At 46.3% G+C, this 68,614-nt stretch overlaps 9 protein-coding genes across 14 annotated transcripts; 6 read left to right on the forward strand and 3 right to left on the reverse strand.

Annotated features, from left to right (window-relative positions):
- Window positions 1–3,079: 3,079 nt before the first annotated feature.
- Window positions 3,080–4,297, reverse strand: LOC101756971 (glutathione transferase GST 23). The gene is made up of 2 exons (XM_004957030.4): window positions 3,744–4,297; window positions 3,080–3,636 (listed from the first exon to the last, which is right to left on the reverse strand). The coding sequence occupies exons 1-2, from the start codon at window positions 4,059–4,061 to the stop codon at window positions 3,286–3,288; spliced, it is 669 nt and encodes a 222-aa protein (XP_004957087.1). The 5' UTR covers window positions 4,062–4,297; the 3' UTR covers window positions 3,080–3,285.
- Window positions 4,298–4,890: 593 nt separating this feature from the next.
- On the reverse strand, window positions 4,891–9,127 carry LOC101757372 (phosphoribosylaminoimidazole-succinocarboxamide synthase, chloroplastic). 4 transcript variants are annotated; one of them, XM_004957031.3, is made up of 12 exons: window positions 8,708–9,125; window positions 8,522–8,623; window positions 7,883–8,012; window positions 7,655–7,747; window positions 7,484–7,572; window positions 6,899–6,979; window positions 6,486–6,575; window positions 6,062–6,151; window positions 5,878–5,928; window positions 5,730–5,776; window positions 5,491–5,548; window positions 4,891–5,417 (listed from the first exon to the last, which is right to left on the reverse strand). In XM_004957031.3, the coding sequence occupies exons 1-12, from the start codon at window positions 9,029–9,031 to the stop codon at window positions 5,355–5,357; spliced, it is 1,218 nt and encodes a 405-aa protein (XP_004957088.1). In that variant the 5' UTR covers window positions 9,032–9,125; the 3' UTR covers window positions 4,891–5,354. The 4 variants fall into 4 exon arrangements, with proteins under 4 accessions (XP_004957088.1, XP_004957089.1, XP_004957090.1 ...); XM_004957032.4 differs by having other exon boundaries at window positions 4,891–5,411; window positions 8,708–9,123; XM_004957033.4 differs by lacking the exon at window positions 5,730–5,776 and having other exon boundaries at window positions 8,708–9,127.
- A 2,591-nt stretch (window positions 9,128–11,718) lies between these two features.
- Window positions 11,719–15,555, forward strand: LOC101758313 (serine/threonine-protein kinase PEPKR2). The gene is made up of 3 exons (XM_004957034.4): window positions 11,719–12,704; window positions 14,533–14,829; window positions 14,902–15,555. The coding sequence occupies exons 1-3, from the start codon at window positions 11,945–11,947 to the stop codon at window positions 15,201–15,203; spliced, it is 1,359 nt and encodes a 452-aa protein (XP_004957091.1). The 5' UTR covers window positions 11,719–11,944; the 3' UTR covers window positions 15,204–15,555.
- Window positions 15,556–19,721: 4,166 nt separating this feature from the next.
- On the forward strand, window positions 19,722–20,900 carry LOC101784130 (the record flags this gene model as incomplete). Its single annotated transcript, XM_022824325.1, has 1 exon — window positions 19,722–20,900. A coding segment is annotated over exon 1 (1,179 nt), but the record flags the coding sequence as incomplete, so codon positions are not given.
- A 10-nt stretch (window positions 20,901–20,910) lies between these two features.
- On the forward strand, window positions 20,911–21,584 carry LOC111256508. The gene has a single exon (XM_022824726.1). It carries the CDS (start codon window positions 20,932–20,934, stop codon window positions 21,274–21,276), a length of 345 nt encoding a protein of 114 aa, XP_022680461.1. The 5' UTR covers window positions 20,911–20,931; the 3' UTR covers window positions 21,277–21,584.
- Window positions 21,585–23,353: 1,769 nt separating this feature from the next.
- On the forward strand, window positions 23,354–24,901 carry LOC101784536. The gene is made up of 2 exons (XM_004959476.2): window positions 23,354–24,322; window positions 24,419–24,901. The coding sequence occupies exons 1-2, from the start codon at window positions 23,354–23,356 to the stop codon at window positions 24,812–24,814; spliced, it is 1,365 nt and encodes a 454-aa protein (XP_004959533.1). The 3' UTR covers window positions 24,815–24,901.
- Window positions 24,902–29,494: 4,593 nt separating this feature from the next.
- LOC101784936 (putative wall-associated receptor kinase-like 16) lies at window positions 29,495–32,983 on the reverse strand. Of its 2 annotated transcripts, none has more exons than XM_012843381.2 (4): window positions 32,479–32,983; window positions 31,361–31,781; window positions 31,098–31,265; window positions 29,495–30,898 (listed from the first exon to the last, which is right to left on the reverse strand). In XM_012843381.2, the coding sequence occupies exons 1-4, from the start codon at window positions 32,905–32,907 to the stop codon at window positions 29,727–29,729; spliced, it is 2,190 nt and encodes a 729-aa protein (XP_012698835.1). In that variant the 5' UTR covers window positions 32,908–32,983; the 3' UTR covers window positions 29,495–29,726. The 2 variants fall into 2 exon arrangements, with proteins under 2 accessions (XP_012698835.1, XP_012698834.1); XM_012843380.2 differs by having other exon boundaries at window positions 32,467–32,983.
- A 2,554-nt stretch (window positions 32,984–35,537) lies between these two features.
- On the forward strand, window positions 35,538–42,629 carry LOC101758722 (tRNA (cytosine(34)-C(5))-methyltransferase). 2 transcript variants are annotated; one of them, XM_022824497.1, is made up of 15 exons: window positions 35,538–35,901; window positions 36,331–36,419; window positions 37,313–37,379; window positions 37,464–37,579; window positions 37,989–38,055; window positions 38,148–38,196; window positions 38,607–38,692; window positions 38,824–39,077; window positions 39,150–39,205; window positions 39,654–39,739; window positions 40,015–40,107; window positions 40,492–40,915; window positions 41,026–41,546; window positions 41,654–41,882; window positions 41,978–42,629. In XM_022824497.1, the coding sequence occupies exons 1-15, from the start codon at window positions 35,722–35,724 to the stop codon at window positions 42,271–42,273; spliced, it is 2,613 nt and encodes an 870-aa protein (XP_022680232.1). In that variant the 5' UTR covers window positions 35,538–35,721; the 3' UTR covers window positions 42,274–42,629. The 2 variants fall into 2 exon arrangements, with proteins under 2 accessions (XP_022680232.1, XP_004957092.1); XM_004957035.3 differs by having other exon boundaries at window positions 40,504–40,915.
- Window positions 42,630–55,398: 12,769 nt separating this feature from the next.
- Window positions 55,399–60,099, forward strand: LOC101759127 (ABC transporter G family member 11). Its single transcript, XM_004957036.2, has 7 exons — window positions 55,399–56,000; window positions 56,176–56,255; window positions 56,359–56,823; window positions 58,269–58,355; window positions 58,485–58,613; window positions 58,746–58,937; window positions 59,032–60,099. Exons 1-7 carry the CDS (start codon window positions 55,529–55,531, stop codon window positions 59,791–59,793), a joined length of 2,187 nt encoding a protein of 728 aa, XP_004957093.1. The 5' UTR covers window positions 55,399–55,528; the 3' UTR covers window positions 59,794–60,099.
- The last annotated feature ends 8,515 nt before the right edge of the window (window positions 60,100–68,614 follow it).

Raw genomic sequence — 68,614 nt, forward strand, 5'->3', positions numbered from 1 at the left:
TTTTCACTCCATTCTTTGTTTCTTTTAGTCGTATGACAACCTAGCAGACTCATTTATATTATAATTTGTTTCGCAAGCTCATATAACTCTATTATGACTATTTTTCCTTCTTTTTTTTTCTTTTACTTCAATTTTTGTTTCTTTTATTTTATCTTCGATCTTATTTTCATTTCCTCATTATTCTTTCCCTTTTGATTTCTTTTCCTTTTTATTAGTTTAATTAATTATTTTTTATATTTTAATTTAGATTCTTTTCTATATATTTCTTCGTGTACGATAATTTATATTTTTTTCCTTATTTGATTCATTTTCCTTTTCTATTTTTACTCTTCTCTTGTATTTTTTTTATAACACTATATATTTTTCTTAGTACATAAAAAAGTACATTCAAGATTATTACTTAGTAAATTTAGTTGTTCTATATAGATTTATTAGTTTGGAGTGTAAAATTATGTGTTCAATAGACTCATTCGCGAATGCAGTTACATATCCGAAATGTATTTGTTCAGAGTGTACAAATTTTTATTCGGTGAGTTCATAGAATTTGTTCTAGGTGTATAAATACTTGTTCTATGAGTTCCAGCAATTTATTCGAGGTATATAGATGTTTTGTTCTGTGAATTCATATAATATGTTCGATGTGTACTACTATTTTCTTCTGTAAGTTCGTATAATTTGTTTCGGGTGTATTTATTTTTGTTTCGTGAGTTTATATAACTTGTTCAACTAGTATAACATATGATTTCTTATAATTTGTTCCAGTTGTACGTATTTTAAAAGAATGTTCTAAATTGACGTTCATATTCTACTATCTTATCTTACACAATCAAATTTTCAATCTTTTGTTTACTATACGTCTATTTTATTTGCATCATGCAATCTTCGTGATGTTTAGTATTTCATTCGCTGTTTATAATCATTTATTCAACCTATTATTTTTTTGTTCATATTAGACAATTATTTGTTCTGGTTATTCAAGTATTTGTTAGCTGTAATCAAATTTAATATTTCATATTTAAAAAAATATTTTTTATAAAATCATCCAAACATAGTCGAGTGTGATCTTTTTTTAAAGATCTTGTCGTAAGAAATACAGTGGTGCAATTGGACTTTAATTTGGATGCTCAGTTTATAATTTATGATTTTTTTAATTTCAAAACTGCATGCATGTGGATGATGTCATTAATAATGTCTTCACTTGCATGCATGCAGAATCTTTTCTTCTTTCTGTGTAGTTTTCTCACATAGGTGAATACACCTCGACGCGCTAATTATTGTGTCCGCCCTACTAAAAAACACACCGGCCCACTAATCCCTTTGGGTGGACGGACGCGCTAATTAGAAGGTGACAAATGCAGATTTGTCACCTCTAGCGACATATAACCGCGCCCATTTCCTTCTCTTTCCACATTAACTCTCATGCCACATCAATTTTTTCCATACATAACAGATATTTAATTAATGCTATAAAAAACATACCAATCACCGGGTAGAGGTTGGGACTGTCCTCAAAGAGGTTTAGATACTAAGACAACCGTTAAGGTACGCACTTTGTAATATAAATACTAGTCCTTTCAGGAGCGGATCCAGGTAACAGCCAAAGGGGGGCTGAGCTCTTCTTCTTCCTCTTCCCCCACCTGTTCTCTCCCATCTTCTTCTTCTCCCCTCACCTTTCTCCTCCCCTACCTCACCTTGCTCCAATGGAAACTGCCTGGGGGACTCCAACCCCCCTTTGGATCCACCACTGAGTCCTTCCAAGTTTCAAAACTTCACCAAACTGTATCATCTATTCGCTGCATACACTATAATAAAATTTGCATTGATATCCCAAGCCATAAAAATATAGTTTTAAAAAAACTCTTTACACTAACTGGATCTTAAACCCGTGCACAAGTTATTAGTGTTTTAATAGACCATAAAATTTGCGTGAAAACTTCCAGTTCCAATCGGATCAGATAGATCCGTGAATTAGGATTTACTCCTCCATCCCAAAATTGTAGAGTTTTAGTAATTTAGGAGCATGCGTTGGGATTTATTTTGCTATTTCATTTTATAATAAAGAATGTGAAAAATTTAGAAACACGTCCACTGGCTATTTGTTTCCATTGATATTTTACTCCTTTGTGAGAATTTATAGAATATCTTTTTTCTAGTAAGTATTGTCTGAGAATTAACATGAAGACTCAAAAAAGGTTACGAGCTCGTCCTAAAACCTAAGCATGCAACTAGTTTCTACTGTTCGTAAGACTTCTGAAATTACTTTCACCAGGTACCTCAGTCCTCACTGATTTGATTGGAGAGCTATGTATAGTAAAAAAAGAAAAAGTGTACTTTTCATCCCTGTATATTGCAAAAGTGTGATATTCATCTCTCATATTTTATTTGGTGCAAATCAACCCCTTAGCTAACTAAACCGGTGCATTAATCATTCACACCTTAGTTTAACAATTGTTTAGTACCAAGCAATGGCAGGTAATCATCTCACTAATCCCTGCTCAGCGTTGTAATATGCTGAGTTGAGGATATAGAGCATACAAAAATCAATAAATCCTCTAAATTGGCTGCTCCATAAAAATTTTATCGAAAAAATTAATGGAAGCAATTCATGCAGGGTGATTGACTCAACATTAGACGTGGCTAAACAATGACTAGTAAGATGATTACATGGCCTAAACTAATATTATATGACACTAAACCATTGTTAAAAAAGTAGGGATAATCAATGCATCGGTTCAGTTAGTTAAGGGGTTGATTTGCACCAAATGAAATATTATGGATGAATGTCACACATTTGCGGTACTTGAGGAATGAAAAATATTTTTTTATAAAAAAGTGTTGCAGGCAACCATAGCAGAGCTGGGAGCTCGAGCTCGGCCAAACGGGCCACTAGCTGCTGGGCCTACTGCTGGCCCAGTCGGGCGACATATGAACCAGTGCTACTTCGTCGCGGCCGCACCAACGGTGCCAACTGCCAACTCCAGGCATCGCCCTTTTTAGGCAAACGCGGAGCATCCGAACCCCTAGGAAGATGATCGCATTTGGACATGCCTATACTGTGCATTTGCTTGGTCTTCGGTACTGAGGGAATTAACGGATAAGTATCCAATACCATATCATATCATATGATACAACAGCGTACGGATAAAACTCTGGAGTTCTGAAACGGACAGAGATTGACACGTCTTCCAAACCTCTGTTGCGCGCCCAACGTGCTAGTGCAACTTATTCAGCTATAGGTGGCGTTGATGAAGCAAAGCGTAGCTACACTAGAATCACCAGCCGTCTCTACGCAGAGTGGAGCTGCTCACGGCGGGCCTTGTTGGCCGCGACGAGCCTGTCCCTGTCGGGCAGGGCCGCCTTCAACACGTCCACGGCGAGGATCCGGTCGAACCAGGCCTTCATCAGCGGCAGCTCCTCGTCGGTGACGATGCTAACGCCGCACACCTCCTCGACGACCGGCAGCCAGTGCGCGAACCACCCGACGACGATGTCGAGGTAGCCCACGGCGTCGCCGCCGAAGAACTTCTTCCCCTCCAGCGCCGTCTCTAGGGTCTTGAGGCACTGCTGCGCCTCCTGCGCCACCTTGCGCTGCTCCTCGCCGGTCGCGGTGAAGATCGGGTACAGAGCGGCGTTGCACTGGAGTAGAAGCAGGCACACATTTCAGTCCTCCCTCCCGTTAGACCACACCCTCTGCTCCTTGAGCTAACAGAGTCTAGTAGATCATGCAGCTGCAGGTTGCGTACCTTGTCTTCAGCGTACCTGGCCCAGAACCTGGCCTGAGCACGCTCGTAGGGGTCGGCCGGCATGATGGGGTGGCCGCCCTTCCAGGCCTCGTCGATGTACTCCACGATGATGGTGGACTCGGCGATGGGCTTGCCGTCGTGGACGAGCACAGGCACCTTCTTGGTCACCGGGTTGTAGCGGAGCAGGTCGGCGCTCTTGTTGGCCAGGTCCTCGTCGACGTACTCGTACTCCACGCCCTTGAGCCGGAGCGCCCACTCCACCCGGATCACCATCGGGCTCGCCCACATGCCGAACACCTTCACGCCCTTCTCTGCCATTGCTGGAGCTCCGCTCTTCTGCTGCTAGTGCTTCTGTTGTTGCAAGAGAGATGAAGAGATTTTGTCCCCTTATAGATCAGGATACCCTCCGAAGTCAACGGTTGGATTCCGGGTCATGGTTGGCCTTCCAAAGGAGTTATGGTATTATTTAAAAGTGAGTCACAACAGACAAGGACAGGAGGAGAGTGCCGGAAGATCTCTGGTCACTGAAGCATGAACTTTAACCCTGTCACATCAGATGTTCGAATGTTAATTAAGGACAGGAGGAGAGTGCCGGAAGATCTCTGGTCACTGAAGCATGAACTTTAACCCTGTCACATCAGATGTTCGAATGTTAATTAGGAAGACTAAACATGAGTTAATTACAAAACTAATTGTAGAATCCCTAGGCTAAATCGCGAGACGAATCCATTAAGTCTAATTAATCCATCATTAGCGAATGGTTACTGTAGCACCACATTGTCAAATCATGGACTAATTAGGCTTAATAGATTCGTCTCGCGATTTAGCCTTGTGGTTGTGCAATTAGTTTTGTAATTAGTCTATATTTAATACTCCTAATTAGTGTCAAATATCCGACGTGACAGGAGCTAAAATTTAACCTAGGGGAGCCAAACACCCCCTAAGAGAGGAAGATCTGGTCTGAGTCTCAGAGAAGCTTACTAAGAGAGGAAGGAGTCTCAGAGAAGCTTACTAAGAGAGGAAGGTCTGGTCAGAGACTCAGAGAAGCTTACTAAGAGCGTGGTGTACTTCCACAATACGTAATCCACAGATAAGCTTTATAGGAAAATTTTACTATATTGGGGAAAGGTCCGATTACGCTAAAACATAGTACTGAAACTGTTTGGATTGTGATTTGCGACGTTTTCTTGTTTAAACAATTATGTTCTAAAGTGTGGACAAGACTTGGCAAACTCAGCCATTTGATAATGTTACACTGACTTACACGAGGAAATTAGAGGAATAACGGTATGCACACTGCATCTTCCTGTCTCAACTCTCAAGTATGCTTGTTGCATTTCTCTATTTAGTATCCCTTGTCATGCTCCAAGCAGATCAAACAGCAGAGCATGGCAGTAGCTCACTTAAATACAACTGGCTCCTGATAGAATTTATTACCACAATACATCACGGAAGATGTGGATAGTTTCGCTTCATCAAGCCGTCATGGCAACCTTTACTGGAAGGATATATGGCATGTGCACATGCTACAATTACCGCGGGAATATCAGTACCAGAAATTCACCTCTTGCTGTCATCAGCAATATCTGCTCCGGGATACTCCATCAGCAATTACAGGTCCCGTAAGGCTTGAGCAACATTCCTTGAGATCCTTTCATGAATCGGTTCCTGCATCTTACAAAACATTGCTTCTAAGGATTTGTTTATCTGCTAAATTAGAAGCACACAAATATAGTCTTCTGTGTACCTGTGTTTCAGGGATCTCGAATTTTGCATTTGTGATTGTCTCGAACAGGAAAATGTACCTGCAGTGCATATTCAAGCAAACTCTTATTCAGCTAGAACAAAAATCATCCTTGCATGAGTTTCATGTTACATGTACATACTTAATGTGCATAAAGTTGTTGGTTGGACAGGATATAAGAATCAATGAAAAAACAAACTGAAATGGGACATGACAACAGGGGCTTATAGAAATAGGCATACCGCCAGGCTAGCTCACAGACCAGCTCCTCCGGAGCTTCTGGCAGAACCTAATTTTTTTCAGTGCATTGCACTCAACAGAATTAAGTTGGTTCATTATAGAAGAAAATTCTGTTAGTGGCTTTAAAAACTGAGTACAAAGAAAATATACCTTGTCTTCATATGGATTGCAGTTGTCCTTGAACCAAAGCCTTAAAAACTCCTGTGAGAATTAATTAATACATTCAGAAACCTCATCACTATAAATGAATTAAACTGTTTGAAAGGCATAAAGTGCATCAAGGATTCAAGATGATCACCCCATACTAGATGTGTATGACTCAAGGGTAGTTTACCTTGTCAACATTTTCAGGTTCAAGACCAGATTTGAATCTATCTTCATATGAATTAGCAATCCAATATCTGCTGGAGTCAGGAGTATGAACCTGCTTGTCAAAAAGAGGAGACCATTACTTTTATAAACATGCAATTCAGCATTTCAGTATCTCAGAAGTTATAATACACTTTTACTCAACATAATTTTAAAAATTTAAGAGACTACTTCGTAAAGAAAGTTTTCAACAGCATGAAGTGATCAATTGATTAAACAATTCCGCTTATATTTATTCATAGAACAGCTAGTTACTACCATCCGATTCCGTGGAATATGTTTCGCTGTTGCAAAATGGTAAACTCATACATAATCTGCTAGTTGCTGGGTATAATGAGCATAAGGTTTGCAGATAAGAAACATTTATAAAATCATGTCAGAATTACAACCTCATCAATCAGCACGATTGTCCCATCCGCTGTTTTTCCAAACTCATACTTTGTGTCAACTAGAATTAATCCATTCTCTAAGGCCACTTGCTGCAAATGGAAAAAAGGAAAGACAAAAGAGTATCAACAAGTTACACAATTGCAATGCAGCTTTAGCATAGAAGATCACCAAGTGGACTCATTATCTCAAAACAACTCTAATTCCAGTGCATATATGCAAAGATAACTACAGTCGTAATTTGTAAATACCTAAGTGGCAAGCTGCAGGGATTAAAACTAGAAGCATATCAAAGTAAAATCCGTAACGTTGCGAGTCCATTGTTCGTAGTGCTTGCCAGTAAAATTAAATTGGAATGCTACTGTATGGACCTGAAAATATCTCAACAGAAACAGAAGAAATAATAACTCACTACCTGTCCATATGCAAACAAGCTTAAGGCTTTGCTTCCTGCCTCATCAAAATCATCCTTTGACATCAGCCCTGATTTGATTATCTGCGGAATATAATGGCAAGGTAAGGGCCTCTTTGCATAACAAATAGAATCATTAGAAGCAGGTGATGCAGGCATGCAAAAGCATTCAGATGCCAAAAAAAATACTACCAATTCTCAGATGTTCATGTCCCAACTAAGTATAACCTATACAGCTGATAATAAGCTCAGAAATCAAACAAAGACTACCAGATTCCTCAATCCTGCCAAAATATTATAATAAGAATACCAAACAAAATGACATAACTATCTGACAAGCGACAGGCAGACAAATTAGTGTAACTTCTTGATTCTCCAGAATACGGGACCCAAACAGTAACTTCATCAGATCACAGAACATAGGGCCATCTATTGACCTATGGAATTGCAATGTTTGACTAATCTAAGAGCATTTCTTTATCCTTTTAGCATGTGATCTAGTGTTAGTAATAACTTACATGGGGTTATAACTCTTAGATTACAAGAGGAAATATATAAAAAGCAATAGAGAAGTTACTCAATTCATACCTCATCTGGAGTGACAGGGACATCATGATCTGCAGCTTTAGTTGTTGGTGTCAGTATATTCGCAGATAGCTTCTGATTCTTTACCATGCCTGGACCAGAGAGGCCAATTATCAGTCTAGAAAGAACAAAACAACTTCTAGTTTGATGATTATTGGTTAACATGTGGCATACCGTTAGGAAGAGCATTTCCACAATAGTTCCTGACACCCTTATTGTAAACTGTCCACAAAGATGTATCAGTGGTTCCTGTAACAAATCCCCTCACTGAAAATTAACATGAGAAGATAATATCAGTAATAAGAATGATAAACTAACAGATTAGCATAGAAAACAAACTTCTGCTTAATACAACTGCAAACTGGTAAGACAAAGATATATGCAACAAGCCTTAGGTCTCACCAACAAATTCAACTGGAAAAACTGTGCACCTTTTGGCAATTGTCACATTCTTATCAGGAGAAGACACTACTGCATTTGGAGTAATGTGACGGGTTCGATTGAACCACCAAAGGCTTGTCTCGTTAAGAACCTGAAATCATCCATATGACAGCATACTAAAACACATAATCATGGAACACAATTATTTCTAATCCCAAGTGCGCTCTGTTCCAGCTTCATTATGTTGGAACAGACTATGATACAACATAGAAATAAAGAGGTAGATCAAAGTTGGTAAAATTGTAGACCAGGATATGAACAGACTTGTATTATTTTCAAGTCAAAATCATTTGTGATTTTGGGCCATACTGTCAAAGAACTAATTTGAGTAGACTGATCGGTGCTTCTAATTCCATACACAGTAAATGTTTATTTACAAATTGCATTGAACAGAGTGCCCTTGAGTCTGAAGAACGGAGAAAGCAACTTCACCCTAGTAAATACTGCAGCTGCATCAAACAACACAAGCAGGACCAACACAAGGACAAGGAGCACCTGGCAACCCTTCAACAGTATGACAAATTCATGCAAATCTCGCAAATGGTTATTACTACTTATTAACACTAGTAGCTCTGAATAACGCGGAGATGAGGAGCATACCTGGCCTTTAAACGGGATGGAAGCAAGGACACGGTCGAACGCGCTCTGCCGGTCAGTGGTCACCAGCACCAGGTGCTCCCCGCTCTCGTACACGTCCCTCACCTTCGCACCAAACTCCAAAGATCACTCGCTGGAACCAATCGAGAAGAGAGTCGCAACACGACGACAGGCCAGCTGTTTGCTCACCTTGCCCTTGGCGGCGAGGCGGAGCCCCGGGACGGCGAGGTCGAGGCGGGTCTCCCCGAGGCAGTTCCCCATGGCGGCGCGCGCGGCGAGCAGGACGGCCTCGCGGTGGCCCGGGTCGGCGGCGAGGAGGGAGGGCGCCACCGCCGCCGCGCCTCTCCCGCCGGCCGCCGCGGCAAGGGGTGGGGCGCGGGGAGAAGAGGTGGACATGGAGATGTGGGGCAAGCGAGAAGGGTGCGGGGATGAAGGTGCCCGGAGGAGCGTTTTGGCCGGGGTCGCGACGCGGGCAGTCGAGGCGGCGGCGGGGGGCGGCGTGGAGGGGGACATGGGAAAGGCGCGGAGAGAAGCGGCTTTTTGCGGCGGGCGTGCCTGGGCTTTCGGCTGGTTGCTGTCTTTGCTGAGGGCTGCGGCGAGGGGTTTTGGTGCCGCCAGCCGCCCTGGTTGGGGAGTTGTATTGAGTGCCTGAGAAAGGATGCTGGAAGGCGCACATTCGCTTCGAGATTGCACCTTTGCGCTAACGGTTGATAGATGCCGTGACAGTTTTTCTTTTAGCATGAATATAGATGCCGGGACAGTTGATTAGCTATGTTACGAGAGAGGCAATTTCAAGCTAAAACATGGCAATAGAAATACTAGTAAAGACTAAAGAGGGGTACTTTCTTATAGATCATAACAGCAATGATACACTGAGGTATTGTTGCATTGGGTAAAAATATAAACAGATTTGCGGTGCACAGACTATCAATAAATTTTCTCTTCGGCGGAATATAAATCTCAATGGCATCGTGCCACCACATCCAGCTATCAACTGTCATTCACTAAGAGTTTGATACCTAATCAAGCTTCCAATGTGAGGTGACAAGTTATGCTTTAGAACTTTATGCTGACTACACATGTGTTGAGTCAATTTAGAGGAGGAGATATACTACTTCTCCGGTGAAAGAGGCATGAAATGAGTTAGAATGTTTAGCTATATGTCTATATAGGTTGAGCTTCTTGTGTTGGGATATGGAACTAGAAAGATGCATCTTTTCAGCCAACACATCAAGTACCACGAAGCCTTTGTTTTTATAGTTCCATATAACCAGTATTACATCTAATCCAAATCCAACCTAGTACATGGCTAAACATACTTTGTTCTTTTAATTCCATAAAATCAGTATTACATCTAATCCAAACCAACCTAGTACATGGCTAAACATACAAGCAGGTGTCACTCCAAAGTTGAACTTGAGTTCACTCCCATAAAAATGGCATGCATGATCATTAGTCATTCCATAATAATATTAGGTCTCGAATTCACACATTTTGTTAATTTAGCATTATTATATATATAGTAGCATAGCATTATGTGTGAGACAGACAAACTCTCTATTAATTGCATATTAGTGACTGTATTTTTGTGAAGGAACATGCACCTTTCCCGTGGAATGGGAATTGGTTTTCCTCCATTTCAAACAGTAAAAACCAAAAAACTTTTTCTAAGAAATCCATTCATTTACTTTTTCTATAAAAATTATTTAGCAAAGTGAATGGTCGGTCTTTAAACTTGTTGCGCTCTGTCATTTTGATCCCCATATTCTCAAAATGCATATTTGGCTCTCTAAATTTTGGTTCGGATGTCATTTAGGTTCATATACTATTAAGAATACAGATCTAGTCACCTAAACTTGGCTTCATGTATCATCTAGCTTCATATATTCTCTAAAGCATGACCATCCCAATTAAATTGATATTTTTTTATATATAGATATAATTTAATTATAATAAAATAAAATGAACATGTGTAGAGAATATTGATATGCCGAATTCAGAAAGCTGGATGATCTTTTACTTCGAAGGCAACATCTTAGTTTGCTAGATGCACATGACAACCGTGCTTTATTATTCTTGGAAGATTGTTCAAATTTAAATAACTCGTAGTTGCACTTACCAAACTAAAATTATTAGAAACTTATAAGCTCCGTAAATTATTATACGGATATTGGGGAAGCTAACGAGGTAATAAAGCAAGTCAGGAAATATGTCAATAGAAGTAATAGCTTATTTGAAAGTAGAAAATTTGATCTTATTATGTTCTATTGGGTTGACTACAATACATTTCAAGAATTTAGGACCTAAATGATAACAGAACTAAGTTTAAAGGGGGGTAATCCCAAATTTAAGAAACCGGATCTATATTTTAGAGTACGAGACATGCACTTTACACAAAATCCTTGATTCCAAACTCAAATCGCTCTGGCGTTGAGGCATGGAACTGGAGGATTGATCCAGACCTCGCAGGCTCGAACTCGACGGAACAACAGCGAACAGCGGTGCACTGTGGACACGCCGTGGCCCTCACCCTCACCCTTCGGTCATCACCTGCTGGCTGCTGTAGACGTCTCTGCCAAGCGGAAACAAATACGAGGCCTGACCAACTCCGTGCCAGTACGCCCACGTACCGCCCGTGAAACATACTCCGTACGTCGATACGTGCGTGAGCTCCAGTCCAGCCCGAGAAATTACTCGGATTCCGCGCCAGCGGGAGCCGCCGACAATTCCAGCGCCGAACGCCCCGAACCCGAACTGCTATCCGTGAGTCCGGCGGTCAAGAGAACTGGGAAGAAACCCAGAGGCCCCTGGCAAATCGCTGCCGGCGGCCAGCTCAGGCGACGTCAAGCTCGTCCCGTCGCCGACTAGCCGTCGCCCCAACAGCAAACGCAACGCCCAGAGCAGGAACCGTCGCGTCGCGTCAAGTCGCGTGACTTTCCCGCAGGCCGCAGCGCCAGATCTCCCCCGCCCCGCCCGACTAGGGCCTACGCCCGACACCATCACGCTGCCCGGTTCCGCCCGTACGCTGCAAGCGCACGCGGCGCCCCTCCCAAAAAGCCGTGCCTTCTCCCGTGCTCCGCCCACGGCCCCACCCCACGTCCCCCACTCCCCACTCCCGATCTGCCGACTCGACTCCTCGAGCGCCCGAGCCGGCCCGACGACGCCACACGACACGAGTCCAAGAGGACCAGCCAACTCCCACCACCGTCCCCTCCCCTCTCATCTCTCCCATTCTCCTCCCTTTTCCTCTCGTCCCCTCTTCCCCTCCTCGAGCCCCTCGCTCCCAATCCCCCCCATCTCGCAGACTCGCACCACCAAGGCACCAACCTTCCCCGATCCAGCGCCGCACTTCCCCCCACCCTCATGACACGCAAGAGGCGTAAGCACGCCGCCGCCGCCGCCTAGGGTTCCCGATCCTCCTCTCGCATGGATTCGCTGCCGCGGAAGCGGAAGGGCGCGCGCGCCGCGTGCTCGCTGGCCGGATCCCTCCACGAGGCCCCCGCCGCCGCCGCCACCGCTCGCAAGCGCACCTGCCGCGAGCCCAAGCCGCGGCCCGAGAAGAAGAAGCTCTCCTCCGGCGGCGGCGACGAGGCGGCCTCCGCCTCGGCCCGGGGTGGCGTGGTGATGACGGCGCCGCCGGCCAGCGGGCGGGCGGCGCCCGACAGCCCCGGCCGCGGGCTGAAGCGGAAGCTGGGCTGCATCGAGTCCGCCACGCGGATGGGGCGGAAGAAGCGGCTCGACAGCGAGTACGAGCTCGGCGCCGAGATCGGGCAGGGCAAGTTCGGTTCCGTCCGGATCTGCCGCGCCAGGGCGGGGGGCGAGGAGTTCGCCTGCAAGGCGCTTGCCAAGAACGGCGAGGAGACGGTCCACCGCGAGGTGGAGATCATGCAGCACCTCTCGGGCCACCCGGGCGTCGTCACGCTCAAGGCCGTCTTCGAGGACGCCGACCAGTTCTACCTCGTCATGGAGCTATGCGGCGGCGGGAGGCTGCTCGACGAGATCGCCAGGGAGGGGAAGTTCTCTGAGCAGCGGGCTGCCATTGTGATCAAAGATCTCATGGCGGTGCTCAAGTACTGCCACGAGATGGGTGTCGTGCACAGGGACATTAAGCCGGAGAATATTTTGCTCACCAAGGCAGGGAAGATGAAGCTCGCTGATTTCGGACTTGCTGCGCGTGTCACTAATGGTAAATTTTATGCAATATTGCTAGCTTTCAGTTTGAATCTCAACAAGATGGTATTGGTTACATTGTTATAACAGTGAATTCCGACAATGTAGTATCAATCAGGAATTTAGCTGTACTGTTTATATATTTCAGAAATATTTCCATGTTACTTGGGGTTATTGTTGGGTAATAAGGCTTAGGTTTCCAGAATTCCACTTGATGTGCACACTCATCACTCATCTATGTTTCACCATGGCTGCTAGCACTTTTGCAGGTTGCCCATATATGTGGAGGTTGCCCATATATGTGGCCTTGAGTACCAGCTAGTGTGATGTGGATAAGTTGGGAGTCAACTAATTTATACGTTTATGGCCTAGGAACCTAAGTGAGCCATGTAGCTCTGGTCTTCCTGGCTTGGTTGTGATGAGGTCACATCTCTGGAGTCTCCCTTAAGTTGGCGGCAGTCGATATCTGGTCTCAGTGGTCTGTTTTATTTCCCATCTGAGTTCTAACTGACAATTGATGTGATGTTTTGCGTCGTGTACATTACTCCATAAGAAGAAATGTTCTCAATACGTGCTCAGAGAAATGAGCGCAAGCTGTGTTTTTGGAGTCATGAGTTCACAACAAGTGTTCATTCACGTGTCATCTCCTCTATCTAGGTATGATAAGATAATTGAGACCTGGTGCTAGGAAATCTTCATATTGAGTTTCTGTTTGCTTGCATGGAATGTCAAGGTTAAAAGATTACATTGATGCACAAGACAATGATCTACGAGTCTACGACACCCTAATGTGCTAAGAAGTGTACTTTGCTAGCTTGGGTCTCATTGTCTAGTTATGTAACTAACTAGTTAGAGTAACTAAAAGATATCAGCTCCATCACTTGTCTAGTAAGTACCTGGTTAGTTTGTCGGGTACTTATGTTTTGGCTGCTTCGCTATATGTGCCGTGCTGCATAATAATGTGTTATGCTGTGTTTTTGGAGTCATGGACTGGTAGCAGGTGGCATCATTGTATCATCCATCTTGTTAGGCATGCCAAGAGAATTGATGCCTGGTGCTAACTGATGCTAATTAATGAATTTTTATTTGGGAGTGCTAGTGCTGCTTCTGGTTGTTGGCACAGAAAATTGGATTTGATGTCCTGAACTTGCACCAGTTCACAAGATGATTATTAAGTAATATTAGTTAATGTTTTATTATGCCACTCCAAGTCAAAGTGTGTTCTGTCAGAAGACAAGCATGGTCTTCCTAGTAATACCATATGCTGTCGTGTTTCATGTTCCAAATGCGGTTTAGTCGCTTAGAAATCAGTGCAGCTTTTGAATGGAGTTATATAATCTATGATTTGGAGTTGTATGGCAACATGGGCATTAGTTCCTGAAAGTAGCTACTTATATTTCATTATTTTGACATTTGTAGGGTACCAATGTATTTTAGCAAATCTGCATTGTTTAATTTTTGCTTCAAAATGTTTTGGCTACACACTTGTAGCCAGCACGGATTTGGTTCAAATACCTGGATCGAAAATAGCCCAAGCTGCAAGCTTACATCTATGCATGTAAAAACATTCTAATGAGATTTTCTGGATAAACTTAAGGTTTATTCTGTCTGGCTAGAAGGGATTTGTTATTTCTATCACTCTGCCAGCAGTAACCGATCCTAATTCCTAAGAGAAACATTTGAGCATTGAAAGTGTTTCTATTTCTTTTCCTGTTATACAGTAGTGTTTCTATTTTTTATTCTTCATCTCCTTATTGGCAAAATGCCATCTATGGAGTGTTTTACATGCATGTTTTTGTGGTTGTGCCTGTAGAACACTAGCTAATGTTTGGTGCATTAAACAGGTCAGAAATTGTCTGGCATAGCTGGGAGCCCAGCATATGTGGCACCTGAAGTTCTTTCTGGAAGCTATTCTGAGAAAGTTGATATATGGGGTGCTGGTGTGCTACTGCATGTACTACTGCTTGGCTCACTTCCATTTCAAGGAGGCTCTCTGGACGCCGTCTTTGAGTCTATAAAGATGGTTGAACTTGATTTCAGCAGTAGTCCATGGGAATCAATATCAGGTCTCGGAAAGGATCTTATTGGTCGAATGTTGAATCGAGATGTCTCTTCTAGATTGACTGCTGATGAAGTCCTTAGTAAGTTCAAGCTTCAAAGAGTGCCTTGCTTTATGTTTTGAGGATGTCTTTACTTACTGATGCCTATTTCAGGTCACCCATGGGTCCTGTTTTACACGGAATGCCCCCTGAAGGTGGTAACTGCTAATTTGTGTGTCACTAACAAGATTATAGCACCCATAATTCCACGGGGCAGACTTAGGTCAGAATGTGAGTCATTGTCAGACTTAAGCCAGAGTTCAGAGGAGCAGGATGAATGTGGCATAGTTGACGCACTGACAGCAGCAATAACCCGTGTTAGAATATCAGAGCCGAAGAGAAGTCGGCTCTGTAGCCCTGCTCTTCAGCAGGAATGCTCTTCAAACTTGAAGAGCAATCTGTGCACGGCTTTCTGACCTGACCCAGTGTATAGCTCCAGATCGCAACGGTGTGTCCATTTTTCTCGCTGAGATTGTTTTACAATGGCTCCACTGGCTGGTGTAGAGCTGAGGATAATAACTCGGGTTTTTCGGCAAAGCAACAAGCGGTTGGTATGTAGGTTTTCTTCAGTAAATACTGTTGAACCCGATGGTAGCCATTGCTGTAAATTTTGTAAATAGCATGATCCCTCCACCTAGCTGTGCGGCTGTGCCTTGGTTGCTAATTTATGTTGTCAGAACTGTTTCAAGCAATGTTCATAATTCATAAGCGTGCTGTTTTCCAATATGATCTTTGGCATGCGCTATAATGAACAATTGATCTGATGCACCTCAGTCAGATGAAATATGCAAAATTTCTTTTAACATGATCTCTGGCATCCGTCATAATGGGCTGCCTATCATTAACTTAGTACGGTCCAGTCGTGCGTGGATATCAATTCTTCGTATCCAATTATCCATAAGCAATTTTTTCTGAGACAATAAGCAAACTGTAGTTGTCTTCGGCCCATGCCGCCCGCGATCTTTTCCAAGTGAACCTGGGCCTGTTGGGCCTCCTAAATGGTCGTACTTCCGTTACGGAATGACACCAAGCCCAGCAGAGTCGAGTAATTAGCTCACAACCACCGCAGCTGCACGCCCACCCTGCACCTGTCTGTCGGTCTAGTGAGCACGCTGAGCGACCGGAGATCCGTTCTATTTGGCGAATCTTGTCCAGAACTTCGGATTCGAAACTTTTGTTGGAGTCGATTTAGGATTCATTTGGTGGCTGGGTCGAGCGCTGGCCGGCCGTCGGGCCTGCTCCCGCTACATATAGGCAGCTACAGGGTTCGGGGGAACCACCTTGTTTAGTCTGAAGATTACGAGGTCGAGATCCCCGGGACTTTCAATTAGATCGCGGGCGATGGTATCTCGGAAGCGGGCGGCGACCGCGGTGGAGCAGGATGATATTGATATCGGATGCAGCTTCCTGCACGAACTGTCCGGCGAGGAGCAACTGCCACCTCGAGCGCAAGCGCAAGAGAAGAAATTGCTGGATAAAGGCATTCGCTGCGCACGGAAGAGTAAGACCCCCTTTAGCACGGCTCATTTCAACTTTAGCTTCATCTATTTTACGCAAATCGAGATACTGTAGCGTGAAGCTGTTTTGCAAGCCGAGATTAAAATAAACTAGAAGCTGGGTGAAACCAGTTTTTTTTAGCTTCACCGACTTTAACTTCACCGGTGAAGCCATTTTGGGATGAGCCGTGCTAAAGGCGCTTAAGTCACCCCTACTCTCCCCCCTCCGTTGGACTGGGTCCTGGCCGCTACTAGCAAGCAAGCGAATTGACAACTGAAGAAAAGCCTTCGTCGTGGGGAACGTCCACCGCGCCCTCCGCCACTACAACGCCAGGCACCCGGTACGCTCAGCTTTGATATGTGCTCATGTTAATTATGATATTATCAGAAACAGAAGACATGATGACTTGATGGATTCTTCCAGTTCATACACAACGCGCGCATGGCATGGCAGGGTGGATCCTGCGAAGCCCCTGATGGAAGCCCGCGCGTGTTTTAAGAACCACATCTGGTACCATATCAACTTCTGGGCTCGCAGCCGCAGCAGTAACCCAGGAGGGACTGCGAAGATCAAGCGCTCCTTCGCTGAGCTGCGCTACAAGCAAGACGATGGCCCAACAATCGTTGAAACGTGCACCCTAATCGGTAACTTCCGTTTTATGATTGATGTCAACAACAGAAGAGCCGCTTTGCCAATACAAAAGGCCGGAGCTGCGGATTTTGCCCCGGTGAGTACGACATCTTGCACCCCATCAATGGCAAGTATCTAAGCGGGAAGAGGTTCCCCGTCATAAAAGGCGAATTCACCTGGCACGGGCATACACTCCTTGAGCTGCCATTCACTGGCCGCCGAGACCAAGCCAGAAGAAGATATGAGGATGGTACTGGGCTGTTCCGGTGCCTTCTCAACTGGGTACAATGCATCTTTCACTATCTGCGGGCAGCATTCGCTTTCTGGAGGGCTTTTGGTCCAAGCGAACAGGCATCTGATTAGGGCGTTGTTTCAGAGTGTTTTACTTTGGCTTTACCTGTTTTGTGTAAATTAAGGTAATTTAGCGTGAAAGTCGTTTTGCGAATCGAGAAAAAAAATTAACTAAAAGTTGGGCAAATCCGTCCAGTACTAATGAAGCTGTTTCGGGATAAACCCTCCCAAGCAGCCTCTAGATATGCTACAATGGTGTAAGTTTTTTCTTTGATGATTTTTCTTTTCTGAAATACGGTATATACCTCAACGCTTACATACATGTACATCACCCTATGAATACACATATGTACACTTATGGGCATATTTGAAAAAAACTGATTGATTGATCTTGAGATTGATGAAGTAATTATAGGTGTCTCACTGTCGAGTATCGGTAGACACATTATGTACGAATGAACACCAAAAAAAATAAAATTAAAATTAAAAATACGAACACCTGTGTGATGATCTTACTGCAAATAAAAAAATGCGTGCTCCACACAGTGCACACACCTACTGAAGGCAAACTTATCTTTTAACGAAAATTTCCTATTTTTCGGTAAACGTATATATAGGCAGACAGATATGCGTGGTCGATGGTTGCAGGTTAGAAGTGGACTACTGTGGACGGAAGGTTAGACGGTGAAAATTCATCCGAGTTTGAATAGTTTACCTCTTTTTTTTTGAGAGGGTACCATTTAAAAAGGAAAACAGCAGGGGCTCAGCTTGGCCCAATCACAAATACAGAGCAGCTTTGCTTCGTTTCTACTCCAAAGCTCCACGTGCACCGCGGATGGGCCGGCCTGACTTCAAATGCGCCGACGCAAAATTCACAATTCAGACTCTCAGTGCGCAATCTCTCCTCGGCGTCTGCATTTTATACCGCGAGTGCACGTGGATCATGGTCAACCTGTTTCCATTTTTTGCGGCTTGAGGCACCGTAGGTCATATAGGAGCTAGTGTACGGGGAACATTCTAGCGATCAATACAAATTCATCCATGCGTGAACGTCATTGCTGTGCAACCTTTCTCGCTTAAACATGGAAACGGCCAGCCATGGAAGATCACCCAAACTAGTGGCGGACGCAGGATTTTAAAATTGGGTATACATTACCACGCCAAAGATCGACCATAGTATCTTTGTGGACAGCCGATCGGACAACCCTCTACCGTAGCTCAATCGCGCTGCCCTTCGTTAGAGCTTGACCACACCGCCCCCCTTGTGCTCTCCACCTGTGACGTGACTTCGATCCGGCCACCCCTGCACTTGCGCGGACAAGATGAAAGCGGCATCTAGGGAGGCAAGACAATGCTGATAGTCATCCGTGTTAGTGTTGTGAACTGTGAAATCTTATCCGTCTCATTTCTTTCCATCTCTCCTACTTCCTTCGTCCTAAATTACTATTCGTTTTGGCTTTTCTGCACCTAAATATATATTATGTCTAGATACGTAGTAAAAATTATGTACTTAGAAAAGACAAAACAAATAGTAATTTGGGATGGAGGGAGTACTAAACAAAGAACTGGGATCGTCGCATCCAACCCATCCAAAAAAATAGGATGATGTTACATCTTGTACTCAAATCAAACACATGCTTATCTTTTTTTCCCTTTGGTAAAACTCAATGTCAAGATCTTAAATGCTTAAATACTTGAGAGGAAAAAATGAACGGGGAGTTAGGGTGGGGTTCGTAGGTGCGCTAGAAAACCAATGATGCAACAACAGCTCCGTACGGCCAGCACAAAGTAGTCTAGCTCAACACAAAGAGGGAGGCTAGATTGCTTTGGAGCTTTTGAGCAGGTTATTTCTCTTGTTTGAGCCGAAGTATATATAATTGGACCCAAATACGAATATACATATGTGTATATGTATGTACACCCATGTCCATTAGCTGGGTCCGCCCCTGCCACAAACACGGACCATGCCATTGTCAAGACCGCGCTCTGCCTCCTCCCTCCTCTCCTGCTCGCCGTCGTCTTCTACCTCCACTTCCAAACACAGCTCAGCATATTCTCCCCCGTCTGCCGGTGCGCCAGTCAGCCTGCCGCCGCTGGCGCAGCTGACGACCACGTTGACCGCCTCCGCGCGTCGGCCACCTTCCTCCCGCTGAAGGACACCCGCCAAGGCGCGGAGACATGGTGCATCAGCACACTCAACGCCACGGCCGAGCCAGAGGGCGAGGCGAGGAACCTGGTCTTCCCTTCGCCGGCGTCGGCCGGCCGGCTCCTCTGCCTGGCGCCCCTGCCACAAACACGAACCATGCCATTGTCAAGACCGCGCTCTGCCTCCTCCCTCCTCTCCTGCTCGCCGTCGTCTTCTACCTCCACTTCCAAACACAGCTCAGCATATTCTCCCCCGTCTGCCGGTGCGCCAGTCAGCCTGCCGCCGCTGGCGCAGCCGACGACCACGTTGACCGCCTCCGCGCGTCGGCCACCTTCCTCCCGCTGAAGGACACCCGCCAAGGCGCGGAGACATGGTTCATCAGCACCCTCAACGCCACGGCCGAGCCGGAGGGCGAGGCGAGGAACCTGGTCTTCCCTTCGCCGGCGTCGGCCGGCCGGCTCCTCTGCCTGGCGCCCCTGCCACAAACACGAACCATGCCATTGTCAAGACCGCGCTCTGCCTCCTCCCTCCTCTCCTGCTCGCCGTCGTCTTCTACCTCCACTTCCAAACACAGCTCAGCATATTCTCCCCCGTCTGCCGGTGCGCCAGTCAGCCTGCCGCCGCTGGCGCAGCCGACGACCACGTTGACCGCCTCCGCGCGTCGGCCACCTTCCTCCCGCTGAAGGACACCCGCCAAGGCGCGGAGACATGGTTCATCAGCACCCTCAACGCCACGGCCGAGCCGGAGGGCGAGGCGAGGAACCTGGTCTTCCCTTCGCCGGCGTCGGCCGGCCGGCTCCTCTGCCTGGCGGCCCCCTCCCGCCGCGACGGCGCCAAGAACGCCTACGCCCTCGCGTGGCGCGACGCGCTGCCCCGCGGCGCGGCGCTCCTGCCGGGGCTCGCTTTCGTGTCCGAGACGGCCTACGACCACACCAACATCTGGCATGGGCTCACGACGCTGGTCCCGTTCGCGTCGTGGCACGCGAGGAGCGGGTGCAGGGCGCGGCCCGCGAGGTGGGCGCTGTTCCACCACGGCGAGGTGAGGACGGAGATGAGCGGGTGGCTGGCGACGCTGGCCGAGGCGACGACGGGCGCCGCGGTGGCCATCGAGACGTTCGACGCGCCCGGCCCGGTGTGCTTCGAGGAGGCGGTGGTGTTCAGGGCGAACGTGGCGGGCATGAACAAGGAGCGGATGCTCCGAGCCGCCGACTTCATGCGGTGCAAGGCCAGGGCCTACTGCGGGGTGGACGCGTCGAAAGCCGGAGGCGGCGGCGACCCTGCGGTGCTGCGCGTCACGCTTCTGTTCCGCACGGGCGCGCGGGCGTTCAAGGACGAGGCGGCCGTGACGCGCGTGTTCCAGAAGGAGTGCAAGCGCGTGGCGGGGTGCGCCGTCGCCGCGGCGCACCCGACCAACTTGACGTTCTGTGAGCAGGTCTTGCCCCAGTCCCGTGCACAATTCCGAATGGTTTGCAAGAAGATCTTGAATCCAGTCCTCTTCTTCTTTTTATCTGTATCTGTTGTGTTGGCAGGTGAGGTTGCTGAGCGCGACGGACGTGCTGATCTCGTCGCACGGGGCGCAGATGACCAACTTGCTGTTCATGGACAGGAACAGCAGCATCATGGAGTTCTACCCTCTGGGTTGGAAGCAGAGAGCCGGGGGAGGTCAGTACGTGTTCCGGTGGATGGCGAGCTGGGCCGAGATGCGGCACGAGGGTTCGTGGTGGGAACCCGTCGGCGAGCCGTGCCCCAACAACCCCGACATCCTAGACTGCTGGAAGGACCGGCAGATCGGGCACAATGAGACCTACTTCGCGCAGTGGGCGGCTAGAGTCTTTGCCGCAGCCAAGGAGCGCAAGACGGGCAATGCCGTCGGGGATTCGGAGGGAGGTCCACCGCGAGAAGCGACAGTATGCAGGTGCAGTTAGTTGCGTTTGCGTTGCTTGGAGTCGGAACAGCTGACCTCATACCAGGTATTTATGAGATTTGAGATGAGAGCTCCAAAGGCATCACCACTGTGAATGTAAGTAGAAGATAAGACAAACAGCGAAGGTTACATGAGAGGATCTATAGGCATGCTGATATCTCTAAAGTACATGATTATAAACCACAAGCTCACAGGGTCGGGAGACCCTCCTTTCTCGTTGCCGCCCGGTCCCTAGCCTATATAAGGGGAACCGGGCCTTCATTCTTCTCTCTCGACTCTCACACATTCATACCAACGCACACACACTCACATGCTTGCTTACGAGCGCCCCATTGTAAGCCCTCGCACGCTTGAATCCGAGGAATAAAGACTCATGCCGAAACTGGATATAGGGCCCATTCCTGAACTAGTATAAACCCCTTGTTCTTGAGTGTGAACCATTTGGAGCGAGGAGAGTGAGATGTATAATCACTAGACGGTGGTACGAAACACCACCAAGACCATACATTTTACTTTAAGTCTTAGCTCTATAAATATAGATGGTGCTACCGCGTACGGTACGGTAGTCACCCTGATCAGAGTCTAGCCTAAGTTAAGCTCTAAGAAACCACATGCTCTCGACCCTCAAAAGATTAATCTCCCTCAACTTCATTGATCTCTAACGGACGAATGATGGTTTTAGATCTAGTGACCCCTATTCCCTGTGGAGGTTGTGACATATAAGATACGTAAAAATGGGTCTATTTAAGGCAACCCGATTGGCTCAAATATAGTGAGACGATTTGTTCACCTTCCTATTTTGCCTCACACATTAGTTTGCCACCAATTCTTCGATAGATTGGTTCCCTGGTATCCAAGAAGGTATGGGATGTTGCATATGGGTCTTTCATGGTCAAACTTATCTAATTTTGATCAAATTTATAGAAAAAATTATTAGCACCTATGATATCAAATAAATAAACTATGAAAACATATTCCATGCTCTATATAGTGAAACTAGTTTAATGTCGTGATTATTTATGCATTTTTCTAGAAATTTGGTCAAATATAAAGACGTTTGATTTGAGATCGAACTAAAAACGACGCAAAATTTAGTAGAGAGAGTAATATAATTTTCATCTAAATATTTGGCTATGGCCGATGTTGTAGGTTTAGACGAAGTTGAGCTTAAGTCCACACAGATCGGATTAGCATCAGAAAAGGGCTTCAGATTTATTTTAAATTTTCTAACTAGAGCGTTACCTTTAGCTTGCAGCGCGCAAAAGCAAATAGGAGTAAAATCTACTACACGCGTAACCAAATAAAAGATTGGCAGCATTTCAACTTTGTCTAGCTTGGTCAAACACGTGTCCTCGAAGGAAAATTATACATCCATTCGACCATGTAAACGTCTAGACGTGCAAGGTTAGATTGTGTACTTTGTGATGAACCGAAAGATTAGCCATCAAAGTCATTTGTGATTGGTAGGTTACGCTTGGTACAACAGTACCTTCTGCATGCCCGAGCATAATCACGTGGCTTTGCTTCGATTCTACACGCTCTATGCTACAGGGATAGGAAGGACGTTGACGGAACATAATTTGTTAATTTTTTTTGTGATGGAACTTGATTCATCAGTATATGTAATTTTATTTTGATCAATTTATTTCGAAATTAACATCGTTATATTTTAAGTGGTAAATTACGTGCCCACGTTCTTATAGAGGTACATGAGCGTTTGCGTCTCTGATTTTCGCAAAAAAGATGGCTAGGGCGTTTTACTTCAGTATTTCAGATAAGCCAACTCAAAGTTTCGTGCACTCGTAATTCAGATTCGGATCTTCCCTACGCGCACTCTGTACAGTTTACTACCTTGACTGCACAGATACCATGGCCAACTTGTTTCCCTTTTCCGCGGCTGGATCGGAGGCACCCAAATAAAACATACTGTGCCAGAGTGCCAAGGTTGTCGTTACTAGGTGCTACTACACGATAGCAGCCGGTAGGTCAACGAGTATTCTCCACTGCACAGCAGTACATAATCACCCATGCATGCACGAGCGCCATCCCTCAAACTGTCTCTCGCCCGCCCATGCATTATGAAGCAGCTCGCCACGAAGAAGAAGGCGATCGCCAATAACGTGAGCCATTTCAAGCGCGCAGTCTGCCTTCTCCCTCCTCTCCTGCTCGCCGCCGTCCTCTATCTCCAGTTCCAAACGGCCACCGGCCTCTTCTCTTCGATTTCCCGAATCGTTAGCCAGCCAGCAGCCATCGACGACCTCGTCGACCGCCTCCGCGCGTCGGCCACCTTCCTGCCGCTCAAGGACACCCGCGAGCGGTCGGAGACGTGGTTCATCAGCACCCACGACGACGTCTCCGAGCCCGACGGCGAGGCCAAGAACCTGGTCTTCCCTTCCGCGGCGTCGGCCGGCCGGCTCCTCTGCCTGGCGGCTCCCTCCCGCCACGACGGGACCAGGAACGCCTACGCGCTGGCGTGGCGCGACGCGCTCCCCCACGGCGCGGCGCTCCGACCCGGGCTGTCGTTCGTGTCGGAGACCGCCTACGACCACAGCAACCTGTGGCACGGGCTCACGGCGCTGGTCCCGTTCGCTTCGTGGCACGCGAGGAGCGGGTGCAGGGCGCGGCCGGCGAGGTGGGCGCTGTTCCACCACGGCGAGGTGCGGGCGGGGATGAGCGGGTGGCTGACGGCGCTGGCCGAGGCGGCCACGGGCGCGAACATGACCGTCGAGACGTTCGACGCGCCCGGCCCCGTGTGCTTCGAGGAGGCGGTGGTGTTCAGGAGGAACCTGGAAGGTCTGACCAGGGAGAGGCTGCTCGGGGCGTTCGACTTCATGCGGTGCAAGGCCAGGGCCTACTGCGGCGTGGACGCGTCGAGCGCCGGAGGCACCGACCCGACGGCCCTGCGCGTCACGCTTCTCTTCCGGTCGGGCGGGCGGGCGTTCAAGGACGAGGTGGCGGTCACGCGCGTGTTCCAGGAGGTGTGCGCGCGGGTGACCGGGTGCACGGTCGCCGCCGCGCACTCGGACAACGTGACGTTCTGCGACCAGGTCTGTGCAAGGCACACGAATGGTTGAACTCGCTGAACCTTCAAGTGTGCGTGCGACATGAATGAAATTTCTTTCCCCCTCCTTTCTTGTTGGCAGGTGAGGTTGCTGAGCGCGACGGACGTGCTGATTTCGGCGCACGGGGCGCAGATGACGAACCTGCTGTTCATGGACAGGAACAGCAGCATCATGGAGTTCTACCCGCTGGGGTGGAGGCAGAGGGCTGGGGGCGGCCAGTTCGTGTACCGGTGGATGGCGGATCGGGCGGGGATGCGGCACGAGGGCTCCTGGTGGGACCCCAACGGCGAGCCGTGCCCACGCTCCCCTGACATCCTCAGCTGCTACAAGAACCGGCAGATCGGGCACGACGAGGCCTACTTCGCGCAGTGGGCAGCCAGAGTCTTCGCAGCGGTCAAGGAGCGCAAGGCTAGGAGGGCCGCCGAGGTACCGGCCAGTGAGCGCCGGCGAAAGGCAGCGACCTGCAACTGCAGCTAGCAGTGCTACACTGCTACGTGCTGTGGACGCACGTCCCGCCAGCAAGTCTTATAAGTTCTTTTGGTTTCACTAAATAATATATTTTTAAAGCACGTTGGAAATGGATATATTGTTGCAATGTAGCAGGAAAAAAAAGTAGATATAAGATAAATAACAACATGTCTATCTATTTATTATCTTAATACAATAGTATTAAAAGAAGTTACCACGTTTACCGAGAGGGTCTAGAAATTACTACATTAATCAGAAAAAGAGAAGAATATACACCGTCGGATTTTATGATCATCGAGTCCATATCGCATACGATTAACAATAACATAAATTCAAGAATAAAAATTAATAAATAATCATACCCATTACATCGTCCGTACTAATTATAGAATATGCATTGGTTTTTACTATCTGACTTGGGCTCCATGTCTCCGAACAAACAAAATAAGTTTATTGATATTTCCTATCAGACTTGTCTGCACGTTTCCATACATTGATATTACTTTGTTGTCCGTTTAGTGGTCATGAGATATTGTCATATGCGACCTTGCCACCTTGCTTCATTATATATTTGCAATACATCCATGACACAGTGAAATACGTAAACACAGAGTACACGACTCCTGTGTGTACAGCATGCATGAGCATATAATGCCACGACACGGGAACACAAGTACTTATTTGGGACTATAAATCACGTAAGTGCCCAAGATTTCAGTGTTAAAAGATACCCATAGAGGACCTATAAATCACCATATTAATAGAAATACACTATTAAATTTTACGATGATTTACGGTCTAAACAAATCTAATGAGTCTATCTCTATCATGTACGCTAATAAATTATATAACTAAAAAATAAGGAAGTATTTTTATAGACACATATGTTCATACACACGCAGACGTCTGAATACACGCATGAAACCATACCTTATAGGCACCTCCGAGAGACTGAGCTTACAAATCTTGATATTGACAATGTCACTATGGGTGCATCGCTATTGACAGATACGTCACCTACCAGCTACCACTAAAAGAATAATATAAGTTAAATCTTGGAATAAATCTAAAAAAATATGGTACCGAGTCGAGTACTCGAACACAGATGGGCAGCTCAGTTTGCTAAAAATAAGTAAGTTTGGAGTCGTGTACAAATATTTGTGCTGCCTGTTTGATTAGCGCTAGATTGTATTGTTTTTTGAAACATAGTACATGACGCTCATAAACACACACACACGTACTCATCCCTATGAATGTATACATGCAACTCTATCTCTATGAGCACCTCCGAGAGATTGAGACGATTGATCTCGAGATTTACAAAGGGAAAACGAAACCCTTACTTATAAAAAGCTTTGCAAAAAAAACAATCGGATGTGGTAAGGTAAGTCACCACATGCGCCTCACTGTAGACGGCCTCACTGTAGACGAGCAAGTCGCCTACCACTAAAAAAATAAGTCCGATTAAATTCTGAAATAAATAGATGGACAGGATCAACCATAGGAACCTAGGTGGGAAGTGTCAACCATAGGAAACAGCAGAGCTACAGCCAGTTCGCTAGATTGGACAGTTTTAATCGTGGGCCTTTCAAAGGTGTGTTTTTGATGTTGTGGAATGTGTCTTTCTTGCGCAAAACTATAAGTTCAGATGTGAAAGGAGCAAGAAGCAGCATTACGTATAGCACGGCACAAACATAATGTGAATGAACCCGGACCTAAACGGGGTTCTAAAGGATGTAAACAATTATGAGATGGGAGACGTACGGGCAAGGCTAGCAACACATTCAGTGCACCATGGTGTGCAGTGAAGCATGTCACACGTGTAATCATGATGTGTCAAGATCGACAAAGCCTTAGTTTCCATCAAGAGGAAGAAGAAAGCATATAGGGATTGATCTTGGAAACACAAATACATCAATTATTTGTTGTTGTAAGACATAGGTACAAAAAGCCACAGCATTCGCTTATAGGCTTATAGGGCTTATAGATTACCATATTCTGATTATTATATAGAAAGCGACGAGAGAGCTCTCGGCTCCTAGAGCGTGATGACAACCAGATTATGGAGATGATAATGACGCTTGGTCGTGCAGCCATATGTCAACGCCGCAGCACAATCTCCCAGAAGTCACTGCCGCTAGGGCAATCGCAATCACCAGTGGTGATGCAAAGGAACAAAATGGCAATGTCTTGCTGCATATAGCATCATGGCTAGTGGAGGTTAGCAAGAGGATCTAGGATTGATCGAGTAGCACGATGACCCAAACGAGGAGTGGCTGAGGTTAACGAGAGGATCTAAGATTGAGTAGCACGCCGACTCAAATGTCCAAAAAAAGCGGTAGGCATCAAACAACGAATTTTATAGAGAGTGTTTCCACAGGTGGCAGATCACGAATGCGGTTGGCCGCATAATAACAGAACGACAAATACACCGTTGTTCGCAATGCAAATTAGCCACTACAGATACTGATTGGTTCATTAGCATGGCAAAATGAAACACCCGATGGCAACCTTTTATATATGGACAACTAAACATCAAGAGAGATTGCATCTGTAATGTTCCGCTAGCGTAACAGGGTTGAAAAAACCATCTTTGAAATCAGATGATAAAAAAGGCAGTCTCCACCAAGCGAAAATATGTCCACAAACAAAAAGGTGCTAATATTTGTTGTAGTTGAAAACTTAATTGGACTGCAATTAGTTCTAGCCAGTGGATCATAATTTTATCATAGAGAGAGAGTCAAATACCGTCTTTTTTGTTTTTTAGCTCTTTTTTGAAAGATTCTTACAAATACGCTCTTGGCAGAACCATTTCAAAATTTGAACCCTCAGCTTGACGCCATACACGCTGGCGCCAAGCTTACACGTCTCGGCACCAGCCATCCTGGCGCCAAGGTCCATGCGCAGCTGCTGAGTGGATGCTGACGTAGCAGGAGCTTGGCGCCATCCATCATGGTGCCAAGCCTTGGCGCCGTGAATCTTGGCGCTAAGCTTGACGCCGTACATCTTGGAGCAGAGCAATTTACCCCGTACCTCTTCGGTTTTGAATGAAACAAGTATAATTATTTATGCAACAAATTATGCTACGGTTCAACTGGCTAGGACGTGAACTTGAGTTCGAACCCAGACCATAATAGAAGCCAACATTTTTCCATTACTACTTTAGACAATCTCTTTGGTATAGGCGCGCATAGCGTGTCAATCTGGCTAGTTACACACTCTATCACAGAAGCTCACGGACGGAAGCTCAACGGCAGGCCCAACGTAAGTACAAAGGGCCTGATTTTGCGTGCCAAAAATGTAGTGGTCAAAATTTTAACACCATTGATTTGATACCAAAACACCATTGCCAAAATTACTGAGCTTGTCCTGATTTTAGTTTGGCACATTTTGGTGCCCAACCGATTAGGGCCCAAACTCTCTAACAGAAATATTGCGACTGACTCATTTCATGCCACGTTTTCATGGTTTTGCACCGTTCGCTTTCACGGCTCTGGCTCGGCTGGACCTGGACACAACACGTCGCAAATCCGGTGAATTCGCAAATCCCAAGTAATAAAAGTAACTAGGATTTTTTCCCTAACCTCTCAAATTGCATAAGAGTTCACCGTTGAAACAACCAGAAATTTATCTGTGCCACTTGAATCTAAGGTTTCGGAGTCCTCTTATCCGTACTAAAAACCCCAAGTAATAAAAATAACTATATGTTCATTGAAAAAATTAAAAATAATTATATAATAAAAATTAGTCAACCAAATTTTAGAACTGCTTTTCCTTTTTTAAGCATATCCTGATCTCCGTTTATTCCCAACAGGAACAAGACGTAGAAAAAAAAATTCAACACAGGGGTTCAAACTCAAGTCTCTAGGATAAGAAGCCCATGTCCTAGCCAGTTGAACCGTAGCATAGTTTGTTGCATACTTCTTGGAATAATTATACTTATTTCATTCAAAACCCAACAGGTACGGGGTAAATTGCTCGGTGCCAAAGATGTACGGCGCCAAACTTGGCGCCAAGATCCACGGCGCCAAGGCTTGGTGCCATGATGGATGGCGCAAGGCTTGGCGCCATGATGGATGGCCCCAAGCTCCCACCATGTCGGCATCCACGTCAACAGCTGCGCATGGATCTTGGCGCCAGGATGGCTGGCGCTGAGACGTGTAAGCTTGGCGCCAGCGTGGATGGCGCCAAGCTGAGGGTCCAGATTTTGAAATGGTTCTGCCAAGGATGTATTTGTGAGAATCTTTTAAAAAATGGCTAACAAAAGACGGGAGTCAAATACATGGCCAAAATGCTGCCATCTATTCATGAAGAAAGTCTACCATGATTCTAGGCACGTTGGAAGCCAAGAAACTTGCATCTATGTTTAAAAAGTACTATCACATCCTACCTAGCCGCGGTATTAGCGCGGGTTATCTTGCTAGTTATCTTAATATAATAGTGTTAAAAAAATCACCACGTTCGTCGAGAGTGTTTAGAAATTACCACATTAATCTAAAAGAGAAGAATATAAATCGTTGGATTTTATGAAGATCTAACGGTGCAAATTAATCCAAAGATCCAAAATATCTATGCAAAATACAGTTACTAAATAGCAAATTTGGAAATACAAGGTTTACTAACATGTAAGTATCGGATTAGAACTCTATCATTGAAAGTCAAATGAAGAAACGTGGATGGCTTGGAGAGTTTAAAAATAAGGTGAGACTGCTTGATCTCTTTGTATTTAGCACCATAGCTAGCAACACGGTGTGCATCAGCATTGTGTCAAGAATACGACATGCTGTTTATATACAAACCACTAACATAGATGAAAAATTATTACTATGAAAAGATCATCTAAACACTTATTTGATAGATATTCCCAATGTGATATTAAATATATCATACGCTATTAGATTATTGGATGGTGAATTTGTGATCAACGTCCCGATTCTAGACTCCTGGCAGCTTTCTTCTCGATGCTTAAATTTCCAGTGTAGACAACCTCTGAGCTTGCCATTGATGACTCTCCAAGCAGGGACTCCATCTCCTCAGGGTTCTGCTGCGCCCAAGGATGCTGCATCACCTTTCTCAACCTATCAAGCCTCTCGGAGACTTCCTTCATGGATGGCCTATTCGCACCAGACATCTCCAAGCATTGCTTTGCTAACTCTGCAACCTCTTCGAGAACCTCCATGTTCTCGTCATTCTTGATCTGATCGTCCAGTATCTCCTTAAGCTTGTCCTCCTTCGTCACAGAAATAAATCTTAGTGCTAGGCTCTTCTCATCTTCAGGCCCTCCAAGCTTGAATGGCTTTCTGCGTGTAAGTAGCTCCAAAAGAACAACCCCGAAACTGTACACGTCGCTCTTGTCCGTCAATTGACATGTCTGCATGTACTCTGGGTCTAGGTATCCACAAGTTCCTTGAACAAGGGTGACGAACTGCGATTCATCAGTTGGTGCTAGGATGGAAGCGCCAAAGTCAGATACTTTCGCGGTGTAGTCACAATCAATGAGGATGTTTGATGATTTGACATCTCCATGGATGATAGGCGGGGATGCCCATGAGTGCAGGTAGGAAAGAGCTTCAGCAGACTGATGGGCAATCTGCACACGAGTAGCCAAGGAAATCTGCTTGCCATGGTTGCCATGGATAAGCTGGAACAATGTACCATTTGGGATGAACTCATATACTAGCATGGGGACCTCCACTTCGAGGCAGCAGCCAAATAGTTTAACGATGTTCTTGTGGTTGACCTGAGAGAGGATCAGCATTTCCTTGCCGAATTCTTTCTTGTGCTGCTCATCAATGGACATGCATCTTTTTACAGCTACTTCGAGGTTGCCTTTGAGAAGACCCTTGTACACAGTTCCATGTCCACCATGGCCCAACACTCGTTTTTCGTTGAACTTGTCAGTGGCTTCTTGCAATTCTGCTTCTGAGAATATTTTAAATGCAATGCCTTGTTGTGATTTTATCTCCTCAAACAGCAGCATACCCCCGTGTTGTTGGAAGTATCTCTGTTTGATGTGCTGTAGCTTTCTTCTTTGTTGGGTCAAGTATGCACAGGTTATGGTAACTATAAGGACCACTAGTCCAACACTTGCGCCTGCAGGATTCACCATACTAATAATCACTACTTTTATTCTAGAAAAAGAAGAATAGGCAACCCATATGAAATCACAAATTGCCTGTAGGAAATAATATAAGAAAGTAATACTTGCATTGATAAGGGCATGCTAGAGCATGATCAAACAGGGACTGTTTCAGATTTGTATTCGTGATGAAGGTGGGAGCAGGATACCTACCTACGACTGGCATCACCCAAAAAGAGGACTTCTGATTTGCCATACACATGTCACTAATCATTTGTTTTCCTGAGGGACATAAGCAGGTAAAGTTCCCCTGTGTATTTAGACAAGTCCCCCCACTGCGCGTGCATGGATTCATAGTATTCTCAAGGCATTCATCGATATCTGAAAGGAAACAACAATACTTCATCCTGTATTTCTGTGTACTGTTTAGAATTGTCGCGTCAATTTTTTCTATGTTTTAAGAGAGCAGAAGGAACCTGTGCATCCATCCTCGACGTACGGATTGCCTCGATACCCGTCCAGGCACTTGCAGCGGTAGCCTCGGTTGGTGGTGTCGACACACTCGCTCTTGTCGGCAATACACGCATATGAACTGTGGTTCGTTTTAGCAACCTCGCACGACTCCCCTGTAATGGTCCAGTCCATCACAACAGGAACTTGACCCTTGTATTCATCAAAGAAATTGCTTGAGTAGGCGTATGTGGTGCTGTAGTTGAATGCCTTCTCTTCCATCACAACAATGTAGCCGCAGGCAGTTGTATAGTTGTAGTTTGGATTGAAGTAAGGTTCAAAATACTTCAGGTCCTTTGGAACATCCGCTTGACAGCAGCCAGCGCCAACGGAGCACGAACCGTTTCTCTGTTCACCAGAGCATTGAGACAAGCAACCTACGGCATACTGCACAGCAAACATATGCAGGAGAAGCGTTAGCCCTTTTGCAGTGTTATTCCATCATATGGTTATTATGCGGAACACGCGGTGGCGAAAAAGAAAAACTCTACATGCGAGTGCGGGAAAATAAACCCTGGAAATCTCGGATTTAGTAAAGAGAAATTTTAGAATGATCGGAAAAAATAAGAGCCGTCCATCCCGAGAAATCTAATGATGGAAACAAAGCAAGTAAGTACCAAATTGGAGAGACCAAATACAAAAATAATTCTTAAATTTATTTTTTTAATTTTTTCCCGATCAGAAGGTGGAAACAAAGAAGATGCATCTAATTACATCATTGTCGAGTGTCACAATAAGAGCACTCGTGCTAAGTCTAAATCTGAATTCACAATAAAATAAAATTTCTCCTAAACTCAGTTTTACTAAATAGCTTCGTTACAATTGTTTTTTTTTGCGGGGAAGCTTTGTTACAATTGTTGTAAAGTAGATACTTTCAGGTACTTTTTTTATTAAATTTTTGCTAGCCGTTAATCTAAGAAAGATAATTAAAAAATTAAATTGAATTAGGTACGCATGGACGTCTCTTATTTTTTCAACCATTCTAAAAATCCTCTTAACGCAGATAAGAAGAACCGGATGTAACATCTCATAGGTATTGAATTTTTTAACGGCGAGAGTCCGAATCACTTACAGATTCACTCACCATATAGGCGAGTGTTTTGCAGCCGATGACCAAAATTTTGTTATCCACGGATGAGAACGCAAATGGTGTGTATGTGAAATTTACTCTCCATCTTTCTTCATTCATCTTGCGCACTCGATCGTCATAGCATTGCCAAGAGATGTCCATCTTCATCCAAGCTTTGGCGTCGTCGATGGAGATCTTGGTCACCTCGAACGGCCCCGACAAAGGCCTCTCGGTGCCATTGACCAAATTGCAGCTGATGGTGAAGCCTCTGTGGATGGCGCACTGATCGCCGATGCCGAACGGGTACGGGACGTCGACGCCGCCGCAACTCGGTTTGCAACCTGGGCGGTGCGCCGGCGGGACGGCGGCTGCGGCTAGCACGGAGACGGCCGGGAGGCAGAGCAGGAGAAGACGGACGGAGAGAAGCAGCCTTGGGTACTTCATCGTCTGTAGTTACCTGTGTGTTCAGGGAGTTCCGTCTAGCTAGCTTTGTGTGCGTGGTTGTGTTGCCATGCGCGTTAGCGATATAAATAGATGCATCTTCCAATAAACAAGAGTGTACTCACGCAGGTCGGCAGGTGTCTCTGTAATAAAAAGAAAAGGAACAGAAAAAAATTGATTCAGGTCAACTGCACTGTTAGGCGTTAGCCTGTCAGTTTTAGGTCCGGGGCCTGATAATTAAGCAAGACCTGGTCTCCATGGCTTGGCATTTACGTAGAAGGAGAAGACGTCGAGGACGACCTCGAGTCAGCGATCACTCGAGATCAGCCGCTCAGGACGCCCTTTAACTCCCAGGCACCATCAGTCCATCACATGAAGCGGGAGACTTGGACTCGGCAAGTCTTTCCGGCACAGTTCATCACTGTATCCCTATTATTGCGCGGTGATGTATCATATGGTAGGGCCGAACTCTGCGATAAGGGTTGTCGCTGAATATGATCGTTGTTACGTAGAGCTTCTGCCTCATATTCAGGGACAAAATTACCCGCTCCCAAATTCCTGTCTAGGAGAAAATGTATATATCTATATATATATATCAAAAATTATGTACTTAGAAAAATAAATGAATAGTTGGAACGGAAGAAATATACAGCTAGAGAACAAAGGACAGAGAGTTAGCCTGCTTACGGAGTCAGTCCACACGAAGGCAACATTTCTGCACCCAATGACATTGACTTTGTTATCATCTGCCGATAAAATGTAGGTGCTGGGAAGCTTCATCCACGCGTTGAGGATGCGCATGCTTTATTGCGCTCAACTGCCCCACCGTGGGCCGCGCCACCAAGCTGCTTCTCGGCGGCTTAGAGGTGACCAAGGTCTCCGTACCCGACGGCAAGGCCTGGGTTAGGGTCTGTTTGGTAGAGCTCCACGCAGCTCCAGATTCTCAAAAATAGCTCTGCTCTAGATTTTTTTAGCCAAACGGTTTTAGATCCAACAACTCCACCACGGATCTGCTCTACGAAAACGGTGGATCTACCCCCAGATCCATAGATTTGGTGGAGCACCTCAGGGGTGCTCCACGAAATCAAATTTGGTGGAGTTGGAGGAAATTACCCACCACTGCCACTCATTAGTGAAAAATGACCGGTTCGTTCTATTTCTTCACAGCTTCCTCTCGCGCTGCCATGGTCGCGCCCCGCTCGCCGCAGCCCCGTACCCGCCGGAGCACCGCCCCGCCCGCCGGAGCGCCGTCTCGCTTCGCCGGCGGCCCGCGCGCCCCGCCCGCTCGAGCGCCGTCCCGCCCGCCGGCGCCCCATCGCGCACCCGCCCGCCTGGCCACCGGCGGGGCCGCGCCTGCCAGCACGCCGCCTGCCGGAGCGCCGTCCCGCCCGCCGGAGCCCCGGCCCACACCCGGCTGCCGGTGAGGCCGCGCCCGCCCGTCGCCCCGCTCCGCCCGTCGGAGCACCGCCCCGCCCGCCGAAGCCCCGCCCCGCACCCGGCCGCCTGGCCGCCGGCGCGGCCGCGCCCGCCCGCGCGCGCGAGGCCGCCGGCGAGGCCGTGCCCACCAGCACCTCAACCATGCGTGCAACAGCGCCAGGAAGGAGATATTTTTTTATTCTGATGAATGGGCCCAAATTGCCAGTGAGATAAAGACAAGAATGGAGCTGTACCAAACGCTTTTTAAGATAGATCCACGGTGGAGCAGCTCTATGGCGGAGCTAGCTAGATCTATGAATTTGAAGCTATTTTTTCAGAGCTGGAGCTCTACCAAACAGGCCCTCCCAGACCTTGCCGTCGGGTACGGAGACCTTGGTCACCTCTAAGCCGCCGAGAATCAGCTTGGTGGCGCGGCCCACGGTGGGGCAGTTGAGCGAATAAAGCCGCCGTGGATCGCGCATTGCGGGTCTAAACCCGACCGGGAACGGGACGTCGACGTCGCCGCACCTCGTTGAGCAGCCTGGTCCCCTCGCTGCCGGGATGTCCGCTGCCGGCGCCGCGGCGGCGAGAGCCCACGCGACCGGGATGCCGAGCAGAAGCAGCAGTGAGAACTTCATGGTAGTACATATATATTAGTCATTTTTGTTGAGCTCTCTATCAATGAATGACATATATATTTTAAAAAGCTAAAACAATCTTATCATTTGGAACAGACGGTGTATGACTCGTTAACATCCCGTTGGGAAGTTGTACATTTTTTTAACAACGCACATCATATAAGGCCTCCTTTGGCACGGCTCATCCCAAAACGGCTTCACCGGTGAAGCCAAAGCCGGTGAGCCAAAAAAACTGGCTTCACCCGGCTTCTAGTTCATTTTAGTCCCGGCTTACAAAACGGCTTCACGCTACAGTGTCTCGATTTGCGTGAAATAGATGAAGCCAAAGCCGAAATAAGCCGTGCCAAAGAGGGCCATAGACTAGTGTTTAATTTTTATCAATGGAGACTGTTTATGCTGGGCCGGAAAGTTTAGCGGCCCAATGGGGAAACAAAATTGATGTAAAAGCGTAAAAGAGCAATTTCTCAGCCTATAAACCCATCTTGTAGTGGGCTACACATTGAGCCGACCAACCTCTCTCTGCCACGCTTCAATCCAGCCCACTCGGAGCCCAAATGGCGCCCCTCTCCTCCTCCGAGTCTCAGTTTTTCCTCCTCCCTCCCACCCTCGAACCCCAACCGCATCGCTCGCCGCGCCGCCACTCCTAAACCCCGGCCCAGAGGCAAACCCCGTTCATCCCTCTCGCGCCAGCAACGCCGCCTCCCGGCTCCCGCGCCGGCACGAGGGGCAGCAGCAGCGCGCACGCGTGCGAGAGGGAGGTGAGATGGGAGGCGGGCGGAAGCGCGGGCGCACGCAGCGCCGCCACTTCAAGCAGGGCCGCGAGAACGTCTGGAAGCACAACCCCCAGCGCCCTCCCGCTGCCGAAGGAGGCGAGGGGCGCGAGGGGAATCCCTCGTGGCAGCCCTTCGCCACCGAGAACCCGGCCTTCGAGGAGTACTACAAGGTACTGCCCCTTCGTTCGGATCATGCTCTGCTTCCTATTATGGTTTTATGATTTGGTGCGTTTCTAGATCTTGATGGCAGTCTGATGGTGGTGGCATACCTCAGGGCGTTGTCTATGTGCTTGATTTTGTTGGGGATTCATGGCTCGCTTTTCATGTAGCTATGATTTGTCGATGTGTTCATTTAAGTTATTGGTTTGTTAGTCTAGTCGCTGCTATATGAGTCTACTGCAATTTGTAATGTTAAGCTCTACTCTTTTTTTTTTGCGGGTAAAGCTCTACTCTTACCATATGCTACTAGTCAGGTTCCTTAGCTTGTTGTGATTTCTTATATGTTTTTAGCTTTTCAGTTGGATGTAGAATTTCATAGAAACTTTGGATTGAGATCAAAGGTAACCCTGTTGAATTTGGTGCATATATTTGTCTTGCAGGAGCAGCAAATTATTCCTGAGGAAGAGTGGGATGACTTCATGAGTATGCTCCGGAAGCCATTACCTTCCACTTTTAGGATTAATGCGAGGTAATGCTTCTATCTGAAGTATGAAAGTGGATGCAAAAGTTCTGCTTGATTGCTTGATTAGTTTTTGGACTAAGCTGAAGGGCAAAGCAGTCTGCTTATGAACCAATATCAGATATCATACTCTTCGTTAGTTCTGCATGGAAGTGTGTGCATTGTGTATGGTACTTTTCTGTGACTATATGTATTGACAATAGCTTGCACTTCTGCTTGAAATCACCAATTCAACAATTTCTAGTGGTTCTGGTTTATTTGGTTCTATGTTCAGGATGTAAAAATAATCTATATGCTGCTAACATACCGCCTTAATGCCTTATCCTCATCACCTGTTGATATAGAGGCCACAAGATGTCATGTCCTCTTTAAGAAATTTTTAGTGTTGCTAAGCACGTACTATTTGTTGAGTAAAGCTTCCTTACTCTAAGTGGAACCAAATCCACCCTATCTTATTTCGTTAAAATTAAGTTGATGCTGTATATTCTGTTTGCAAGCATATCGGGCCATTGTTGGTCTTAATTCAGTCATATAGACAAAACTGCTTTGTTTAATGGACTTTGGACTTAAGCACCATGTTTTTTTAGATCCTTTCCCTTTTTCTTTTTATAAAGGATTACACTATCTGTATCCTGTTCAGTGTGCTGTTTACATCCTATGGTTCATCAGCTATTTTGTTGTGCACATTGTTCATTGTTCAACTTTGTAACATTTTTATCTTACAAAAACTTAAACAACCGTCCATATGGTTGGACAGAGTAATTGTACAAAAATACTATGGTAGTTTTAATGGGTTTTTCTTCTATTTTTTATGATTTGCAAGATCACAGAGTAATTAATTTGTTTATTTAGGGGTTTTATTACTCTATTTTGGTAAGCTCAAGTTTTCGTTGCCTTTTCAGCTGTCAGTTTTTTCAAGATATCTGCTCACAATTGGAAAACGACTTCAGAAAATCATTAGAGACTGAGGTTGCTTTTTAAAACTCATTCATAAGTCTAGGAGTTCGTGCTCTTGGGACTATTTATTTTGTAATCCTTTTTTGTCATGCACAGGTAAGTGATGAACATGAAGAAGATGCTATTCGGCCTTTGCCTTGGTACCCTGGTAATCTTGCATGGCATTTGAACTTTTCTCGAATGCAACTGAGGAGAAACCAAGCACTTGAGAGGTAAAGGATAACAGATGCTGCATGATGTTTATTTTGAGATAATCTTCTCAAGTGGTAGAATGTAGCAGTCACTTAGAACTTTTTATGTTTTCATGTTGAAGTTTCTTGTAAGAGTTTGAGGTGCTAACTGAAAAAAAGTACACTATAGAATTTTTTATGATGCCTTGGATTTGCAGATCTATTAGCGGTGTATTCACGTGCAAGTAAATAAAGACATCATATGAACCAATGAAATGGGTTCTTTCTTTTCTTTATTTTGAATTTTTAAAAAATAAATTTGTTGAAACCATTGCTGCACCTAACAGTTTGCTGTCATTGCAACATTGAAAGCATGTAGCCCCATTTTAATACTCTTATTCCAGTGAGATAACTGTTAATTCAACATTGTTTTTTTCTTCTCGCGCTCCAGTTTTCATGAATTCTTGAAGCGAGAGAATGAAGTTGGCAACATAACTAGGCAAGAGGCTGTCAGTATGGTGCGTTACTGATTTTTATTTCAGAGATGCGCTACATTATGTATGATGCTTTACATATCTTGGGTCAATTTCAATGGTATGTGTTGTTGCAGGTCCCGCCATTGTTTCTGAATGTGCAACCTGATCATCATATTCTTGACAGTATGTTGTCTATCATCCTTATTTATTGATTCGCATATTGTGCAGTATAATTAACAGCTGGTGTCTTATGTTTGGCTAATGGCTATGTTTTCCAGTTTATAAGGTTTGCAGCCTAGATATTCGGCCAACTAGTTTGTCCATTTAAGTTACTGTTTTTCCCCCTATACATGAATAAACAGGTTAAAAAATAGAAAGAAAAGAGAAGTATGCTACAACTTGTGTTTGTAGACTAGCCAATTCTCTTATTTAAGCTGAGCCTTTTCTGTTAGCCTTTAGCTTGCTTACTTTTTGGGAGTTTGACATTAAATCAAGGGCAAACAGCTTCCACTTGGTGATAGTATTCAACTCTTATTTTGAGACCATCGACTTCTCTAACCGCAGTTTCATGGATTTTTTTTTATCTTATGCAGTGTGTGCTGCTCCAGGATCTAAAACTTTCCAGTTACTTGAGATGATTCACCAGTCAACGAAACCTGGACTGCTTCCAAATGCCCTGGTGTGTTTCAATATCTATCACATGTGTAACTGATGTACTTGTACTTTTTTTTTTGCTTCTATTGATTTTTAGAAAGGAAGATATTGATTATGCCATCAGTTTCTTACCGGATGCTTCCCCCATGTAATCAGGTGGTAGCTAATGATGTTGATGTGCAAAGATGCAATCTTCTTATTCATCAGACAAAGAGAATGTGCACAGCCAACCTGATTGTGACAAATCACGAAGCACAAAACTTTCCTGGTTGTAATCTTGCAAAGTTCTGTTCAGAAACGTGTATGGATGAGGCCAAGCTGCAGAGATTGGAGTTTGACCGCGTGCTTTGTGATGTTCCTTGTAGCGGTGATGGGACTGTCCGTAAGGCTCCTGATATGTGGAGGAAGTGGTGAATACTGACTCCTTATTCTGTTCTCTACTGTGTTTACTTAGTCTCTTATCTACTGGATTGATTCTTCAGGAATGCTGGTATGGGGAATGGACTTCATCGTCTGCAAGTAGAAATTGCAATGCGTGGTAAGGTTTAGGAGCGTTTCATGATTCATTGAACTCCCAAGCTGTTTCATTATGTTAGAATTTTCTTTTGTCAAATGCTTTTAACAGTCTGAAGTCACCTTTGCAGTGCTGATATGTTGATCTACTTGCACAAGTGAACTGTTGTTGTGTTCTTTGATTGTGAATTAGGTCCTTGTAGTAGTGGATCTCCATTAAATATTTCTTGAATTTGATTGCAGTTGTCAACTGGATAGCTTATTCCTTCGGAACCTGCAAATTTCTTGTATATTTATTTCATATACGTAGGGTATGTAATTTGGATCTTTTTCATAATTATATTTAGAAACTGACATTAAATTATACTTGTCTTTTTCCAACTATGATGGGTAAATGATATGTTATTTGTACTGTAAGGATTTGTTACTCATGATATTAGGTTTTTATATTTGATTGTTTGTTGCTTGTTCAGGTATGGGTTTGCTTAAAGTGGGCGGGAGGATGGTTTATTCAACATGCTCAATGAACCCTGTTGAAAATGAAGCTGTTGTTGCTGAGGTATTTTTTATGCTTGATTTAAACTTTATCCTTTATTGAATAATGTTTAATTTGGTCAAATCTCCTATTGTTTTTGTTACGGTTTACTATTATCTTGAAAAATAGTGTTCAGGGCATAGCAATTTTGTTCCTGAGCAATGCTTAGAGATTTGACCAACATGCTCCTTTATATATTTATATATTGCTTTTGTAATTTGCTCACGACGAATAGTTTATCTCATTCTCTCTTTTTGTACGTCGTTGTAACATCAACAATGCTCTGCATAATTCAATAGATTCTACGGAGATGTGGGGATTCTGTTGAACTTCTTGATGTTTCTAATGAGCTACCTGAATTAGCCCGTCGTCCTGGACTTAACACCTGGAAGGTTAGTATACATGTTACTAAAACCATTCGTATTTTCTTGTTCATATACTCTGTTTTGCCCATTGAGTGTCTAGTTTCATGATTAGTTGCGATTTCCTGTGAGCCTAGAGTTTGCTATCCTTTCTGGAAGCAGAAGCATTCAGAAAACCTTAGATAACGACACCGAACCTCTTTGAGAAAAATATGCTGCTTTTCTAATATTCTATTGGAAAGTAATTCTTTTTATTGTAACACTTCTGAAGAACTATTTAGTGTAGCAACGTGTGTTTCAGCTTGACTGTTTACATTTATCTAGTATTTGTTTGCATTCTGGACTTTCCGTTAGTGTCCACAATTCAGTCACAATTCTATCTTCTGAGGTCTCCATAAAATTTGATAATTCAAGGTAGTATTGCAGGTACGGGATAGAGGTTCTTGGTTTGGTGTTCATGAAGATATTCCTCGCTATAGGAAGAGTGTGGTATCACCAAGCATGTTTCCCTCTGGTAAAGGCAGCAAAGATGTTGAGGTCAACACAGATGTAATTGATGCAGACATGAAGGATTCAACTGACATGGTAGAGGGAGAACAAGAAACAAATACAGCAATCAATAAGAGCAATGATGATGATGATCAGAAAACTGAAGAGAAAGCCGAAGTTGATTGTGAGTCTGGTGAAGCTCCAACTAGATATAAAAAGTTAAATTCTACTTCCACCCGTACAGAACATTCGGATTACCCGCTGCATCGCTGCATGAGGATTGTTCCTCATGACCAGAACAGCGGGGCATTTTTCATTGCAGTGCTTCATAAACTCTCTCCTCTGAACGGTAATATTCTTCCACATCATTATGCATATTTTGTTGTTTATTGCATCAAATCTCATATACATGAGAGTTAGTCTTCCTAGTCTGAAGTATGGTATATTGCACCGTTTCAGAGAGCCATGTGGTAGATGGGGTAAAAAGCGAGCAGAATATCTCAAAAGACAAGACCGGGAAACTTGAGAAGGATTTAGGATCAGATAAGGTATCATCTGAAGAAAATATAGTGCACCAGCAAGTGGTTGATGATACAAATGTTCTCGATGGAGAACAAAACAGAGACATGGGTAGCAAAAGTTCCAAAGATAAGACCTCTGAGGATACTAAGGTGATTGGTAATGAGGCAGAAAAAGGTCAAGCAGGAACAAGAGATAGGAGGAGGCAGCAGAACCAAGGCAGGTGGAGAGGGGTTGACCCTGTGATATTTTTTAAAGATGAAGTGACAGTCAAAAGCATAGTATCTTTCTATGGTATCAAGGATTCGTTTCCACTTGATGGTCATCTTGTGACTAGGAATCCTGATACTAGTCATGTTAAGAGAATATACTACGTGTCAAAATCTGTTCAAGATGTTTTGGAGCTCAACATAAAAGTTGGCGAGCGGCTTAAGATCACCTCACTTGGCCTAAAGATATTTGTAGGTGTCCAATTAATCTATGTTCTTTATCAACTTAATCTATTAGCAGAAGCTAACATATTCTGATCTTAACATGGTGATTCTATTCTATTATTGCACCATTTCAGGAAAGACAGTCATCCAAGGATGGTTCACCATGCACATTTAGGTTGTCATCGGAGGGATTGCCGCTCCTGCTTCCATACATCACAAAACAGATTCTATATGCATCAGCAATTGATTTCCAGCATCTTTTACAGTACAGGACAATTAAGTTTCCTGATTTTGTTGATGCAAAATTTGGTGAGGAAGCTTCAGCTTTACTTCCAGGTTGCTGTGTCGTAGTATTACGTGAAGGTAAGATCAATTCTTCTTGGTGGTTGAAAAGAGCTCAAAAACTTGATGCAAACTAAACATCTGAGGATGACTAAACATCTTCCTTGAAATTTCAGGGCATCAGGATATAGGATCCATAGCCACAGATCCCTCTGCCATCGCCATTGTTTGCTGGAAGGGAAAGACCAATTTGTGTGTCATGGTATCTCCACTGGACGGGAAGGAGTTGCTTGAGAGGATTTCATTACGTTTTGGGCTCAAAATCCCCAAATTGGATGAAGAGAAACCGAACCCGAAGATTACTGGATCAGATGAGCAGCCTGATGGTGCCACTGAGACGGATGATCAAGAATGTTTACCCGAAAGCAAAGCATCCGACATGGAAATTCCAGATGCTGGGGAGGCTGAGTAGCTTTTGTTTGGATGCAGCAGTATCCTCCTAGTTGTCTACTGTTGTTAGTCTTCTTTCTTGCATTTACACCCATTCTTCATGTACGGATTATACTGCTAAAGGAGAGGTGATCGCCACACAGGAACGACAACACATTGCACGAGATTCAAAAAACATGGTAATCGTGCCCCTCAGTGCGAATCGCTTGTAACTTGTTGATTTTCTTCTTTGAGCGGATGTATTGCACCGATTTTGAATTGTTACCCTGAACACAGAATCTAGCCAGTGAGATTTGAAACAGAATATTATGAGACATTTTGTGTGTAGGACTGTGGGTTAGCACTGAATGAGATCTGAGAAATGGAATTGAAAATTTCCATGCTGGCTACGCCGTTGTCTGCTTCTGGAGGTGTTGTTGAGCACCAATCACTGAACGACCAAGACCGTCGTGCCTTATCCAGCCGGTCTGAGCTTATTGGCGCCCATTATCTCCGTTGTCAACAGAGAAACACGCGCTTAGAAATCTCTTGTATGGTAAACAGGCAGGTTGCAGATGAATTGATCAAATGGTTGGACCTGTGATTCTAGTGCAGGTGGACCTAGTAGACTCCCAAGTCAGCCATCTAGTCTGACCAGAGCACACGGAGGTGGTTAGTTTGGTTCAGGGCTTTCCACCACAGACGCAGCTTGGTCGCCAATTGTGGCACCGACCCAGGCGAATCAGCACGGTTCCCCGCTCCCGGTAACGCAAGAAACCAGCGCCCATACGCTCAGGTCGTCGCGGGTTGAAGGGAGCGACGGAGAAGAAATTGACGGCATGGAGCAAGCGACGCAGACCGGGAAGGAAGATGTCCTCCGTGGACGACCGTAATGACCGCCGTCTCTCGTCTGACTCTTGTTTTAGCATTTGGAAATCGGGAAATGGTAAGATGGATTATCTTTAATTTTTTTTACCACCATACTAATCACATGCTCGGTGGATCATTTAAGCAAATTGGATAGGATTATGGTTAGATCCTATACAATTCGTACGGTCGACCCTTTGGTTCGTCTGCAACTTGACATGAACTTGCGGATCATGGGGCCCTGACCTGCAGTTTCGGGGAAGTTCGCGAGATGCAGCAAACACAGAAGGTCACGCAGAGTTAGGCCTCAGTAGGTTTTCGCGTTGATGTTGCAGGTTACACGTCGGCCTGCTGGACTGTGCGCTGCGGAAAATTCGCCGTCCTGACGTCGAACAGACAGGCTTCATAAGCTTGTTTGGTACGCACCTCACTGTTCTGGTTGGCAGCAACAACAGTTAGTTTCAACAAGCCGTTCAACGAATGTGATTGCTATTACTTTCTAGCACTTCTGTTTTGTTTGCTCTGCTCAGGAAACATAGACGTTCGGTACCATCAAGTTTATCATATGAATGCCACCATAATACTCGCATACTAGACAGACCTTAAGACAAAGTGTCGTTTCCGGGAAAAAAACATTAAAGTCGTCGATCGACGATCGACGTGACCAATATAATTTGCAAAATTTGCGTGCATGTCGCGTGCGGTGACACTCAGGGTTGATTACTGATTATTTAGTGGTGCTACTAGATCTTTAGTTTGAAAATGTTGAGCAGAGATGACCTCTTTTTTTTTTTAATGATGCTGAGATTGTTTAGCATTCTGATCGGATAGGACAGTGACGAACTCATGTTTGAAACTGTTGCCGGAGACGCTAGATAGAGCACTTCGAAATGATGAAGCCTTCCAACACATAAGTGTGTTGTGAAAGAGGGAAACGAACTAGTAGTTCGGCCGAAATGTGAACGTGATGTGCCAATGTCAAGACGATGTAGGTAATATAAGAATCGAATTTGACCACGCGACCTCATTTGTTGTTAATCCAGATAGGTAAATCTCTATGGTTAACCATTACTATACACGCTATGTCGTCTATGAAAGCCGTAAAAACTGGTCCGGTCCTCTAAACTGTATGGCCACTGCACACGTAGAATCACGTTAACCGTCTATTAAATGACAAAGATTACTACTAGTATTGAACCAAGATGAGTGCATTTGTTTGAAACTGAGTCCTGTAAGATTGTCCTATATATGGAATTATGGACTATACTTGAAGTCAATGGCCGTATAGACATAGTTTCTTCCAACTCGCACTTAAGTATGAAACTTTGCATCAGCGAACAAAGTAGCATTTGCATGTATACATGCATGTGTATACATACTCCTCCCGTTCAAAAATACTCCCTCCGTCCTACAAAGACCGTTCGTTTAGTCTTCAAACTTGTCCCACAAAGAGTGTCCATATAACTTTGAGACAATCCAACAAAAATCCTCATAATACCTTCTGGCCCAGTTAACAAAACGATCATTTACTCCCACCATCGATACCCAAGCCACACTCACTAAATAAGGAAGGCTAATAGATCCGACAATTACTGCAAACGTACATGTATAATTAATTCTACTCGGTACTCCATCCGATTAAGAAGAGTTATTAGGGGTAATTTGGACTTTTAGCATTGCTACTATCTTGTCTAAAATTTTCTAAATGAACAGTCTTTGTGGGATGGAGGAAGTATAAGCATTTCTAGCTCTATCCTAAGTCAAACAACCTTCAGCACAACATTATGGTGTCAAATCTGTATTATTGGATCCATTATGAAATACATTTTCATACCGTCCTTCTTTGATGTGTTACATGTTGAATCTCTTCTATAATAAATTTGGTCAAGTTTAATACAACTTTACTTAAGATAAAAATAGAAATACTTACATTCTTATTAGGACAAAGGGAATACAATGTTCAACTTAAAAATTCTGATTTTATAATGGTATATGTAGCCTTGGATGGTATATTCTGCTAAAGTACCTTGCAAATTCTAGTATAAAGAAGTTAAATTGACTTTTATATCATGGTATAACTAAATTACGCACTTGACTTAGAATGTTTTTCATGAAAAAATGACCGGCGCACATATGCAAACTTTTTATATTATATAAATTAATGTGAAAATATTATTTTTTAAAATCACTAGCAAATCGACTTCATAAACTATAAAAAGTCATTACAAAACACTCTCAATTCTCAATTTTTTATATTTGCATCAAAGTAAGAATTGAGAGTAACAAGAAATTAAAATAAAAATCTAGCAAAAATTAAAATAGATAAATAAAAAAGGAAATTATAGGAAATGTTACTGTTCTTCTCTATTTTTTAGTTGAGCTAAAACTCAATGCAACATATCATAGGCTACATCTGATATTCTTTTGCTGATGGTGGGGTTTATTTAAAGCAGATATATCTCCATGTGGGAGTAAAACAGAAAACTAACATAAGTCAATTTGAACTCCATGTGGTAGTTTTTTTATGAATATTACCAAACAATTTATATTACCTGCCCATGTGGATATTCCAGAGCTACTAATTCGTTCATCATAAAGATTAGGTCCAAACTAGTTTCTCTATTAATTCACTGGTCTATTGATCCAAGTTTAATCGGAATTAGGTCCAAACTAGTTTCTCTATTAATTCATCGTAGTGTTTACAAGTCCCAGAACTACTGAACTGAGATTCAGTGTGTGAAAGCGGACAGGTTAGAATGTAGATGCCGCAAAGTTATTAATCACATGTTACGTGAGTGCAGAGAAGCCTGGCCATGTGTTTTTCATCATCCTGAATGAACACAGTAAATTCTCAGTCGTAGTCATCGAAGCGTATCGCATTACTCCTACTGGATAATTAATGACTTCACATGCATGACAGCTTAGTTAGTACTGCATTATTGATTGCTTAGAGAATGTTGGGGATGCATAAGTTTCACATTCTTTCTTGTTGCTACCATAGCACGTACAGTACTGCAGCTTGTCGCCATCACTGTATTCTTTTCTTTCCTGATATTGGTTATATGAATACATTCTGAAAATTAAATTACCGTGGAATATTTACAGAAACAACAATAAAATTCAAAGGAACTCATTTGGTCAGAAAGACAATACTGCACATCAGTGCTCAAGCGTTAGACAAAATCCAAGTTCCCACAACTACTAGTTAAAATTAATCCATTTACATGCATATGTACGTATTGAAGAGGAGGACGTAGACACTGCTACGATATAATCGATTTACTGCCTTCTGAAAGATTAGGAAGTAAATAAATATGAACTTTCATCCATGCGGGTGTTTGGATCCATGGACTAATTTTTAGTTCGGGTCACATTGAATGTTTGATACCAATTAGAAGGACTAAACGTGAACTAATTATAAAACTAATTGTATAAGCCGTGACTAATTCACGAGAGAAATCTATTAAACCTAATTAATCTATGATTAGCACACATTTACTGTAGCATCACATGATCAAATCATGGGTTAATAGATTAGCCTTCATTTATGCAATTGGTTTTATAATTAACCTATATTTAATACTCCTAATTAGTATCTAAACATTCGATATGACTGGGACTAAACTTTAATCCCTGTCTCCAAACGGGACCTTAGTATCGAGTGCATTTTGAAATATTAGTACCGGATCCTAAATTGGAACATGTATATATATGTAGTCCACAATCCATATGTCATCCTGAATAAAGATGACGACTGACAACACAGACTATAGATAATTTGCACAGACCCGCCCGCTGACAAGCGAGAAATTTCGAACTAAATATTCTACGGAGAATTCTTCCGAATGCCTCCAAATTTGGTCAAGTCTATTCGAGCTAGACGCGTCTCCTCCATTGTTTGCTTGCTGCAGAGATTTCTACCAGTGTGATTCACACGCATGTTAAGAAAGAATAGCGTACTGCAGCAGAACGTTAAGAAGTCAGTCAAATGTTTGGCGCCATTATGAGACATTAGCTAACTAACTAATCGCCCTGCTTGTACGTAAATGGACATACCTATACGCGTGTAGTACGTAGTCACATGTCACGTCATCCTTCTTTTTTCTTTCTGCTGCGATTAATTTCATGTGCATGAATAATGCGTCGGAAACATAAGAAAATGGAAACGGGGAGGAGAATACTGAAAACACATACAAATGTCGACTTGCACGTGGATTGTTTTTGGTCCAACATTTTATGAAGACGAATATATTGTTTTTATAAAAAAATCATTTCCGTGCGCGCGCGCGCGACATATATAACGAAGGGAAATAACTATTCAATCAAACCGGCAGGATCGGAGACAGCTAGCTGTTCCCTAACAAAATTCTCAAGCACGTAAGCTAAATAGTAAGGTGGCTTGTATTAATAAAATCGAACAAAATTAGTTTTTCATCATCATTTAGGCTGGCGCTGAGCTTACCGCTTGCATAACCTATCGAAAAATATTGCCTGACAGATACGGGACATCGCACGTATCGATCGAGGATCCACAGTTCGGCCATCTTTTTCGTCTCAATCGCCTATTAAAATTTTTTTAGACCTCGCTAGGAATTTAGCAGTAGCTAATGAATATATAAGAGAAGCAAACAATAGCATGGTCAGCCAAGGTGGTTGTACATCTATCCACCTGCACGTGGGTTGATGCCTTGTTTGTCTCATTAATGCAGCTATTTTTAATTAGTGGTCGGTTATAGACCTGTCTCATCACCAGTCTGAAGATCTGGGCTTATGCTCATGGCGGTGAGTGTTGTGGGGTGTGCAATCATCTATTTTTTTTATCGTATTTCTTGAAAAAGAGAGTTTCAAATAAAAAAACAGCATACCCAGCAGCTAATTATCCACGAACGAGTGAACGACTATATAAGCAACAAACTTAACTTCGATCGAATTATGAGCATATGTGCTAATTAATAATTGAGTTCTTCCGACCAATATCAATGGGCCTGTTCGCTTCAGCTTAAGCCGGCTGAAAAGCTGAAATGGCTGATTTGTTGTGAGAGGAAAACACTGTTTGGTGGCTGATAAGCCGGCTGAATAAGCTGAAGCGAACAGGCCGAATATATATATTAGAAATCGATCAATATTGTTGGTTCGATCATTACACCAAACGCACAAAATTATCACTGAACTTCGATTTCCAATTACACCAGGCACCATAGCTACGTGGACGTTTTATGCCCCAAGCTTGGATCTTTGCGTGTTGCGTCCTTTAATAATAATAATAATAATAATAATAATAATAATAATAATAATAATGAGCATGTGTTTGACGCGTGCGCAAAATATTAGACGTTTGGCAGCCGCATGACTACTTCACGCCCCTCTCATTCTTATCCTTTTGCAGGTTGCCAGACTTATCCCCTTCCTTTCCGCACTACTCATCCCGTTCACCTCTCTCTCCCGTGTCGCTCTCTCTCCGACGAATCCAACAAGCCAACAGCAACCGGCGGACTTGCTGGCTGGAGCAGGGCGAGTCGCAGCCGGGCAAGCGGCGGCGGGAGTGGGTCCAACGCGACCGGGCAAGCCGCAGCCATGGCGCCTCCCCCTGGCTGCCTTCCCTCAGCGTGCGGCGGTGCCTCCCCGCGGCACGGCAGCCCGCGGGACGCCTCCTCCCGATGTGCAGCGGCGCCTCTCCCCAGCCGTCTTCCCCCGGCATGTGGTGGCGCTCTCTGGACCGCGTCCAGTCACAGGCGAGCGACGCGGCCTCAGGCAGCTCTGGCCTCGGCGGTGTTGGTGACCAGCACAAACTGATTCGGCATGGGCGGTGGCCCTCCGGCGAGGGAGCGGTGGTCAAGATGGAGGTGGAGGTGCGACGAGAAGAGCATTTTGAAGATTTTTTAATCTGAAGATTAGCGATGGTCATGTTGCAATAGGTACTTCATGGTGTTGCAGTAGAGATTTTTGGATGTTGCAAGTGCTATAGATGTGCGCGGATATTGCAGATGAATGCATTTTGTGATGTTGCACGGTTGATTTTCTTAGATGTATCAATATTTCAATAGTTGGCTTTTGATGTTTCATCTATCGATTTTTCATGTTGCAATATTTTTTCCCGTACGAGCTCAACCCCAACCCAACATATGATGACTTGTTTGGAAATGTTGCATAAAACGTGTGTTCGATATTGAGGTGGGAATTTTCCGTACCGAATGTTATGTTTACATTGAGCTATTTTTCGCATCTTTTTCATGTTGCAATCATAGATTTTCGATGTTGCAGCTGTTTCGTTTTGATGTTGCAACGGAACGTCCGATAATTAGTGGTATTTTATTATGATGCTACTGTAGCCGTCAGAATTAAAACAGATGGTGATGTATACGTCCGACGGAAGTTATTCGCACGTGACGTTTGGGCGCTAGCAAGCCACTGATAATTATAATAATAATTCGGCCAGCTAACAAATTCCATTCCTCAACTGCGCGCCCGCGCCGAAAATGAGTCGAGGATATAATATTCTTCATGGCACGCGAGAAGAGACCGGTCGAGTCCGGACAGTACAATGGTCGTATTCACACAGATTATATCAACTCCCGCCCGATCGCCGCCATATTCCTTGAACGCGCGCGACCGATCGCTCGAGATGATCGATGTCAAGACTACTCTGTTCGTGCCAGACTGCCGGTCATCATTATCCTTACTATAATCATCTGTAAAAATCCAAAATAATTAAAAACACTTCACTCATAGTTAAAACCCCTTACCCCTCACAGAAGATCCACTTGACAGGTGAAGAGGGGTAGCAAAGTTTTGGTAAAGGGTGAAAACAACGCTTTCTAAAATAATTTTGCCTTTTTGCTGCTTCTTTTTTCACCGTGAAAGAATTTTACCCGCCTGCGCACCCGCCTTGTCCCGCCCGTCAATATTGTGCCCAGATCACCGTGCCCCTACACTTGCCATGTTTGGCGCGTACCGCATACCTGTTCGTCCGCCCGTTAATTATGTGTCAAAATTTTCGGTCCATGATTTTTCCTCCGCGTGAGATATCCACCCATGCACGTTAATCATGGTGATTAGAAAGGACGCTTATTCACGTTGGACCTTTCCTCCGTGTCCATCCATCCAATCCAATGGTGATTTAGAAAAGGAAGCTTATCTTAATCACCGTGATGTTTTCCTTTTGATTCAAATCGCGTCACGTTGTTTCCTTTACCTCCTGCTTGAGTCACGCATTAGTTTCTTCTGCTTGTATCACATCATGTAGGATGTCTCCTTTTGAGTTATCATTGCCGTGTGCCTTGAAGCCGTATTCGATGCTAAGGGGCCGTCGCTGCTGCATGCCTGCAAAACGTAGACCTCCACATCCGGCTTGTCGATCTTACCCTAGTGCCCACAGGTGCCTCCAAGTCCACCTTGCTGAGCAGGTCGACATCGCAGCTGTAAACTGAAGGCAAAGTCAGATCCTCCATGCTATCCTCTTAATATCCTTCTACGGCCATCGCCCTGCCAACCTTCTACGGAGTCCGTGGTTTCTACGGTGAGCTCACCTCGTGTGTACGAGGCGGCATGGATGAAAAAGATCGGCACCGAATACTCTTATTAGCATGCACATGCTTAGTTTGACGCCCAGGTAACGTTTTGCGTCTCCTCATTGGTTAATGCCACAAATGATTAGTGTAATAGCCACGGGTAGATTGATAAGGTCTAATCCCTCTCATCTCGCAGGAGTATTTTTTAGCTATTCATAACTGATGGATAATCATTGTCCACTTGGTGATGTGACAAACACAATTGACCTCGGATCTAGACGTGGTTGTAAGAGGTCAAGAAGAGAGTTTGGCCAGCCTCATTTGGCAGTAGAAGACACAGATGTTGGCGCAGAGCATGGTATATATCTTTTCTTTTCATCTCAGATTACTTTTGGTTTTTGCCTGCTCATCATTTCAGTTTCAAACTTGCAGTTCATGAAGAAAATGAAAATGTTGATCCGGTAGAGCTTAAAAGGCAAAAGAGAAGAGATAAATATGCTGGTTTGCCAGAGGAAGAAAAGGAGAAGATGCGTGCAAAGGTCAGGGAAGGTTACTATCTTTGGAAGGCTGAAAGCAAAACAATCAAGCCACCACAACACTTAGAAGGCACACCATTATCCTTAAACACCACGTCATTTTGTGACAGAACAACCAAAATTGGATCAGGTACATGTAATGGACCTCAGTTTCCACCACCATGTTTGTCTCGTAGAGGTATTATTTTTTTAAATATGATATTTCAAATAGCTTTCAAATGCTACAGACATGATATTTTGACATTATTTGTATGCACAAAATTACTTAAAGAGCTTGGCCAAGATGATTCTGGCAACAAATGGCTACATAAAAATCATACTTATAGAAGGGTTAATATGTCAGGATCTGGACATGTGTTCGATCAAGATCTACATTTGTCATTATCATTACAAGGTTATAATATCTAAGATGCCTTTATTTGTTGTGCTCTCTTTGTTTTGTTTATTTCACCAATTATATATACGGCTTCAACTAATTTTCAATCCAGTAGATGTTCAAGAGATGACAACTCCTGAGGAACATAAGAGGCTTAGAGAAAAGGAGCGATATGCTAAAATGTCTTCCACAGCAAAATAAGATAAAATTTTAAAAAAAGATGAGGCTCGATTACAGAAGAAAACAAGAACACAAGGTGCATTTCTTTAATAATTTGATAATTCTAGGGCTAGATCGCATCAGCAGCACCATAGCTGAGTGCATCAACCTCTCCGAGATGGCGCTACACCTAACAAGGTCGGCGCAGGGTCCTTCCCACCCCCCTTTGGTCTGAGGATCTCGGCTGCCGTGTTTTCCACGAAACTCGCGCAATCTCTTCAAGATCCAATCGGTGGATCAGGTCCTTGGAAGGGCCGTCAAAGAAGTCATCCAGCCAGGCACCTATCGACTCCAATGGGCGAACGGCTCAGGCGTCCCCAATCCGTGGAACATCAAACACCTGTGGCGCTTCTATCCTTAGGATTTAAAAGCTATGTTTTTGTTTTTCCCTTCTTATTGAATGAATAAAACCTCCGAGGTTCTTTGCATACCTACCTCCCTCCTTCTTGTTCCCTTGCTCAAGCTGTTCCTAACGCTCGGGGGGCTGTCCAACCTGTTCGACAGACCACTCGCTTTCAAGCTCGTGGGCTTCCCCCAGGCGCCGACCTCTGGGTCTTTCGTCCTTCTCCTCCCCCTCTCAAGGCAATACGACTAACACGTGTGGTTGGCGTCCTAGCTCATGAAACTTAGACAACCTTGTGTTCACCCCTTCTACAAGCTCGAGATCCACTCTCAGCAGAATGCTGGTCAGGCAAGGCTGGACGCTTAGCGGCTACAGGCCTCAGCTACACGACTGTCCCGTCGTATACACCAAGGGAGGGGTGGAGCCCTTTATTTCCAGATACGTTTAAACAATTAGATCACTTGTCTCATCATACAATTTGATACACCACAAGTTTTATTTTACAGGTCCAGCTCCTTAACGATGTTTTCCGCTACGCCACCCTCTGACTCAGCCACGAATCAAGCTAAGTCATATATTCAATTAAATATTTTTATGGCTTCCGTATATCTCCGTACGCCTCGGATTTTTCTCCATATCTCCGTGACTTCCGCCGACCGCCTCGGCTCCTCTATGTCTTTGTGACTTTCGCCGACCATCTTGGTCACACCCCGACTGCTTATACAGCTTGGTCCGTTCACTACATGAGCAGTAGGGGGCTATACCCCACGGGTGCCCAGCTCATGCTGGTACTTTTCCGCACAGTTCTGACTGCTTTACGGCTTGTCTGTCTTCTCTTATCGGTTGCTAAAGTACTTGAGTAGCACACGCCTTAATTCGTGAAACATTGACTCATCTTGCGTATCTCCTATATGCGAGCATCGGGTCAACCCTAGCGCTATAGCCTAAGATAAGCCGTCATCTCCGTGAGCAGTGGTCAGCAGGGCTAGGTGCTTAAACGTAACAGGCTAACTACTCGGGGAAATTCCACGACCTACAAGAGCAAGACGTGCAAGAATTTACTTCTATAGCGAATTAAACTTCCCAGTTGTTCAATTATTAAATGATCTACACTATGCTACATATTGTTTGTATCTCAAAAACTACTCGGCGTGCCTCCCATCGTCCGGCCGACCTTTTTGGCCTGGGGTGGGAGGTGACTTGGCGTACTTTTGTGGCTCGTCCAACTCCCAGGCTCGGGGGCTGGGCGCCGCAGACGACTCGGCGTGCCTCCCGTCGCCCAGCTGACCTCTTTGGCTCGGGGCAGGAGGTGACTCGACGTGCTTCCGCGACTCGTCCGGCTCCGAGGCTTAGGGGGTTGGGCGCCGCAGACGACTTGGCGTGCCTCCCGTCGTCCGGCCGACCTTTTTGGCCTGAGGCGAGAGGCAACTTGGCGTACTCCTGTGGCTCATCTGACTCCCAGCCTTGGGGGCTAAGCACCGCAAACAACTCGGCGTGCCTTCCGTCGCTCGACCAACCTCTTTGGCTCGAGGCGGGAGGTGATACGACGTGCTTCGGTGACTCGTCTAGCTCCTAGGCTCGGGGGCTGGGTACCACAGACGACTCGGCATGCCTCCCGTCCCCCGGCGGACCTCTCTGGCTCGGGGCGGGATGCAACACAGCGGGCCTCCGTGGCTCCGCCAGTCCTTGTACTTGGGGCTGGGCGCCTATCTCAAGTCAGCGTGCCTCCGTGGCTCCGCTAGTCCTCGTACTTGGGGGCTGGGAGCCTATTTCAGGTCGGCGTGCCTCCGTGGCTCTGCCAGTCCTCGTACTCAGGGGCTAGGCGCCTATCTCAGGTCGGCGGGTCGGCGTGCCTCCGTGGCTTCGCTTATCCTTATGCTCGGGCACTAGGACCTGCTTCTGGGATCGATTTTCTCTTCTTTTTTTTAACCATTGGACCGATAATACTAATGGATGCAATGCTCAGGGGCTACTCCATATGGAGTGCGTCTTCCGACGACATCTATATCCTTCGCTTCGACTTACTGGATGCCTGCCATTCATCAACTCAGCACTCGACTTCGCTCTACGCATATGGCTCTGCGTTCGCAAGGATTTTTTTTAGCACTGCGCACTCTCTCCGTCACTATGACGCCAACACAGCTTTAGCTGACTACATTCCAAGCTTCGCTGCGATGACCTCAGATTTTTATTCGCCTACACATCTCTCGGGGGCTTGAGGGATATGGGTACCCCATGGGTCCCCACCGATCAGGATACTGGCCGGTCCTAGCAAGTGGGCCCGCCCAACTAGAACTTGCGGGCGAGGGACATGAAAATACTTGAAATACTTGGAGTACAAGTCAAGGAGGCCGGGCGATTCAAATCAGCCTGGATATTGCGGGATACTTGTTGTAATCCAACTCAGATTGCTTGCCATGTAGCAACTGGCTAGATTAGATTCAAACCAACTTGTAACCATATGTCATCAGCCTATATAAGGTGGCCAAGGGCGCCTCCCGAGGGCAATCCGAACCTATCGTACGTTAACTGTCCGCGGACAATACCAGCAATACAATCCAGCAAAATACATGGCATATGGTTTTACTCTCCGGAGGCCCGAACCTGTCTAAACTCTCGTGCTCTCGTGATTACTTTCGAGTTCTTGGTTTTGCCATCCTCCCTGCCTACATATCAACCACTTGGGTAACCCTCTGGTGGACTGCCGGACTACTAAATCTGACAACTAGCATTTTAACTTTCCTTATTTGACATTTTAGTTTTACACTAGTCGGATTCCTGTAACTTTGACCAAATTTATATAAAAATGCATCAACTTTCAACATCAAATTAGTTTTATTAATCAAACATAAAGTATGTCACGACAATGCATTCATATGATATAACTGTTGTTAATATATATAATAATGTTTTATATTTATACGACAATGCATTTATATAATAATATTTTATATATAATGTTTTGCAACGTGCTGTAAGTTGCTGAACATTGTCGTATAATTGCATTTATACGACAATGTTTTATATTTTAAGACGAGGGCGTACATATATAATAATACACCAGATCCCGAGAACTTCAGCGGGTACCTACGTGGACACCTTCCCAGCTGAAAAGGAAGTCGAAAACCACACGGTACAAGTTGGCTCTACGGCGCTCTTGACCCACTCCCCTCCTCAAGAACCATGCCAAGATCAACTTGAAATATTGGCCACCAATAAACTAATCGCACTCCCGACACTTCACCTGTGAGCGCGCGCTCGGTCCCTCGCCTATTTAACCAGCCCAGCTCGCCAACGCCACGCCACCCTTCATAACACACCACAGCAAGGCAGGCAAGCAACAAGCGCAACACGAGCTAGCTCCTCGTTCCCACTGCTGTTCCAGCCTTGGCCAGCTCAAGCTAGCTTGCCTGATCACGTCGGTCAAGCTAGCTAGTTAGCGTTCCGACATGGCGTCCGAGCAGCAGCAGCAGCGCGTCCCCGCCGTGCCGAGGTGGACGCCGAGCCCGCCGCGGCGGCTGGACCGGGGCGGCGACGCGCACGACGACGACGCCGCGGACTCCGATGTCGGCGCGTCCTCCATGCGCAGCACCGACGGGTTTCCCTTCGGCAGCGGGCGCTCCTTCGCGCCGCCGCCGTTCCCGCTGCCGCAGCCGTCGCTGGAGATCACCAGCGCGTCGGGGAACGGGAACGGGGTCGCCAGCGGCGGCCCCGTCGCCCGCGAGAAGTCGCTGCGCCGGACGGACGAAGGCGTGGTGATATCCTGGGAGGACCTCTGGGTGTCGGCGAGCGGCGGCGGCAAGGGCGGCGGCCGCTTGCCCATCCTCTGCGGCCTCAACGGGTACGCGCGCCCAGGCGAGGTGCTCGCCATCATGGGCCCGTCCGGCTGCGGCAAGTCCACGCTTCTAGATGCCTTGGCAGGTACGAACAACGAACGTGTGGATTGCATACACACCCACGTGAATCTTGCGAGGTTTCGTGACAAATCAAGCAAAAGATTTTGTTCTTATGCATCGTATAGCAAATTAGTGGCACACGATCGATCTGTTCTTTGGGGCCTGACACCATTTACATTCTTCTTTTTTTTTGTTTACAGGTAGGCTAGGTTCTAACATGAGCCAGAAGGGAGACATCTTGATCAATGGCCGGAGACAGAAGCTATCCTATGGCACATCGGTAAGTGCATGACATCCCACGTGGTGTCATATCACATCTCGTTTTCTTTGAGCTCGATCATACAGCATGGGCATGGATCATTCATGAGTGAGCGTGTACGCAGGCGTACGTGACGCAGGATGACGTGCTGATGACGACGCTGACGGTGCGCGAGGCGGTGCACTACTCGGCTCAGCTGCAGCTGCCGAGCGCCATGTCCGCGTCCGCCAAGCGGGAGCGCGCGGAGGAGACGTTGCGCGAGATGGGCCTGGAGGGCGCGGCGGACACGCGCATCGGCGGGTGGATGCACAAGGGCATCAGTGGCGGGCAGCGGCGGCGCGTGAGCATCTGCATGGAGATCCTCACCCGCCCCGCGCTGCTGTTCCTGGACGAGCCCACCAGCGGCCTCGACAGCGCCGCCTCCTACCACGTCGTGGGCCGCATCGCGCGCCTCGCCCGCCGCGAGGGCATGACCGTCGTCGCCGCCGTGCACCAGCCCAGCACCGAGGTCTACGGCCTCTTCGCCGGACTCTGCCTCCTCGCCTACGGCAGGACCGTCTTCTTCGGCCCCGCCGCCGACACCAACCAGGTACGCTGCGCTGCATATTAGCCACGTAACGTATGCGTGCATTAATCAACCTGCAGATCCGTGCAGCTGTTAGTTCGTTATCAATTGTTGTTGACTTGTTGATGCTGCTAGCTAGGAGAATTGGATCCCATTGGCGTCGTCCAATGCACCCGCTTTGAAATAAAACAAAAAGGGTTAGTGTGGATGGACATGCATGGCCAGAGCTGGTCTGTCGATTCACACTTGCAAGTTTGAACTCGGTAGGAACGAACTCGGCCGGCTAGTTGGAAGGAAATCTCTGTACCGTACAATTGCACATGTAGTAGTAGAAAATATAAACTGAACCAGGGGGAACATCCGATCCGTTTCGGTACGAACAAATTAAATTAAATTAAATTAAATTAAATCCATGGCCCTTCCTTCATCTAGCACGGGTCAAATTTATTGCGCTCAGACAGTGACCCACCTGGCCTGGTTACATGCGTGTGAACTCTGCCGTTGAACTATGTCAATGCCAATAGCAGGACAGAGTGGCAGATCATATCCTAATCACTGCAACTGTGCCACTTGTTTATGTCTGATTTGATATCCATGGACCATGCATGTTTCTGCATATCAAGTTGTTTGTTAAAAATCAGAGAAGGCACAATCTGTATTGCAGATAACCCTGCATATATAGATAGATAGTGATTACAATTTACAAGTGGTCTATAAAACTTGGTAATACTGCATTAGGTGAACAACTATGCAAGTCAAGTCCGGATACAACAAAAGTATTGGTGTCATTGAAGACGAATAAACTAGGAGGGATCATTAGGTCATCTCTTTGAATAGCATTCTCATGGACAAGTTTTCAAGTCAAATCCTCGTCAGACCAGTAGTTTTCATCTAGGGGAGCGAAGAAATTAGGAAGAAAAACACACGTCTTCCCTAACTAGAATCTGAAATAGAACCGAGGAAAACGACATGATCGATCAGTAGTCAATAATTGAATACACATTGTTTTCAAACATCAAATAACTGAATATTTGTAGTTGTTCAATATGGTATGGACCAATCATGTCATGCTGGCGCCAGCTGCCGTACTGTTCCTTTTTCATGTTGGTGGGACCCACGTGAAAAGATTTTGAAAAAATTTTGTAGTTTATTTCAATAAAAAAAATTTCGAAAACTTATTCGAAGAAGTTTTCTCGAAAGCTTATTTTGAATGGGTTCTCGAAAACTTGTGCAAAGAAATTCTAGCTTGTGAAAAAAGTTAGGAGGGGTGACCATCGCGCAACGGAAAGCCTCCTGGTGTGTGCACCAATTAAGACTCCCAAAAGGCCATACATTTGAAACTTCAGACTTGCTTTGTTGTTAATTTTAAACGACTTGCGGCAGAAAATTCATACTGGTAGAATAGTATGATTCAAAACATAGCTGCCACTTTCAGCTCAAAAGTGCTCAACCTGCTTCATTTTTTGCAGTTTTTTGCTCTGAGCGGATTCCCCTGTCCATCCCTGATGAACCCTTCTGACCACTTCCTGAGGACCATCAACAAGGACTTTGACAAGGTGAGCACATCACACGACTTGAAGAGACATTTGCACAATCCTGCAAGCTTTTCCTTAATACTTATCCAGCATCTGAAAAGCTGCTCCTTGCATACTCACTTCCCCACGCATGTACACTCTGTTCATCAGGACATCGAAGAAGGCCTGGACGGCGAGAAGATGACCACTGCTCAGGCAATCGACACGCTGGTGAACTCGTACAAATCCTCCGCATACATGGAAAAAGTGACTCGGCAGATCGCCGAAATACGCGAAATTGTAAGCCATACATTACATACTGCTTTACATTCCTAATGGACATATGCACGATCGAAAGTGCAGAAATTACCACATTTGTTTCCTGCACCTTTTACACCCCAAGGTTACAAATTGTGTACGGCCTTTACGCAGGGAGGGGCAGTGGTGAAGAAGGAATGGCAGCCAAGCTTCGTGACGCAATCCTTGGTGCTCACCAAGAGGTCCTTCGTGAACATGTACAGGGACCTGGGATACTACTGGTTGCGCTTCGCCATTTACATCATGCTGTGCATCTGCGTCGGCACCATCTTCTACGACGTCGGAAATAGCTACGGCTCAATTCAGGTAAGCAGATACAGTATTCAACATCTCACCATCTCTGTTTAATGTACTTATTATGTAGAGTGCTCATCTGAATATTAACTCGATGGATCTTCAGGCTCGTGGCTCCATGCTCAACTTCGTGGCCGCTTTCCTGACCTTCATGGCCATCGGGGGCTTCCCGTCTTTCGTGGAGGACATGAAGATCTTCGGACGTGAGAGGCTGAACGGGCACTACGGCGTGGCCTCGTTCGCAATCGCCAACACGGTGTCGGCGGCGCCGTACCTGGCGCTCATCTCCGTCGTCCCGGGCGCCATGGCCTACTACATGGTCAGCCTCCAGAGCAGCTTCGGCCACTTCGCCTACTTCGCCCTGGTGCTCTTCGCGGCGATGATGGTCGTGGAGGGGCTCATGATGATCGTGGCCAGCACCGTCCCGGACTTCCTCATGGGCATCATCACCGGCGCCGGCATCCAGGGCGTCATGATGCTCAACGGCGGCTTCTTCCGCCTCCCCAACGACCTGCCCAAGCCCTTCTGGCGCTACCCCATGTACTACGTCGCCTTCCACAAGTACGCCAACCAGGGGTTCTACAAGAACGAGTTCCTGGGCCTCACGTTCCCCAGCAACCAGGCCGCCGCCGGCGCCGGCGCCACCATCTCCGGCCGCGAGATCCTGAGAGACTACTGGCAGGTGGAGATGGGGTACAGCAAGTGGGTCGACCTCGCCATCCTCTGCGGGATGGTCGTGCTCTACAGGCTGCTATTCTTGGCCATCGTGAAGCTCGCTGAGAACGTGAAGCCCATGATAAAGGGGTTTCGGTTCAGTAAGGCCGCGCCGTCCGTGCACGTAGCCGAGAAAGGCTCCAGCAGTCCGTGATCCATGCGGAAGCCCATGTCGTCACACACCAACAGTCGGTGTATGATATGCGTAGCTAGTGTAGTATAGTTGGGTGGTTATGCATGCAGGTGCAGAGTGTTGTGCAATCTTGTCATCTTCTAGACAAGGGGGGAGACATTGCTAGGCTTGCGTGATAGAGTTCAGTGCTCTGTTTATTTCCAGCAAGTTGGAATGGGCTTATGAAGTTACTGGGAGTCCATTTCCTGTTTTGTAGCATTAAAGTGTGTACTGTGTATATGATGATTTAGTAGTAGTACTACTTTTCTTTTGTTGTATTTGCGTATATTTCTTTCCAATTTCCCATGTTTAAAACCCTGGTGATTCGAATCATATGATAATTCTACCCGATTCAGCATGCCGCCACGGGGATTTTACAGCTCGAGTGAAGAATCCCGAGGAATTGGCAGCACACCAATTCGATCAAGGATCAGATGAGTAGAATTGTAGGGAAATTGGGGAGGGATAGAGGAAAAGAGAGGAATGAAGACATAGGGTTTAGGGAGGGGATCGATTCCGCAAAGCTAATCTTACCCTCGCTCATTGTTTTCTTTTCTTTTTTTTAAACATTAGCAGGAGCACTGCCATATCATTTAAGTAGAAGAGAGCAGGCAGTTCATTACATAAGTTTTATTACATAAATACGGATAAACTCTCGAACTCGATAAAAGGAATTAAAAGCTAACATGCTTAAAATTAAGTTATACTCGGCGCGCCACAAGCTTGTCTTCTCAAGTCCATCTCATGCTTGATGAAAACCACCACCTGCACTGATGAAGTCTGCATTCCTTCAAACACTCTTCGATTCCTTTCCTTCCATATGTTCCATGCCGTGTACATCATCACTGCAGCTTTCAAACGTCCAGTGTTTCTTGGTAGTGCCATCAGCTCATCTGTCCACCACTTGCTCACTTCGATGTCACCTGCAGGCAACCTTTACCAAACCTTCTGTCCACTCCCTCATGCGTTCCCAGACTTCCTTCGCAAATGGACACTGTAAGCATAGATGTGTTGCTGACTCCGGTGCTTGGTTGCATATATAGCTGACAGATGGGATCACACTGCCAGTTTCTAGCGAACAATTTGTTAGCTGTTGAAATCTTGCTCTGTACGAGAAGCCATGCGAAGAACCTGTGCTTGCCCTCAGCTTGCGCTTGCCAGATTGAGTCCCCATGGAAGGTGCTGTATGAGCCATTGAACTGAATTTTGTATGCAGATTTTGCTGTGTATTCTCCATTCGCCGTCCACCGCCATGCCATATGATCAGGCGTGTCTTTTAGGCTTACTTGCTGCACCATGTCCCATAACATCACAAATTCAGCCATTTCACTCACTTCTGTTATCCTCCTTAGGCCCCTTGTCCATCCCTGGTTTTCCAGTTCCTCTCGCACGGTGTCGTGTTTCCTCCATACCAACTTGTACAGCTCGTTGTTTTCCAAACCAACGATCAACGCGGACCAGCTGCTGTTTGCACCCGTGACCCGTTCACGCTCGCTTCAGTTTCTTTCTCTTTCTTACTTTTTCTCTCCCTTTCATGGCTCCTGCCCCTCGGCGATGCGAGGATGGGCTTCTCCGGTGAAACAATTTTTTTTCTTTAGCTTGTCTTTTTGAAAAATATTTGCCAAAACAGTTTCTCATGTATTTCTAAAATGGACGAAAGTGATCAAATATCTGTAATAACCTATCTTTCGTTTCTTTTTTCCTTCTTTTTTTATTATCCCTATTTATTTTCTTCAATTCTTTTTCCATTTCCTTCTTTTTTTTCTTATTCTTTATTTACTGGGTAAACCTTATCCCCACCCCACCGTACCTCCTCTTTTAATTTTTTACTAGGCATGCGGCGTGCCTTATCTTCTCTTTTTTTTTCTAGTGTGCCTTCGGCCTGCTCCGCAGATAGTTTCTCCGGCTAAAAAACATTGTTTCTGCTATTGTGTGTGAGAGAAAAATATTATTCCATGGTTGAAAAGTAGAGCTGATTCTGGATGATAAGCTCAACCGAACAGGCCAAAGAATAGAGTTTTTCTCTCACACACAGCTTTCCCGGGCTGGCGTTGCGTGCATGCGTAGTAGCCCCTCCATCTCGAGAATAGAGATTTTTATGACAGTGCAAGGGCACATACGTCTTTTACTTTTTGGATGGAGGTGAAGGTCGGATGAACCATTTTTTGCTTCTTCAACTTAGTAGAAAAAAGATGCTGGCTTCTTGGGGCTTTTCAGAAGAAGCCGTTTTGAGGGAGAGCCTTTGGCAGGGCTTCACAACAAGCCGGCATAGAAGCCGCTTCATACCTGCTAAAGAGGGGCTTAGACTGTCTGAAACCGATGGCTGGAGGCTTCCCAGCGCACGCTAACCAGCAAGTCCCGGATTGATTCTTCTCTTCATGCAATGTACTCTGTACATCTAAATGGGTCATGCCCACACAACATACAAGCCCATGGGCTGGAAAATAGACATGCACAATTTGTCGCTCTCAATTTTGTTGCGTTGGTGGCTGACTGGCTGGTTGGTTCCAAAAAATCATAAGCAACTGTACCATGTCGTTCGCCCACCACCCCCCTCTCCCACCGCCACCGCCACCGCCCCACCCCCAGCCAGCAAGGGCACCACAACCCTCCTCATCGCGCATCCTACACCACCAGCAACAGCCCTAGCTACCACGCACCCCGCCCGTCAAGCCGCGCACCCTCTCCTCCTGGGAGAGATTCTTCTCTGACTCCCCGCCACCACCACCCTGGCGCTGTTGGCCGGCGACCGTTGACGACAATTTCATGCCGGAAACTCCAAATCTGCGGGCCACAACATCGGATCTGCGACCTGCGCTGAAGAATCTTCCCTCCTGCCACGCTGATTTTCCGGATCTCATACGCCGAAGTTGTCAGGTGGGGAGGCTCAATGTCCTTTTCGGCTCAGCGGCGCAACGCCATCAAGAAGCCAAGCGCACCTCTGACCCCGAGAGAAGCACTCACTCTGGCGACGGGACAAGGCCGCGACACATTAACTCCGCTGCCGCGGCAAGGACGGGCCGTGCCGAGGCCCTATGCCAAGCGCCTGCAAGCCACACCACTCAAGCCCCGCCTCCGCTATCTACAGTGCGCCAAGAATGGGTGCCAGTGATGCGCCACAAAGCACATTCACAGCGAGTGCCGGCCGAGCAACTCCAACAAGACGGCAGACGCAGCGGCGGAAATGACCAGCACCACAGGGAGACTTCAAGAAGGCCAACCACAGGAGCTCTACGCGCCTTCATCCAAGTGACCGCCGGACGCTGCTTCAAATGTCTCACCCTAGACCACCACGCGGCCGCTTGCGTGACCCAATCCGCTGCTTCAGGTGCCGTCGCTTCGGCCACAGACAGCGCCATTGCAAGGCTCCACGGCCCTCCGCCGCGCTACGGACCTCTGCCGCCGCCCACCATCGCCCGGCAGTGCAGAAGCGCCCACTACCTCATCAGCCGAACCACCAGCACCCTCCACCGCCGCAGTCCCTGCCACTGCTTTCCCCATACCCGCCGCCACCACTACCACTATCCAAGCCACCAACACCTCCTCAGACCAAGAACGTTGGCGTGGCAACAATGGCGATAGGGGACCCCCACCTGCGCCTGGAGGTGGAGACAGTCTTTGTCTCCAATTCTTTCCATCTCGAGCACGACGCGCGGGACTGGGAATCTTGCACCCTCATCCCATGGGCACTCCACCTGCCGCCAGACGCTAGAGCGCGGGACATCACCGACCTCATCACTTGAGAGCTCCGCCTACAACCAGGGAAGGTCTCTATCACGCTTCACCAGCCGAAGCCCTACCTGATTCGCTTCTAGCACGCCGCCGACGCGGCTGAGGCGTGTCGCCACGGGCGCTTCACCGGAGGAGGCATCGACATCTGCCTCCATACCTGGTGCAGCCTCACACATGCTCTTGGCTTCCGCATCTTCTACAGAGTGCGCCTCTATCTCAACGGCATCCCGTCCCACGCCTGGACGCCAGAGATCGTCGGCCACAAATGTGCAGTGCATCATCATCGGCATCATCCAACCGGTGGACTCAAGGCACATCGAGCCGTGGGTGTGGACGGCGGACCCGAGCAAGATACCCAAGAAGGTGTGGCTCACCTTCACGCACAAGCTGGCAGACAAATCCTTGGCTTTCCTCGTGTCGGCCGAGCCACCGCCGGAGTCATGGCAGCAGGGTGCCCACTACAAGGTCTTATCCACATGCCTCTGCTCGAGGACTACACGGCAATCGCGTGCAACCTCCAAGAGGTGGTCGACAACCCGGTGAGTATCACTCTGATACGTCGGAGTTACGAGTGGCGCTATGGCCTTGTAGACGGCGCGCCGCCGGACACCCGTTCATGCTTCCCAACCCGCCTGCCTCAGCCGCCATGGGAGCCAGAGGAGCGGGATGATGGTGATGGCCACCGGGAGCACGGCGGTCATGGGCGTGAACGGCGCACTGACGACAACCACGACGCCAGGCGCAGCGCTCGTGGTCCTGATGACATGGGGGACGGGGAGCATGACCGTCGACTACACTTGTGCCGCGACCCAAAGGATGACTGCAAGCAACGAGCGACCAGGAGCAGCTGCAATGACCAAGGCTTCCTCTGGCCGCCACGCCGGGGAGATGATGACGGCCACGACTACATGCACCTGGGACATGGGCGCAAGTATGGTGACGTGTACTGGGGCAGCGCGGAGCTGGTTCACCGGGACTGCACCAGGTCTCCCCCGCGCCACAACTACGCGCCGCGGCACGTGAGACGCCACGACATGAGTGAAGAGGGGCTGAGCAACATGCCTCCTGCTCAATTGCAAGCCCTCTTTGTGGCCCAAGCGAATGCCTTGAAGACCTACATGAAAGGATAGGTATTCACCATGCCTCCGGCTACATCTAACACTGTGGATTTGGATTCCACGAAGAACAGCTGCCTCGTTGGCGCCTACGACTACATTCGCACGGTGTCCTAGCTTGCTAACCGCCTGGGCATTGAAGACACCAACAGGGGGAACCAAGCCTAGTCTAAACCAATCCTAGTACCGCACGCCTTCAACATGCTACGAGCGGCGCTACTCTCGGCACCTTTGCCTCCGACGGTCACCGACGTCGACCAGGTGATGGACAAGTTGTTTCTTGAAGCCAACCAAGTCTCACTGATAGGCTCGGCGATAGCCTGCTACAACCAGGCAGGCTAGGGAGGGTGCTGCACCAATTCAGCGGGCCACCTGGCCATAGCGGCGGCCTGCACCGAAGCAAGTGATGAAGCACATGTACAAGGTAACGTGACCAGCATGTTGGGAGAGGCAGCCCACGCAGCTGGCGGCCTTAGCTGCATGGCCAACGATGACACCAAGACGAGCTGCATAGAGGCGCCTGGCCTAGCTGCGAATGGGGAAGCCAGGTTATGCTGATAGCCCAGCAAGCGCTGGCGGCCCAGCATGATGATGAGGAGTAGCTCGCGGGCCAAAATGCACCCACAGGCTAGCTGGCTGGTGCGGCCTGCGATGGGGGCACGCACACGGGCTAGCGGCCGGGTGCGGCCCATGACGGGGGCATGCCCACGGGCCAGCTGCTAGCTGCAGCTCATGACGGGCCATAGGCTGCGCAAGTTGCTGCCTCGGAAGTGCATGTCCCAGACGCTAGCCCAGGTGGATCGCTGCACACGCCCAACGTTGACGACCTGTTCCTGACTCCTGCATCGTTGGTTGTACAGCAGCAACCAGTGCGACACACGCACCAGTGTCGTACCTTCGACATGAATGAGATGCAGCATGAAACTGGCGATGCTGGCCATAGAACGAGCCCAGTGGAACCTTTGAAGGAAGCTTGGCGTCGGCGACAACGAAATGGCGCCAATTGAGCAAGTTCTGCAAGGCTTCATCAGCATGTTCCAAGGGGCCCTACCAGAGTTCATCATAGCGGCCATGACCGCCCTCTTCGACCTCGACGATGATGCAGCAGAACAGATGAATGATGCACTTCTATAGATGGTGGGCGACGTCGTAGAAGAACTTCAGCAAGAGCAGCACATGGCACCATGATGACCCAAACGAAGCACAATGCCTATGAGTTTTACCCCCGCATTATGTACCGCTACTTTTATGTATCATCAGTACCTCACCCTGCTGGTTGCGACCTTCGGGGAGGATTCTCAACTAGCCTTGCTGACTACAACCTTTGGCCAAACTCGCAAACTATTAATTCTACCCTGCTGGCCATGACCTTCGGGCGCTGCACTCGATCATCCCCAAGACAAACAGCATCAACACGTGCCACTCGACGACCTCCACGATCTACATGATAGATAGCATCACAACACGCTACTTTGCCCCACGATTCATGACACCTAAGCAAGCGCACGAAACTGCACCCGGATGATCAGCAACTTCAAAATAATATGCTGGAATGTGAGAGGTCTCAATGCTACGGCTAGATGTCTAATGGTCCACGAAACTATTGCAAGGACAACATGTCACATAGCATGCCTACAGGAAACAAAACTATAAAACATCAATGCAACTCTAGCTAACTTCTTAGGGGAACACTGCCTGAACCAATTCGCATATAAACCAGCTCTAGGTACAAAGGGAGGAATCCTCATCCTCTGGGATGACAGGGCAATTGACATATAGGACGTCCAAATTGGACGTTTCACCATTTCGGCAATAGCGGTAGTAAAATACAGCAACACACCCTTCCGACTCACAACAGTGTATGGCCCGTTACGACATACTGTAAAACCTACTTTCCCACGACACCTACGAGCTATGAAACAGGATGACGACATCAGATGGCTTGTCCTAGGGGATTTCAACCTAATCTACAGTGCGAGAGATAAAAATAATAGAAATCTAAATCGGCGATTGATAAGGAGTTTAAGAAATGCACTTAATTACTGTGGCCTAAAAGAGATACATTTGTAGAACAGGAGGTTCACTTGGAGCAACGCCACGCGTCGACCAACGTTGACACGGCTCGACCGAGTTTTCTGCAATGAGAGCTGGGATCTATACTTCGATGATCATGTCCTACATGCTCTCTCCTCCTCACACTTAGAACACTGCCCCCTGCTACTGGCACAACAATTTGGGTCTAGAAGGCCAACGCCCTTCAAATTTGAAAATTTCTGGACGCGCTATGATCAAGGAGCATATCATTCATCTCCGATGCCAAACTGAAGCTACACATGGCCCAAGAGGTCATCCTGTGCCTCAATACAGCTGAGGAGACAAGAGCGTTAACAGATGTAGAACACTTCTTGCGTCACAAGCTTAAAACAAGGCTTTTGGGATCGGCGGCTATTGAAAAAGCAAGGAAAAAACAATGTTCCAGAATAAACTGCCTGCGCGAGGGTGACACAAATACAAAGTTCTTTCACCTAAAGGTGAATGCTAGGAGAAGAAAAAACTTCATCCAGAGGTTAAAGAAAGAAAGTGGCTGGGCAATAACCCACCAGGACAAGCAGAGAGTAATTCAAAATCACTTCGACAACATGATGTGCACACCGCAGAATTGAAACAAAGACCTAAACTGGGAGGTAATAGAATTTCCAGAGGTGGACTTAGGCGACATTGACAACCCCTTCTCAGAGGAAGAAATACTACAAGCAATTGCAGACCTGCTAAAGAACAAGGTGCCAGGACTGGACGGCTTCACTGGCCTATTCTTCAAATCGTGCTGGCGCATAATCAAAGGCGATGTCAAAGGGGTGTTAACGCCTTCCACAACATCCGTTGCAAAGACCTCAATCTTATCAACACAGCTAACATAGTACTTATCCCCAAAAAGGAAGGTGCCAAAAGCATCCAAGACTTCAGACCAATAAGCCTCATACACGCAATCGCCAAGATCATCAGCAAAATCATGGTGCTACACCTAGCGCCTTTTATGGAAGCGCTAATATCGCCATGCTAGAGCGCCTTTATCAAAGGAAGGAGCATCCACGACAACTTCTTGTATGTTCGGAACATGGCACATCGATTCCACAAGAACAAAACACCTACACTGTGAATGAAGTTGGATATCTCAAAGGCCTTCAACTCGGTGTGTTGGGATTACCTACTATCTGATGCAGCACAGAGGCTTCCCCACAATATGGCGGGACTGGATTGCGACAATGCTAGCCACATCCATCTCAAAAATTCTACTGAACGGCTTCCCGTCTAACCCGATTGAGCACGGACGCGGCCTACGACAAGGAGACCGTTGTCCCCTTTTCTCTTCATCCTCGCGATCGACCCGCTATACCAGCTGATACACAAAGCAACGGACATGGGATTGCTGAGCAAGCTGGGAGGGCGAGTAGCACGCACCCGTATCTCAATGTACGCTGACGACGCAGTCATCTTCGTAAAGCCAACACTTGTGGACATCGCGAACACCACAAAACTGTTGCGCCTTTTCGGAGAGGCAACTGGACTAAAACAAACCTTCAAAAAACAACCGTGGCTCCCATCAGCTGTGAGAGTGTTGATCTGGAGGAAGTCCTATTAGAACTGTCGATAGCTCGAACAGGCTTCCCAATAAGATACCTCGGACTCCCCCTAGTGATAAGATAACTAAAGAAACTCGACTTTCAACCTCTGATTGACAAAGCAGCAAACAAGATGTCGGGATGGCACGGTCGCAATCTTAGCCAAGCAGAACAAGCTTGCCTCACCAAAGCGGTACTAACAACACAACCGCTATACCTACTGATAGTAATCAAAACGCCAAACGAAATACTTGAGGATCTTGACAAAATAAGGAAAAGATTCCTGTGGGTAGGAGACAAAGCACTCACTCGTGGGAAATGCAAGGTAAATTGGGT

Source organism: Setaria italica, chromosome II (genome assembly GCF_000263155.2).
Source record: "Setaria italica strain Yugu1 chromosome II, Setaria_italica_v2.0, whole genome shotgun sequence".
Lineage (NCBI taxonomy): Eukaryota > Viridiplantae > Streptophyta > Magnoliopsida > Poales > Poaceae > Setaria > Setaria italica.

Excerpts from the sequence above, each read along its gene's own strand:
- LOC101758313 (XM_004957034.4), top strand. The coding sequence starts at position 11,945 with ATGGATTCGCTGCCGCGGAAGCGGAAGGGCGCGCGCGCCGCGTGCTCG. Across the intron at positions 12,705-14,532 it reads TGCTGCGCGTGTCACTAATG|GTCAGAAATTGTCTGGCATA; the intron begins GTAAATTTTATG and ends TGCATTAAACAG. Across the intron at positions 14,830-14,901 it reads GACTGCTGATGAAGTCCTTA|GTCACCCATGGGTCCTGTTT; the intron begins GTAAGTTCAAGC and ends TGCCTATTTCAG.
- LOC101784936 (XM_012843380.2), bottom strand. The coding sequence starts at position 32,907 with ATGAAGTACCCAAGGCTGCTTCTCTCCGTCCGTCTTCTCCTGCTCTGC. Across the intron at positions 31,266-31,360 it reads CGTCGAGGATGGATGCACAG|ATATCGATGAATGCCTTGAG; the intron begins GTTCCTTCTGCT and ends GTTTCCTTTCAG. Across the intron at positions 30,899-31,097 it reads TTGGGTGATGCCAGTCGTAG|GCGCAAGTGTTGGACTAGTG; the intron begins GTAGGTATCCTG and ends TGAATCCTGCAG.
- LOC111256508 (XM_022824726.1), top strand. The coding sequence starts at position 20,932 with ATGACCAACTTGCTGTTCATGGACAGGAACAGCAGCATCATGGAGTTC.
- LOC101784536 (XM_004959476.2), top strand. The coding sequence starts at position 23,354 with ATGAAGCAGCTCGCCACGAAGAAGAAGGCGATCGCCAATAACGTGAGC. Across the intron at positions 24,323-24,418 it reads ACGTGACGTTCTGCGACCAG|GTGAGGTTGCTGAGCGCGAC; the intron begins GTCTGTGCAAGG and ends TCTTGTTGGCAG.
- LOC101756971 (XM_004957030.4), bottom strand. The coding sequence starts at position 4,061 with ATGGCAGAGAAGGGCGTGAAGGTGTTCGGCATGTGGGCGAGCCCGATG. Across the intron at positions 3,637-3,743 it reads CCAGGTACGCTGAAGACAAG|TGCAACGCCGCTCTGTACCC; the intron begins GTACGCAACCTG and ends CTTCTACTCCAG.
- LOC101758722 (XM_022824497.1), top strand. The coding sequence starts at position 35,722 with ATGGGAGGCGGGCGGAAGCGCGGGCGCACGCAGCGCCGCCACTTCAAG. Across the intron at positions 36,420-37,312 it reads ACTTTTAGGATTAATGCGAG|CTGTCAGTTTTTTCAAGATA; the intron begins GTAATGCTTCTA and ends TTGCCTTTTCAG. Across the intron at positions 40,916-41,025 it reads TAAACTCTCTCCTCTGAACG|AGAGCCATGTGGTAGATGGG; the intron begins GTAATATTCTTC and ends GCACCGTTTCAG.
- LOC101757372 (XM_004957031.3), bottom strand. The coding sequence starts at position 9,031 with ATGTCCCCCTCCACGCCGCCCCCCGCCGCCGCCTCGACTGCCCGCGTC. Across the intron at positions 8,013-8,521 it reads CCATCCCGTTTAAAGGCCAG|GTTCTTAACGAGACAAGCCT; the intron begins GTATGCTCCTCA and ends GGATGATTTCAG. Across the intron at positions 5,549-5,729 it reads GTCTGTGAGCTAGCCTGGCG|GTACATTTTCCTGTTCGAGA; the intron begins GTATGCCTATTT and ends TATGCACTGCAG.
- LOC101759127 (XM_004957036.2), top strand. The coding sequence starts at position 55,529 with ATGGCGTCCGAGCAGCAGCAGCAGCGCGTCCCCGCCGTGCCGAGGTGG. Across the intron at positions 56,256-56,358 it reads AGCTATCCTATGGCACATCG|GCGTACGTGACGCAGGATGA; the intron begins GTAAGTGCATGA and ends GCGTGTACGCAG. Across the intron at positions 58,938-59,031 it reads ATAGCTACGGCTCAATTCAG|GCTCGTGGCTCCATGCTCAA; the intron begins GTAAGCAGATAC and ends ATGGATCTTCAG.